We start from the raw sequence: 72089 nt of genomic DNA, 5'->3' as shown, positions 1-72089 counted from the left end.
CTCTGCACAGGACTCTGGTGCATTCTCTACAGTGCATTGCTGTTAATGCTATCAATCTGATACATTATCATGAAACCCCAGTAGTATTTACTTATATACATATATATAATATAATAAAACTGATTTTTACGGCTCACATCCGCAGCCAAAAAAATAACAAAGACCTCACCACGCCAGCATTCAAATGTTAGTTTCTAATGCTTACATGTCAACAAATAGGCAGCATCATGCATAATGAAAATCCATACACAATATGAATGTGTGGTACTTGTCCCGTCCTCAGTGAGGGCTGCAATAAACAGTGTACACTCACATTACTCTAGAGCAGGGCCGGGCAACACCGGCCCTCCAGATGTTGATTAACTACACATCCCAGCATGCCTTGCATCAGTTTCAGCATGGCCACATAGCAAAACTAATGCAAAGCATACTGGGATGTGTAGTTCACTAACATCTGGAGGGCCGGTATTGCCCAGCCCTGCTCTAGAGCATGGGTCTTCAACCTGTGGCCCTCCAGATTTTGTAAAACTACATGTTCCAGCATGCATTGCCACATTTTTTCCTATAAGAGCAGGCCAAAACTGTCAGGGCATGCTGGGACATGTAGTTCCACAACATCTGGAGGGCCACAGGTTGAAGACCTGTGCTCTAGAGTATGGTTTCATACTGTATATGGATTTTCAGTATGCATGATGTTGCCTACATTTAAATGGTGGCATGCTGGTCTGTTGTTGTTTTTTGGCAGCGAATGTGAGCTGCAAAAATTAGAATATGTTTTGATTTATGGGACTTCAGCACCTGGTATTTCTCCATAATTTGTGTGATATATATGCTTAAGGGTAATGTTTTGCCAGCATTTTGTGTTGTCTAATCTGTGCATTACACTGTGATCTTTATGTATAATCTGCGTTACTATCACATGAGGATGTTTCAGATAAGACAATAACTGAGTAGGGGAGGCCAACGTTTTAAAATGAGCAGTCAAATTCTTGTGTCTTGTAGACTCCCACCGCATTATTAGCATCATATGATTTGCTGCAGATTGCAGCAATATGGGCCAACAGTATTTAGGAAGGGAGAAAAGACTTCTCCCTACCTATCAGGGGCTGATGCCTGGCTATTCGACAGCTTTCTCAAGCGATTGCTTTCCTGTGCAAAGCATTAGAAAGCCTGTTCAACAAGGATAGCAATGGTATAGGTTGTACGAAAGTAACAGGATTCTCATTAAGAAATTACTTTATTCAATAAAGTGTTTGTTTTCTTTTCTGCATTCTTGGTAAATTGCGATGGTAAAAGACTTTTTTTAAAGCAGCGCTAGGCAGTGATACAAAATTATTATTATCATTATGTATTGATATATAAGGACCATAGAGTGAGGATACAATATAGCTGACACAATAATCTAATGTGTTACTCCTAACATGAATACCGCTATTAAAACTTCTACTTCTTTAAGATGAAGGGTATTTTATCTATCCATGCTTTTGCAGTGAGCTTCTGCTGATTTGGTAATGCTGTCATAATGTCTGTCAATATGTCTGTCAATATGAATTATACTCTACGGTATTTACAGCAAGCAAAGGACATTCGGTGATAACAGACATGCTTTGTGCTTGTTGTCTGTATTGTTAAATGCGTTCGATAACATCACCCAGGGCTACAAAATGCCAGCACTTTACAGCTAAGGAAAATTAGCCTGTAGGGTCTGTTTGCCACATGTTGTGCACTGTATATTCAGGTGTGGATCAGTTGGTCACCAGCAAGTTGTTAGTCATTAGGTCTACATGCATTTAGGTCAACATGTGTCTAGGTCAGTGGTAGCCAACTCCAGTCCTCCATAGCTACCAACAATTCAGATTTTCCAGACAACCTAGCTGCTGCACATGTGCACTCATTACTGACTAACACATTTTAAAAGTTCCACAGGTGGAGCTTATTACTGCGCTTGTGATTCTGTTAGGAGGAATGGAAAACATTAACTGTTGGTTAGAGGACTGGAGTTGGCTACCCCAGGTCTAGGTTGACATGAGTCTGTCGACAGGGTCATTAGGTCGACAGGGTTGACAGTCAAAAGGACGACATGGGGTTTTGCACTGTTTTTTTTTACCCGAATGTCGACACAGTCAAAATGAACACAGGTTAAAGTGCACTGCGTCCCCTCGCATGGCTCAGTGCCTTGCTATGCTCGGCACACTATTTTATTCTCCCACCACGCCCTAGTGGATGGTAGGGCATGAAATACCACCTGTCGGCACATATCGGCTCAAAAAACAGTGAAAAACCCCATGTCGACCTAATGACCATGTCGACCTAACCAATGTTGACCTTCCTTCATGTCGACATAGACACGTGTCGACCTAAATGCATGTCAACCTAATAACTGTCTAACAACTTGCTGGTGACCCAATGACCGTATTCTGTATATTCTGGGATTTTCCAGGTCCACATAGATAATTCAGAGAATTAAACTAGCTGAGAATTTAAGGAGAAAGATATCTTTCCATTGACACAGTCTTAGCACAACGCACATGTGCAGACGCAAATTTTATGTTTTTGAATATCTCCTTTCTGTTCTGAGCGGGACCTGCACTGGAACAACCTCCCGCCACCCATCAGGCTATCTGATTCCCTTACCTCCTTCAAGCGCTCCCTCAAAACCCACTTTTTTCGACTAGCCTATCCCTCCTCCTAACCTCTTTTGATCCTCCTATCCTGCCTCTGTTCCCCTCCGTTCCCCTCTGTTCCTACTTATCCTATTGTATTTCGTTCGTCCACCCACCTATTTTTAGTATGTTAACTCTTATGAGCAGGGCCCTCCTTCCTCACGTACTCACCCTACCTCATTACCTCACCTGTGCTCCTGTCCTGTTCTTCCCTTCCTCTACTTCATCTTCAGTCTCCTTGACAATTTTGACACCTACTTCTGAACTGATGCTGATTTTAGTTCTACCAGCTATACCCCTATTTATACTGTATCTTTCAACACACCCTGTACGTTACCTTGTAATTTGTTTTTTTTGGTTTGCTATGTACGGCGCTGCGGACACTTTGCGGCGCCTTATAAATAAACGTACTACTACTAGTGAAATGGCCTTTTCGGTGCAGGAACTGGGTACTGACCATGCTATTCCACATAGCTGTTTTGCGTTAAGTGGTCAAGGAGAGGTGGTGGAACTCATTCCCCTTTGCCACCTAATCCTTCCCAAACACCCATTAGACAGAGCCAGGGGCAGTAGTAGGGTTTTTGGCACCCCTCCTGCAAACTATAATGATTTTCTGCTAGAATTCTGGTGATGGGCCAAAGTGGAGGTTAATCTAGTTCCACATCACATATAGAGGTGGTAGAACTCCATTCCACCACTTTAATCTCTGCATATAGCTATACTATATGTACTTTTGTGTTCTTCTGTGTCATGCATATGGAGAAAGGAAGTCTCAGCATGCCGACAGTCATTCACTGTATGGCTGCAGACTGGGAAGCAGGTAGAGATTGCTGCATCGCCTCTATGATCGTTTAAATACCATCCACCCCTGCTCGGAGGCCCTTAAGGTGCCCATACACTAGGGCGATTTACATGCGATTTGCTAACTTTTTTTGTGATGGTGGCTATAAATCATATTAAAAGCATCTAACTGGCATCAAGTCTGATGCGCTGCACAGTCCCTTGCACATCGTGTGGGAGCCTGGGGATCGCACGGGCTGCAGAAGAAACGTGTTGCATTGCCAGCCAAGCCAGGCAGGCTTGGCTGGGATCGCATGCGATATTTTGTATGCAAAAGGAAGGCATACGATATATCGCATGTGAGTCTCAAGAAGAGATCGCATGCAACTTCTCCCTTTGGAGAAGTTGCACAAGTGTTTGGCCAGCTTTAGAATTGCGAGGCCCCCGGGTATATGCCCAGTGTGCCTATAGGTTAAGATGGTCCTGGCTGCAAGTACCAATACTAATCATGCTTGTTTTAGCTGTCAACGGAAAAACATTTGGGCTTGTCGCTTAGAACCAAACAGAGTCATGTACTAGTCCTACAGAAACTGCAATAGCATAAAGTTGTAAGGCTCTGCCACTTTGCATCTCCCTCAGAATCAGTCCCTTAGTGCTTTCTTGTCCTCTATAACTGAATCCTTTTATTTAAACAGGTTAATGAGGTAACGTGTGGCACCCAGGAAGTGAAGTAGCCCAGTATTTCCATTATGGATTTGCCTTTACTTGCTTTACTAACTGATGCATTACAAATATTTAATGTATTTATTCATTGGCTTGTTCATTGACACACAGTAACCGCACCCAGATGTACTGTATGGAATGTAGTTGTAGAGACAGATCACAGTCCTAGTACTCACAGACTGAAAGCTTATATGTGCCCATACACTAGTCCGATTTGGGCTGATTTCTCCTTATCCCAATGGATCGGGACGAGAAATCTGCCCTAATTGGATGTGTTTGACAACCCCATCTGGTCCAATGTGCGGTCTCATTGAACCTGAGACGAGATTGGACCTGCTGCCCGTCCGACCTCAGACTCGGCCCCCCTTCTAGCGGGGTTGCATGTGAAGGGAACGCATGTGATTATCGCATGCAATTTTGTGGGCGGCTCAGGGAGGGGGGGGGGAGTTCGGAAGGCCATACACTGCTGCGATACATAGCAGTAGTGTATGGCCACCATAACTTTTATTAATAGCAAAAAGAAAAACAAAAGGCTGCTTTAATTGTAGTAAATATTCCAAAAATACCTGTATTGTTATAATAAACTAATCGTTTACAACAGGTGTGTCTCTTAACCAATGTGAAATCATACGCATGCAATTTAGAATGTGTTGGTATGATGTAAATCAGGGGTGTCAAACTTGCAGCCCTCCAGCTCTTGAGTAACTACAAATTCAAGCGTGCCCTGCTACAGACTTTTCTATTAGGGAGTGCTATAACTATATCAAGGCGTGCTGGGATGTGTAGTTCCACAAAAGCTGGTAGGCCGCAAGTTTGACACCCCTGGTTTACAACCTACTACCACAATCCAAAAGGAATGCAAATGCTTTCACTTTGGTTAAGGGAATAACTGTATCAGGAATATTTGACATCATCTTCACTTTGTTTAAGGCTCCCTGCTGCATTTAAATCTGACTGATAATAATTCATACATTTTAGATTGTCATTAAATATGGAAAAAGTGTTTAGTCATTAAGTTTTATGTATTTCTTTTTAATCATATTCACCATTATGTATTATGTACAATCACTACCCTTTCTTTTTCTTATTTGCTGTTGGTATTATCATTTATTTGCATTGTGACAATATATTGCAAACAATTTTACAGTGTAAAAGAATCTATTGGTAAATATAACTTGGTCATTACTTTTGTTGATATAACCATAATGCATTAACCTCTGAGTGGTTAAAGCTAATCTTTATACTGCACAATCATTCATTATAATGGTTATAAAGTACCGGCCAATCCACTCCTAGCTGTCATTTTCCAGTCTGTAACCTGGTAGTTAGGAGCTGATTGGTTGGTACTTTATCAATCTACACTTGATCACAGTTCAAGGCTTAGTACATTTGGCCCAATATTCTCATTGGGGCAGATGTATCAATCTCCCCTTAACGGGTGAAATCTAACGTTTCCCACTTCTCCTGGCATAACGCTCAGGAGCAGGGACAGATTTCACCCTAATGTATCATTCTGTTGTTAGTGAGTAACGTTAATCATTAACTCACATCTTCTCCTTATTTGCCTTTTTTTTAACTTACATCCCCTTATGAGGCTGCCACCGCCGGTCTTCCTTAAGTAGCTGCCGCCGCTGGTCCACCTTATTGAGCTGCCACTGGTGATCACCCTGATGTAGCTGCCACCGCAGGTCCCCTTTCCTCTGGAGCAGAAGACCAGCGGTGGCAGCTACATCAGGGGAAAACGCAGCCGCAGCTACATAAGGGGGATCCGCGGCAGTGGCTCCATCAACGGGACACACTGTAGCTGCTTTGGCTGCCGCAGCTGTACCCTGTCCTTCCTGGCCTCTGTAGCTGCTCCCCCCCCCCCCCCCTCCCACTCCTGGCTGTGGCAGCTTCTCCATTGGCCTCTGCCTCCTGCCCACATCAGCACCTACCTACATCCTGCCACCGGCTTCAGCTCCACGTCCGCAGCTTGCCGCCCACCTCCCCCCCTTTGGACATTGCAGCGGCTGTGTTACCTTGGTCGTGGCAGCTGCTTCCCTGTCCCCATAGCAGCTGCTCTTTGTATCTGTCCCCCCTGGCCACGGAAGCTACTAGCCGTCACCCTGGCTGTAGCACCCCAGCTGCGGTAGCTGCTTTCCCTTCCCTCCCGGCGGTGGCAGCTGTTTCCTCTTCCACTGCCCGTGGCATTGCCTACCTGTGCCCCTGGGCACTGCAATTTTGGGCTGCTGCTTCCTACTAGCACTTGTCCATGGCAGCTGCCCCCCGTTGCCCTGGCCGTTGTAGCTGCTTTCCCTTCCCTTCCAGCGGTGGCTACATCTTTATCTTTAATGGTCAAAACCACCGCAATGCCAGCCCAGGGCTGGCGAACAGACCAGAGCTAGCTTTACGTCTAGGCAGGCAATAATACATTGCCTGAGACGTAAAAAGCAATAATCAAAACTAGGAGGACAGCACCTGAACGCTAAGCTCAGGGCTGCCTCCAGCAGATGTTAATGGCTCATTTGATACATTGCACAAGCAGTAAATAACACCCCTTTACTAGCGTTAGTGCAGAAAAAGCACTTAATGCTGCTTCATACATCTGCCCCATTGTTACCAATTGGAATAGGGTCTGGGTACCCTTTTGTATTCAATCTTGAATGCCTGTTAAGTGTTTCCTTCATTTTGAACTGGGTAGGTAGAACAACCTGTAGGTAATCAGGTAACCAAAATGTTAACTACAGTAGATGAGTGACCTCTAATTACACTTGTAAGAACAATGATGCATGGGTGTAAGGAGTCAGAGACTAAGAGTCCTATAACAGTACTGAGGTGGGGCTCCTACCAAACCCTGAAGGACAACTGGTGTGAAAAGCACCTTTATGTAATTTGAACTTCATAATCCAACTTATTACTGTGGTATGTGAGCTTATTCATTTTATGTGCTAAATTATATATCTTCTTACTTTCTTTTAGGGGAACACAATGAATCTTGAAAAGCTCAGCAAACCGGAATTGCTGACACTATTGAGCATTCTAGAAGGAGAACTAGAAGCCAGAGATCTTGTTATCGAGGCAATAAAGGTATGTTCTGTGTCACCAGTGGGGAACAATGTGGCTTATATATGAAGCAGCGATAAGAGAGGAGAAGTGAGCAATTGGAGAGTTTGCTTGTGGCAACCAAACAGCCGCTCTGTGTAATTTTATATTATGCAAATGATAGATGTTACTTCAGTGCCGATTGTTTGGCATGGGTCACTTCTCCAATCACCCCCCCCCCCCCCCCCCCTCCCGAATGATAATAATCTTGTTTCATTATTATTAAGCTGATTGGGGCACCTTGGGAAAATCTCTCAATTGAAAGGTAAACCTCCATAGTAGTGTATTTGTGCATGTTTCACTTTGACCCTCAGTGTTACATTAGAGCATTGCGTAGTATTCGGAGCTGCATTTTTCTGGAGCCAGAGACCGGTGGTAGATTCTGACATCATATACACATTATCAAGATACTACACTGACCAGATGCCATATCCCATCCCAAGGAAAGTCCTCCTGCACTGACAAATGGCAATACTCTCCTAATCCCAATGGTTCTTACTGGAATATGGTACTTACGGGTATGGTATAAGGCGTCAACAGTTGAGATTCCGATGGGTGTTTCTTCGGAAACCCGACTGACAGGAGCCGGACAGGGGGGCGAGCGCAATCAAGCCCCTTGCAGACTAGCTGCGCTTGCCACCTATTCTATTCTCCCTCTGGGGGTTGTGGACCCCCACAAAGAAAAAAAAAAAAGCCCTATAAGTCGTGATCCCAACTGTCAGCCTTGTAACAGTCGAGATTCCATTGTCAGACAAACGACCGTTGGTATCTCGACTGTCAGTGAGACATCCGGCACCTGTACTTTACTGGTTCAATAAATAACAAATAGTGGCTTCTTCCAAAGTGGTGTGTCCTATAGCTATAAGGACCTTGTTCTTATTTACGTCAAACAGACAGGAGTGGGAGGACTATTACATTCCTTTGAGTTTGTTCTTAATTATTGCTCCTCCTGATTTGTGCCACAAGACTGAGTTGGCCTTGATCTGTCATTTCGCTTACTTTTAAATCTATTTACTATTTGTCACGGTCTTTCCAGTTTCATTGCATTTCCTCTTGTGATTACCAAATTTCCTCCAGTCATTTCATGCTTGTAAACAATTTCCACCAGAACGATATCTGTTCCTGGAGTGATTTTATATGGAAGTTTGCCTAAAGAATCTCTGTTAAGTAAAATAAATAAGATATCACATTCTTATCTGGAATAAATGTATCTGCAGCTTTAACACTCATCAGTTTAAAATATTCCCATACGAAGGGGTCTATTTATGAAGCCTTGGATGGAGATAAAAAGGACAGAGATAAAGTGGCAGATGTATAGTGCTGCCATAGAACTTCCTGCATTGCTTCCTTACTGAGAATGAGGCAGGACAGTACACAGAAAAGATGCATTAACGCTTTCCCTGCTGTGGAGATTGGGCACTGACACCTTCAGCTGTCAAAAGCGATAGCTGCAGGTGTCTGATCGGTCAGCGCATATTTGCACCCTAGCTTTAAGGTGGCATCACTAATGTATGCGTCCATGCCATTTACCACATACTGTTGGTTAATACATGGGGCAAAGATTTATCAGAGCACATAACATGCACTGATCATCCCCACCCCCCATATCGATGTTTAATAAATTTACCCCATTGTGCCAACCGTCTCTTAAATGTCATGTTTTTTCAAACACAGCCTGTGACATGGCAGTTAGGAGCTGATCGACCAGTGCTTTATTTATTTAAGTCCACTTTATTGCCCTCCAAGGCTTAGTAAATAGACTTCTAAGGTTGTTCTGCCCCCACTGCTCTAAAACGAAGAACAAGCTTTAACATTTATACAAAGATGTTCTCTTGTCCTAGTCTAACAGGTTGTAATGATGTGATAGCTTGGGGAAAGCCCAACATCTCCGGGAGTGCTGGGCATGCCACCAGTGTGATTTTAAAGGGGCCTACCCTCCTAGTCACACACCCCATCCTCAAGAGGTCACACCCTTGACTGCACACGCAGTTTTGTCTCCCATAATAGTCAGTGCCCTGCCCAAACAGAACCCTAGTATGAACATTAGAATCAGGGTTGGTTTTATTTTAGGATTACATTTAAATATAAAGTGCACCTCCGACCTATGCAAAGCAGGGGGATCTATATTCTCTTCATCAGCCTAAAAGCCACACAAAACAGCCACCTCCACTCTTTGTAGGCAACAGGTGCTCCAAGGGCCTGGTGAACGGCCTAGGGCTGAAAATGTTGTACGGATCTATAATGAGAATGGTAGGAGCTGTAACCAGTGTTGTGTAGTGTGTACACCCTTATACTATCAGACCCAGTGTCTCAAAAAAGAAATAAAAATAGAACAATTGCAGAATTTTGTAAAAAAAAATCTTGATATACCATTTTAGCATTTATGACTGATCATGTGGCCAGCTAGGTGTCCTGTTATCGTCATAATGCCATACTACTGGGTCAATATTTATGTGGAGGCCTGGAGCTGGAGCTCCATCCATTCCATTGTTAATCTGGCCCTGGGCACTGTCTTTTTGGCTTTTAGTGGCTACTGGGGCTCTTGTGGAGTTTAGGCTGCTGAGTGGCAGCTGATGGTGGCGGACAGCTGGCTAGGTAGAGGGCTGTTCTGTCTGCAGGTGCTGGAGAGGTGAGGGCTAGAGTAAGAAGGGTGGACAGCTTTGGACAGTGACAGTCAGTTGTGTAGAGGGGGTCAGACTTTCTATGGTAACCAGCAGCTGGGGTGAGCTTACTGGGACCTGTCAGTTAGGATTGGCAGGCAATGTGCATCAATCTCTCTCAAAGGCTCAGGCTCAGGGATCAGTCACTGCTACTCTGCTCTTCAGTACGCTAGGGCCCCTGAATGCACAGACACCCCACCCCAGTCAGAGACAAATTCTACTGGCCGACATCCTCAGTCCTCAGCATTGCTGTCTGGAAACATCCACCACCTCTAAACAAGGAACTTCCCAACCACTGCACAAGCCCCTTGCTACTTGCCCTGCATGCAAGGGGGCATCATCTTCAATCATATCAAAAGCTTCAAGAGTACCAGAACTACCCTCATACTACTGACAGGCACGGTGACGTAGTGTCTGTGCCGTGTCAGGGAACCCATCATTGTGGGTTCAAGACTTATCCCTAATACCCTGCTCGAAATGCTGCCTGGGAGTGCAGCAAGCACTGGCCTGTCATTTGACCATTCAGGTATAAAGTAATAGTTATTAATTGAAAAAGTAATAGTCATATATTAAAATAAATATGAGAAAAGGAAAATGTTTGTTTTAAAACTGTAGTGGGTGTCAAACATGTGACTCCCATATGAAACATTGCAACATATTAGCCCACAAGCCCATCATGACTTCATGAGTCCAGTGGTAATTTTTATCTATTAGTCCAGTGGTTCCCAAACTTTCTTGAATCACGGCACCCTATCGTCTTAGCATTTTTTATGGCAATCCTAGGATAACATAATTTTTATGATAAATTTGGAATTTATTTTAAATCAAGTAAATTGTGCCGTCTTCCCCATTGGGGTGACCCCTAGAATCCTTGGGCCCCTGGGCACCTGCCTATTAAGCCCAATGGGAAAGAAGGCACTGCCTTGGATCTCATAGCAACATGCAATTAAATTGACGGGAGAAGCACCCGCAGGCCTCCTTACGATGTGTTCAGCGACCTTCCGTCCCTGCTGCACATGATGTGTCCCACAAACCATGTAAACGTACACAAATACATTGATATGTTTTCTGTGCAGGTAAATATATATCTTTGCATGTATTTTTGCACTGCAATTTAGATTTCTGTTTAAACACACCTTACCCAAATCTAAATATCTCTGCACATGTTACATCTGCTCCATCTGCAGTGCAGCATGGTATTGCCCATTTTCTTGTTTTTTGCTTTACTTACAAACATGTATCAGTCCCTTTGTTCTATATAAGTGCAATGCACAGAATCTTTTAGTGCCACTTTGACAAGGAACTTTACAGCCATACTAAGGCCAAAATATGCTTAAATGGCAGTTCTATTTTACAGGGCATGTTGCTATGGGCAACCAATCAGAATCTACTTATTTAGCACCTTCTAGAAAATAATAGATTGTACCTGATTGGTTGCCCATCGCAACATCCCATGTGAAATAGAACTCCCTTTGTAGTAAATTTCCCCCTAAGTGCTCATGGGGAACCTGCTACTTTCTTGTTTTTAAAATATTTCTTCTATAGATGGGAACGTTGGATATAACCCTATTTTGTCTGACTGAGTGACTGTATTAAGATGTCTGGGCATCTCCAGCTGTGAAGGAAATTGATTGGCTTACTAGGTAATGGCCATTAAACGGTTCCTACACTATTGCATTTTTCTTTCCTCCACCCCTCTGTTACATGTCCCAAACACCGAGCTGTTCAATCAAAGCAGGTGCCCAGTGGCCGAACAATTGTTCCACTGCTAAAATACAATAGTAAAGAATAATGACAATGAATCTTGAAAAGCTCAGCAAACCGGAATTGCTGACACTATTGAGCATTCTAGAAGGAGAACTAGAAGCCAGAGATCTTGTTATCGAGGCAATAAAGGTATGTTCTGTGTCACCAGTGGGGAACAATGTGGCTTATATATGAAGCAGCGATAAGAGAGGAGAAGTGAGCAATTGGAGAGTTTGCTTGTGGCAACCAAACAGCCGCTCTGTGTAATTTTATATTATGCAAATGATAGATGTTACTTCAGTGCCGATTGTTTGGCATGGGTCACTTCTCCAATCACCCCCCCCCCCCCCTCCCGAATGATAATAATCTTGTTTCATTATTATTAAGCTGATTGGGGCACCTTGGGAAAATCTCTCAATTGAAAGGTAAACCTCCATAGTAGTGTATTTGTGCATGTTTCACTTTGACCCTCAGTGTTACATTAGAGCATTGCGTAGTATTCGGAGCTGCATTTTTCTGGAGCCAGAGACCGGTGGTAGATTCTGACATCATATACACATTATCAAGATACTACACTGACCAGATGCCATATCCCATCCCAAGGAAAGTCCTCCTGCACTGACAAATGGCAATACTCTCCTAATCCCAATGGTTCTTACTGGAATATGGTACTTACGGGTATGGTATAAGGCGTCAACAGTTGAGATTCCGATGGGTGTTTCTTCGGAAACCCGACTGACAGGAGCCGGACAGGGGGGCGAGCGCAATCAAGCCCCTTGCAGACTAGCTGCGCTTGCCACCTATTCTATTCTCCCTCTGGGGGTTGTGGACCCCCACAAAGAAAAAAAAAAAAGCCCTATAAGTCGTGATCCCAACTGTCAGCCTTGTAACAGTCGAGATTCCATTGTCAGACAAACGACCGTTGGTATCTCGACTGTCAGTGAGACATCCGGCACCTGTACTTTACTGGTTCAATAAATAACAAATAGTGGCTTCTTCCAAAGTGGTGTGTCCTATAGCTATAAGGACCTTGTTCTTATTTACGTCAAACAGACAGGAGTGGGAGGACTATTACATTCCTTTGAGTTTGTTCTTAATTATTGCTCCTCCTGATTTGTGCCACAAGACTGAGTTGGCCTTGATCTGTCATTTCGCTTACTTTTAAATCTATTTACTATTTGTCACGGTCTTTCCAGTTTCATTGCATTTCCTCTTGTGATTACCAAATTTCCTCCAGTCATTTCATGCTTGTAAACAATTTCCACCAGAACGATATCTGTTCCTGGAGTGATTTTATATGGAAGTTTGCCTAAAGAATCTCTGTTAAGTAAAATAAATAAGATATCACATTCTTATCTGGAATAAATGTATCTGCAGCTTTAACACTCATCAGTTTAAAATATTCCCATACGAAGGGGTCTATTTATGAAGCCTTGGATGGAGATAAAAAGGACAGAGATAAAGTGGCAGATGTATAGTGCTGCCATAGAACTTCCTGCATTGCTTCCTTACTGAGAATGAGGCAGGACAGTACACAGAAAAGATGCATTAACGCTTTCCCTGCTGTGGAGATTGGGCACTGACACCTTCAGCTGTCAAAAGCGATAGCTGCAGGTGTCTGATCGGTCAGCGCATATTTGCACCCTAGCTTTAAGGTGGCATCACTAATGTATGCGTCCATGCCATTTACCACATACTGTTGGTTAATACATGGGGCAAAGATTTATCAGAGCACATAACATGCACTGATCATCCCCACCCCCCATATCGATGTTTAATAAATTTACCCCATTGTGCCAACCGTCTCTTAAATGTCATGTTTTTTCAAACACAGCCTGTGACATGGCAGTTAGGAGCTGATCGACCAGTGCTTTATTTATTTAAGTCCACTTTATTGCCCTCCAAGGCTTAGTAAATAGACTTCTAAGGTTGTTCTGCCCCCACTGCTCTAAAACGAAGAACAAGCTTTAACATTTATACAAAGATGTTCTCTTGTCCTAGTCTAACAGGTTGTAATGATGTGATAGCTTGGGGGAAGCCCAACATCTCCGGGAGTGCTGGGCATGCCACCAGTGTGATTTTAAAGGGGCCTACCCTCCTAGTCACACACCCCATCCTCAAGAGGTCACACCCTTGACTGCACACGCAGTTTTGTCTCCCATAATAGTCAGTGCCCTGCCCAAACAGAACCCTAGTATGAACATTAGAATCAGGGTTGGTTTTATTTTAGGATTACATTTAAATATAAAGTGCACCTCCGACCTATGCAAAGCAGGGGGATCTATATTCTCTTCATCAGCCTAAAAGCCACACAAAACAGCCACCTCCACTCTTTGTAGGCAACAGGTGCTCCAAGGGCCTGGTGAACGGCCTAGGGCTGAAAATGTTGTACGGATCTATAATGAGAATGGTAGGAGCTGTAACCAGTGTTGTGTAGTGTGTACACCCTTATACTATCAGACCCAGTGTCTCAAAAAAGAAATAAAAATAGAACAATTGCAGAATTTTGTAAAAAAAAATCTTGATATACCATTTTAGCATTTATGACTGATCATGTGGCCAGCTAGGTGTCCTGTTATCGTCATAATGCCATACTACTGGGTCAATATTTATGTGGAGGCCTGGAGCTGGAGCTCCATCCATTCCATTGTTAATCTGGCCCTGGGCACTGTCTTTTTGGCTTTTAGTGGCTACTGGGGCTCTTGTGGAGTTTAGGCTGCTGAGTGGCAGCTGATGGTGGCGGACAGCTGGCTAGGTAGAGGGCTGTTCTGTCTGCAGGTGCTGGAGAGGTGAGGGCTAGAGTAAGAAGGGTGGACAGCTTTGGACAGTGACAGTCAGTTGTGTAGAGGGGGTCAGACTTTCTATGGTAACCAGCAGCTGGGGTGAGCTACTGGGACCTGTCAGTTAGGATTGGCAGGCAATGTGCATCAATCTCTCTCAAAGGCTCAGGCTCAGGGATCAGTCACTGCTACTCTGCTCTTCAGTACGCTAGGGCCCCTGAATGCACAGACACCCCACCCCAGTCAGAGACAAATTCTACTGGCCGACATCCTCAGTCCTCAGCATTGCTGTCTGGAAACATCCACCACCTCTAAACAAGGAACTTCCCAACCACTGCACAAGCCCCTTGCTACTTGCCCTGCATGCAAGGGGGCATCATCTTCAATCATATCAAAAGCTTCAAGAGTACCAGAACTACCCTCATACTACTGACAGGCACGGTGACGTAGTGTCTGTGCCGTGTCAGGGAACCCATCATTGTGGGTTCAAGACTTATCCCTAATACCCTGCTCGAAATGCTGCCTGGGAGTGCAGCAAGCACTGGCCTGTCATTTGACCATTCAGGTATAAAGTAATAGTTATTAATTGAAAAAGTAATAGTCATATATTAAAATAAATATGAGAAAAGGAAAATGTTTGTTTTAAAACTGTAGTGGGTGTCAAACATGTGACTCCCATATGAAACATTGCAACATATTAGCCCACAAGCCCATCATGACTTCATGAGTCCAGTGGTAATTTTTATCTATTAGTCCAGTGGTTCCCAAACTTTCTTGAATCACGGCACCCTATCGTCTTAGCATTTTTTATGGCAATCCTAGGATAACATAATTTTTATGATAAATTTGGAATTTATTTTAAATCAAGTAAATTGTGCCGTCTTCCCCATTGGGGTGACCCCTAGAATCCTTGGGCCCCTGGGCACCTGCCTATTAAGCCCAATGGGAAAGAAGGCACTGCCTTGGATCTCATAGCAACATGCAATTAAATTGACGGGAGAAGCACCCGCAGGCCTCCTTACGATGTGTTCAGCGACCTTCCGTCCCTGCTGCACATGATGTGTCCCACAAACCATGTAAACGTACACAAATACATTGATATGTTTTCTGTGCAGGTAAATATATCTATCTTTGCATGTAGCCCAGAAATGCTTTATTTTTGCACTGCAATTTAGATTTCTGTTTAAACACACCTTACCCAAATCTAAATATCTCTGCACATGTTACATCTGCTCCATCTGCAGTGCAGCATGGTATTGCCCATTTTCTTGTTTTTTGCTTTACTTACAAACATGTATCAGTCCCTTTGTTCTATATAAGTGCAATGCACAGAATCTTTTAGTGCCACTTTGACAAGGAACTTTACAGCCATACTAAGGCCAAAATATGCTTAAATGGCAGTTCTATTTTACAGGGCATGTTGCTATGGGCAACCAATCAGAATCTACTTATTTAGCACCTTCTAGAAAATAATAGATTGTACCTGATTGGTTGCCCATCGCAACATCCCATGTGAAATAGAACTCCCTTTGTAGTAAATTTCCCCCTAAGTGCTCATGGGGAACCTGCTACTTTCTTGTTTTTAAAATATTTCTTCTGACTGAGTGACTGTATTAAGATGTCTGGGCATCTCCAGCTGTGAAGGAAATTGATTGGCTTACTAGGTAATGGCCATTAAACGGTTCCTACACTATTGCATTTTTCTTTCCTCCACCCCTCTGTTACATGTCCCAAACACCGAGCTGTTCAATAAAAGCAGGTGCCCAGTGGCCGAACAATTGTTCCACTGCGTTTGACATCGACATTGGGTCTGATTTAGAGGTACATGCGGAGTCAATCACACAATTATTATTTATTAAGATATTTATTAGATATTTATTTATTAGATAACACAAGATAACTACGACCCACAAGATCCAATATATATATACATATACCGGTATCAGTGCTTTATTTGTTTTCTTAGTTTGCATCCTAGTGAGACTAACCGATCCACATGTTATCTGCACGCTATTCAAGGATTTCACTTCCCAATATGGCTATTTGCAGAATCGCAGCCAAGCTTTGAGCTCTTCAGCAGGACGGAGAAATGCTTGTGTGCCAAGATTAAACCTCTGAGCTGATTTAAATGCCTTAATAAGGGCTCAGAGCAGTAAATATTTAAATGCATTTGTTAGAAACAGAGTTTGTTTTCATCCTGTGTTGTGATCAGCCGCAGTGGCCCATAAGTTAGTATTGCCTGAGCCGTTTCCGTGGCAGCTGCTGTTAGTTGAGTACTTTACATTTGTATCTCTTGGGCTCTAAAGATTGGTTTGAAATTAGGCTCATGCAAATCCTTTAGATCTCTATAGGCTAACGCTGCCTGATTTATATTAAACTAAATTAAATTACACAAGTATCTACTTCTATCCCACTTCTATGGACTTATTCCAGTGGTGTAATAATTCAGAAATAATTACTGATGCTGTTAATTCTTTTTTTTTCTTGCTGTTTCTATTTAATTGCTGATTGAACAATGTCCCCTGTGGTCCAAATGCTAATGTTCTGCTTCATATTTTGGCTCTGAATTTGAGCAAAATTATGTATAGTGAAGGGGATTTAAATCTATTCAACATAGTTACTGCTACTGTGCTAATTTTTCGGTGTACACCTCCTAGCTAATGGGCAACAAGAAGGCATCACTTGAATACTATTTTGCCATATCTGAAGAAGTCATTTTTCACCCATTAAGGCAGGCAAGTCCAAACTATGGCCCTCCAGCTGTTGTGAACCTACAAATCCCACAGTTTTGCTATTAGGGAATGCTAAAACTATGGCAAGGCATGCTGGGATGTGTAGTTTCACAACAGCTGGAGGGCCACAGTTTGGACATGCCTGCTTTAAGGGGTGTACTTGGCCAATCAGGCTTTCACCCTGCAATACCCATGTTGGTGCGACATCATTCATAGTGTGTCATGGTTATTGTGAACACGGTGAATTAGTTTTGCGGTTGTTATTGTGCAAGGAGGATGCATACACATCCATATAATTAAATTATTTGAAAATATATAGACCTTGCGCTGTAATAAGTTTTGAATCACATATAGACAGCACTAATTTAGTAAGAACATGACAGACATCACTGTCAGTGTAAGGGGGGTACACACCAGAACGATTAGGGCTCAATTCCATCAATCTGGATCCAATTCCGACCGATTGCATGCAGATTGTATGTAGATTGGGCATGTTTACATCCAATTCCGATCCAATTCCAATCCAATGCGCGTCCCCGCAGTCGTTATACAGATCCTACCTGCTTCTGGTAGGTTCTCTAAAAGATCCATTCAACTGGATACAGACTCAGATCGGATTGGGATCAGATTGGATGCAGATTGTTAGCAGATCGTGTGCTCCAACAGATCGTGCGACCATCACACAATCTGTTAACGATCTACTAACAATCAGGATCGTTCTGGTGTGTACGGGGCCTTAGTCAGTATTTCCTTCTCCTAGCTTTCCCGGTATTCATCCTTCCTTTCTCAGCTAACCTCTTACCCCATCTGTATTTTTTATAATACAGTAATTCTCTCTACATTTAGGTTTATGGCTCTCTACCTATTAATATGTATTCTTATAGTAGACATTTCTGGCCTGGGTAATTATTTGCTTTGTGTTTTTTATTTTTTTTTAACGGTTAGCATAAATGTCTGCTTCTACTTACAACTTATTGATACAGCGTGCATAAGTCAGAGAAATTCTATGTGAAGTAAAAAAAAAAAAAACACACCTTTATAGACTACCAATATTCTGGACTTTACTGTGCTCTCTTGGTAGCTACTCCACTCCCTCATAACCCTTCACATTGCAAGTCTGGGTCGGACCTGGGACCTCGATCCCAGGTCCAGTACTTTCACATTAATCCTTGGTTGGCCCAGTATACAGAGTGCAACCCGGGTTTAACCCTTCTTATAAGCTGGGTTGAATTGCTTATTCAGTTGACCCAGGTTATAAGCTTTGGTGCTTTCACACCGCACCTCGACCCAGGTCAACACGTCAACCTGGCAATAACCTGGGACCAAGGTGTGGTGTGAAAATGGTATAAATGATTTAACTCCTGTTCAATTTGACAGCATGAAGGAGGGGGAGAGAACCAAGCTGATAGCAGTGCCTTTACACAATCACCAGGCTGTTCATACGACACATACAGCACTACCATTTTGCCACCAGTTGGGCAATTTGATGCACCAACTGCATCATCCTTGGTACTGCCCAGAGTAAGTCAATGACTAAATAAATGCAGTATGTTGTATATAGTGGTGTTTTTATGATTTGGAAAGGGGCAGCAGATCTGGAACTTTCTGATTACCCTGTTCTCTACAATTTAGAGTTGAAGGGGTTTAACTCTGGAAGTTCTATTAAAGATGGGATGTTGCCCATAGCAACCAACCAGTATTTACTCCTTTATTTAGCAGCACCTTCTATGCAGCTAGTGTTATTGCTACATTAGGCCACAGCCTTCTTATGGAAATAAGCACATTTATTTTTTGTCAAGCAAACCAAATGAAAGTTACAGGTTGTATAAGGTAAGGTCTATGTATAGTGTAATTAATCACTGTGCTTTTATGAGAAAGCAGTTTTTCTTTTCTTTTTTTTTTAAGTCTTTTTCAGTAAAAGTATTGATATGTAATTGTATATTTGTAAGTAAACCTATTTATTGGGTTTATCACAATTCGTTTAATAACATTGGAAGTCGCTGGCTTCTGGTGATGCAGTAGTTAAATCCTCTCTTGTTCCTGTGTTTTTATTTTTCTCTTGATTTTTAGAAAACCCCATCAGCAGGCCAGGAAGGAGGGTGGGTTGGGCTGAACCAGCCACAGGATAGGAAGTGTTTAGTGTGTGAGGCAGTGATTTCATCAGCATCTGGAGCTGTGGCCGGCAGCAGAAGTGACAGACCGCCAGGGAAAAACCACAAAGACCAGTTCAGCAAAACTGAGATTTCTTTGTCTGGCTTTTCCATGCAATATAGCCAAACATGGACCTTCTAAATGTCGTCTAAGGGTTTCTTTGTGCATGAGTTCCTACTGGATACTTTAGTCATTATACAAGATAATTTCAGCATGTTATATAGTGATGTATATTCTGTTACATACATCATTTCTCCTTATGGTGACATTGTTCAAGGAAGTTAGAAAGGTTTATGCACTTCTATAGTAGTCTCTGATGTTGTCCCATCTTATGCATTTATTTTCTGTATTTGTACCCATCTAGTCCCCTTGTATTCTGTTTTTGCCTCTTCAATGAGGAAAACTAAGCTTCTAAGAAACCCTTTTAAAGCTTTTAATATTTTTTTGCAAACATTGGGGCAGATGTATTAAGCTTTAACAAGAGATAAATACAAGGGTGATAAAGAGAGATAAACGTCCAGCCAATCAGCTGCCAACTGCCATGTTACAGGCTGTGTTTGAAAAAAGTCAGTAAGATGCTGATTGGCTGGACGTTTATCTCTCCTTACCACCCTTGTATTTATCTCTTGTTAAGGCTTAATACATCTGCCCCAGTAAGAGGTGTATTTTCAATTCCACCGTGAGGGGGGTTTGTACGGCAAGGATGGCTTATTTTTGGTGAGAAAAAGCCATCCTTGTCATCCAACCCCCTCGCCATATTCAATGTTTTCCCCTTAACCGGAGAGGTTTGCCACAAATGCAGCGAATCCGCTGCATTTTGTGGTGAGTCCTGCTGTTTTAATGGGCACACTCACCCTTTCCACCTTGCTGAAAAGAACCAACGAGGTGGAAAGGGCGAGTGAATTGGAGGCAGTTGAATACTCTGACGGCGAGTTATCGTCACCGCTCAGTCAGAGCATTGAATTCCACCATATGAGCAGTCATCTCCATATTATTAGACTCCCTTATTTAAGTATGAATCTTCACATGTCCTTATTTACACTTAATATGTCTGGGTACAATGAAAATGTTTTGTGCAAAAGAAACTCCCTCATCCACCTAATTGAATGGCCATTTCTGATGATGGTTATTTAAGCAGCATGTGAGGTTGTCCCATGGACATTGACGGGACATGTAATTCCCCTTTTCCACTAGCCTAAATATCCTGGGTTTTTGCACGGGAGTGTGCCAAAACCCGTGATCTCAGGCAGAGCAAACATTCCCAGTAAAAATGACCCAGGTCGTTAGACCCGGCATTTCAACCCATGTAGTGAGCAGGTTTAAACGCTGGTTCAACCTATCTAACTGTTCACTGCTGTGCAATAGCCTGTGCTTGAGCCGGCTCAGGACTCGTCTCCGATGACGTCACCCACCCAGAATTAGGTCGGATGGGGACTTTAGTTGGAAAGGGGTTACAAGCTGGGTTGGAGCACAAGTACAAAGTCCCAGGTGCAATCCTGCTTGTAGGTGGAAAAAAAGGGTATACGGTAGTCTAATGGACAATGAAGGGGCATAATGAATGCATTGAACACCGCATGTGGAGGATTAAAGATGAAGAGGGTAAATATATACTATATAACAGGACTTTAGTGCCCCAATTCATAAAATGCTGTGCAGCAGCATCACATTGTGTCCAAAATGTTGACCATAAAAAAATTAATTTGCAAATAAAATCATAGAGTGAACACTACACAAACACTACATATTACAATCTGGTCCTGCTGGCTTGCAAAGGTTCTTAATGGGCTATATTACTCTGTAGCAGCATGTTGGCCCTGGCTCAGTAGGTTGTGTGAGAGTAGAAAGACTACATATGGAGTGCCAACTGTTTAGCGTTGGGAGGTAATTGGATAGTATAACTTATGGAGGTTATGGGGGGTAGTCAATGTCAGGGGCACGGCTGTCGAGCAAGCTCGACAGCCGTGCCCCTGTCCCGTTCTTGCTTTGCTCGACTGCAGCTCGGCGGTCGGGATTCAATGTCCCGGCCGCCGAGCGGCGAGAAGGGGGCGTGGCCGCGTGTTGAGGACGGAAAGAGACGAGCTCCGGCCGGGAGCTCGCCTATCTCCAGCTTTTCTAGGCAGAACGAGCGTTGGGCTCGTTCTGCAGAGAAGCCCTGTTCAATGCTGTCAGTGAAGACATCATTGAATAGGGCCCCGCAGCCATCTCCCCCGTTGGGAGATTGATGCTGAAGCACGACAAGGAATGAATACCCCCCTATGTATGTAGCTGGGATAGGACAATGAGCCTAATTCAGACCTGATCGCTCATCTGCAAACTTGCATATAACTGCAAGTACATAGCCACTTCCAACACAGAAAGTGAACCTGCCACATTGAAGTCTGTGAGAGAATTGTGACTGGATCGCTATTACCTGCACATCTATACGCAATTCACAAACCATCAAATAATATTTTCAGTCTGTACAAATGTGTGTCTGACCCTTCCACATCTCTGTGACAGGGACAGGCTAATTGAAGCCTGTGCTGACATCACAGACCCCCTTTAAAACACTTGGGCACGCCTGCTTTTTTCCTGACACTCCCAAATTATGGCAGGTGTCCATCCTCCAAACACCGACTTCCTGTCAGTCAAATTGTATAAATGCATTTAGATATTTTTGCTATTTTTGACTCTTATTTTGGCTCATGCATGCTTGCAACAATCCGTGCACATGTGCAGTCATTCGATAATCGATAGGGTTTTGGATTTGCACAATACAGATCAACTTTAAATCAGGCTCAGTGTCCTAAAAGGATTAGTATGAGAGAGGTCCACAGAGTCAAATACAGAAGTCAGGAGAATTAAAAGTCAGAAATTGCCTTTAAATTTATCAGTGGTCAAAGCTCTGACCACCTTAATTAGTCAGTGCTGTCTCTGTGAGCGCTTTTAATAAAAGCCAGACTCATTCGTGTCCAATAGGTTGTGTGACATGAGTGAAGACAAGCCTCTCAAGAAGCCCTGGGGGGACAGGGACAGAAACATGACAGTTTGGTTCTGAATTATACATTTTATTTTTGGAATGCAGTAAAACTAATTTATTGTAAATTATTTTATTTGTCAGAATGAGCATTCAAACTTTTTGTTGCTAGGGAAGTATACTAATAAATTTGCCTTTCTGTACATCCACACTTTTTTGTCTCTGTGATCATTTTGTGACTAACAGATATGTCATGAGCTTAGAAAGAAAAGTCACACTGATGGTAAGCATCTCTATAATGAGGAGATTCACTTCTGTAGGTTCTTGCAGAAATGTTACACTGACTGACGGCTTGATGTATTACTGCATTATTTAAACCTCTTCTTACCATATGTGTGTGGGAGGAAATATATCTATTAATAGAATAGGTGATTTAAAGAGGCTGTAGATTGATCAGCTGAGCTAGGGATTGGATACAACACAGTAATAGAAGATACTGGTATCTATAGATTCTGAGCCTCTTGGTCCTTTCAAGTCACTTATACCCGTTTCATGCTGCAAATGTCAGATCACATCCGGGATTTTGACACAGGTCTGTCTGACCTGGGTTGACACAACAAATAGCCCGGGTTGCTTTAGCGGTCTGAAAGGGATTTTAATCTAATTTACAAAGTGAGACAAAGTGGTGAACAAAAGCTTTAATTTAGTGCAAATTAAACTCTGGTACTTGTCTATTTTGGCGGCGCCCATCGCATCGCATACCATAACGCATACGATGGTATGCGATGCGACGCGATATCGTACGATAGTGCACGATGGCATACAATTTTGAAATTGTATGCCATTGTACATGGCATACGATGCGATGCGATTAAACATTGTATAAGCACCCTAATGGGTGCTTATACAATGTAAAGCACCCAAATGGGTGCTTACAATGTTAAATGCACCCCCACGCCACCCCTCCACTATCAACGTGAACCCGAAGCGTGGCGAGCGCAGTGGTACGCGTCCTACGACCTTTTCATACCCCCACTATCCACGTCGGCGTGGAGTTGAGAACAGAATAGTGTGTCGAGCGCAGCGAGCCACCGAGCCCAAAGCGTGGCGAGCCTGTGAAGCCCGCGAAGGGACGCGTTTACCTGTGAAGGTATCCGCTTCCGCTCGCCACGCTTCGGGCTCGGTGGCTCGCTGCACTCGCCACACTATTCTATTCTCAACTCCACGCCGACGTGGATAGTGGGGGTATGAAAAGGTCGTAGGACGCGTACCGACGCCCCTCGCGGGCTCGCTGCGCTCGCCACGCTTCGGGTTCACGTTTATAGTGGGGGGGGTGGTGTGGGGGTGCATTTAACATTGTAAGCACCCATTAGGGTGCTCAAAAGCACCCTTTAGGGTGCCTATACGATTTTTAATCGTATAGGGGGGCAAAATCGCGTTGCATCGTATGCCATCGGGTGCATGGCATGCGATGCGATCCGTTCATCGTACAACGGACATCGGGGGCGCCGCCAAAATACACAAGTACCTAAACTCTTTTATAACTTTTGTCTTACTTTTACAGATGGAGCAGCTCCCATCGGAGATTGCTCATGGCGATAGAATCGCCATCCAACGCCAGGCAACGGAGGGGGAGCATGAGGAGCTTCCACGTTCCTTCAGAGCCCTTAACCACCGGGCCCCTGCACCTCCTGGCATCCCCACTGTCTCACTCCCACTCCCTTACCATCTCCCTGAAGCGGAGATGGGCAGACAAACTGCTCCCCGATGCCGTGCTGACGGGGACGCGCATGTGTGTGAGACGCTAGCGTGTCCCCGTCAGATGGAGCCTCTCCACCAGCTCGGGGCATCTGATGATTCCCTGAGCTGGCTAAGAGGCACTACATCTGTATATCACAACCCTAATTGTTGTTATAAAGGCACTTCCTGTTCTCCTTGCAGCCTATACCTGTATGTAATATTTTTTTTTATTTCAGCATTTTTGTTCTTCTCAGTTTCATAGAAATTCCTAATGCATTAACCTTGAACTTTGTATCAACTTAAATGGCAATTTAAACTTAGGCACCAAAATGGTGATGCACTGTTTATTCACATTGACACTTTATACATGCCCATACTGACAGTCATGTCGGTATTTGCATAGTGAGGGATTAGTAGTCATACATGTAAAAATTAGCATTTAAGTAGCTGTGCAAATCTTCAACTGGATTTATTATCGCTACCAGCAGTACGACTGCAGGTGGTTATTTTTAAAATATTGGGGGAAATTTAATAGGATGAAAGATTCAGAAAGTGAGAGATTTGGTAAGAAATCACCAATTTTCTTGAAAGCGGCAATAATTTACACTGCAAAACCGTCTTGATTTTGAAGTGTAAATGATTGCCGCTTTAAAAAACTCGAGATTTCTTACCAAATCTCTCACTTTCTGAATCTCTCATCATAAATTTCACCCATAATGTCTAAACATTAGTAAATTGGGGGTTTAGCCTTTTGTTTTAACAACCCCCCTCCCATTAATGCAGAGGAGTCCTTTATACTTGTGGTGGTTTTACATCACCTGTTATTTGTAGTAAAATAAGTGCCTTTTTAACCTCCGCCTATCAACATTTGAAAATATACCTTACTCATTTTGGGTCTAACTGACTGAACTCTCCCAGGCTCCTTTCTCTGTGCTCCCCTTCCTGTTTACCATGCCTGGTATCATAAAGGCCTCTCTTATACTGGCTGCTATGACATTTCCAGGCACAGAAAGCCTTTCACACAGTTTTGGCTGTTATCCCACTCCAACTACTGTAAAATGAGGCTTATTTTCTCTGTGCTTTGCGGTTGCAGATAACTTTATTCCAGAGGGGTCTGTGTCACAGGGACAACTTTACTGTGAGAACAGTGCTACCAATTTCCTGCATGGTATACATACATACTGTAAATAACATGCCTATTTGGTTTTAAATTGGTATATACATTGTTTCTCAAGCTGAGCTCTCACACCAATCACAAGATATAGCTTGGTGTAGAGAGTCTTCAGCTGTTTGTACTGTACCACCTCTGTTGGTGTCAGTACCTTCTAAAACACATGGTTAGCAGGTGTGTGGTATTAAAGATAGACAATGTTATGGCCGAAAGGCAATAGGTTGGCACCACATGGCTGTCACACTTTTGTGGGCCAAATCTTGTATGTTTACTGTTCTGCGATTACCATCTGTACAAGTCTAGACCCTCATGGGCGCAATACCCTCACAATGCTTTGGGCAAGGTAGCTTGTTTTGCTCCCCACAGGCTACTATGACCAATATATGTCCATGCAGATAGTAAATCTAGCAAATTTTGGGAAAACATAAAAAGAAAACCAAAAACATGAAAACTATTTGTGTCAAATGTGGCCCACAGAAGGCTCTTATTTAAGCTACTGGTATTTGTATAATTAGGTGTCACACAAGTTATGCTCATGGAAAAGCTTGGTATTGCTGCTTTCAGTACAAGTTCTGCTAATCCTTACCATTGGACATATTTTAATTTAGAAAATAGTTCATATGTTAATTAAAGGATTTAGTAAACCTAAAATAGCAGGTGAGGAATTTTTTTTGGAATACCTCATTGTTGACATGTGCTGAAATATCTTGTGCCATAGCAGTAAATCTAGTATTTGCACACTAGAGCAGAGTGAGGCACTGTTCTGTTCTTGGCATGTATTCCGCAAAAAAACACCCTTATGTGCCCATTTTCTTCCTGTAGAACAGGGATGGGGAACCTTCAGTACTCCAGCTGTTGTTGACCTACACATCCCAAAATGCCCTGCTACAGTTTTGCTACTGTATTTGGCCATGCTAAAATAGGCAAATGGGCTTTGTTTACTGTATGTTTTAGAGCTGCTTCAAATCATAGGTTCCTACTCTTCTGAACCCTGCAAAAGCCCAGTTTGAGGCCGATTTGCTGTCGGTCCCTTCCGACAGCCGTAATCCTGACCTGACAGCAAATCCGCAGGCAGATTTCAATGTCCCATCTGCCGATCGACAAAAAGGGGGAGTGTACGCATAAACGGCCGTGGATTGTCGAGATACGGCCAGGATTGCGACAATCCATTGCCGTTATCGGCAGAACGGGCCCGACAGCTTTTAAAGTCGGGCTTGTTCTGCCGTGATGACTCTTCAATACTGTCGGTAAAGACAGCATTGAATAGGCATCCGGAAACAGCAGCAGAGGATTGCATACCCCCCAGAATCTCTTCTCTCCTGCTGCCATTCATTATAAAACAAATATGCAGATTTTGGATTCTTAACTGAGCTAGGGGCCACCAAGGAATTTTTGGTCAAGTCCAGAGATTTGCTGTAGTCCCTTCAACTTATGTCTGTCAACTTTTAAAAAAAAAGAGTTGCTGTCAAGTCTTAAAAATTCCTTGTGATATAGAACACCGCTTGCTTGCTCTTACCTATGATCTGTGTATTCTTTTCTAAGTGCCTTCTGCTAATGTATGAGCTGTTTAATTAGTAATCTTTAGTTAAACACAAATAGGAACAATGGTACAAAAAATTTAGATTCTGAAATGATTTGTTGAGTTTTAAAGTGATTAGTTAGAAATAATAGTCAGAGAAAGAAAAAGCATATATCTGCACAGGCCTAGAGAGGTAAATTTGCCAGAGTATAAGGATGAAGAGATCATAAATTCAATATGGGAAAAAAAAAATATTTACATACACAATAGATAAAGTAGTCTTGCGGTGCTCCCTTCTTTATTCATTCTTAATTAAAAGGACAAACCAACATATAATACTGCTTTCACATTTCAGAAATGGGTATTGACCCTGTATTCTGAAATGGGACTTTAAAACGGGTCTGAACCTTAAGACCTTTCACATTGCAGGTGAAAACCATTTTAAAAAGCATTTAATACCATTCACACATTTAACCCGTTTAACCCCCAAGGGACACGTTTCAAGCCATAGAAATAGAGCCACACACTGCCTTTAAAACGGCTCTGAAACGTGTAGGACTCTGCTTTTTAAACGTGTTGAAATACCGGTTAACTTTAACTGGCAAATCAACTCTGGCACTTTCACACTGCAGCCTTAAACGTTTTAAAATGGGGAAAAAAACGGAAATATACCGTTTCAAAAGTGCAGTGTGAAAGGGGTATAACACAAAAGACATACATAAATTGTGTACAAAATATAAATGGATTTCCATCCAGCGGTTTAAAATTCAATATAATAAACACTGTATCATTTGATGTATTCCATTAGGGTAATCCAGGTATATCACATTGTGTGGTTATTGGTAAAAATATAACATAATTGTTACATTTGTGTAATGTGTTTTTATTTATCTGTGTGCATCTGAGTTTGTATAAAAGTCATGGAAAAATACTGCAGTCTCTGCATTGTAAGACGTATAGAGATTCAGAGACTCCTAGGTATATTCAATTGCTGTCGGAACTGTCGTCTTGGCGGAAAGACTTAAGATTCCGACTTAAATAGGTCGGAAGGGGTTCTGACATATTCAATAAGGGCTGTTTTTTTAATGACAGGTTTGAGCATTCCGACCTGTCAGAAAAAAACCGCCAATGTTGAATACCGCTAAGCCACCTATTTTTTTGGAAACACAGCCAAATCCAGCAGGTTTTTGCCCCATGTCTGGCAATCTCAAAAAGTCAGATTGAGGCAGGGAGGATGGCATCAGGAGAGCAGCAGCACCTCCCGTCTGCCATTGTCCCACCGCCAGGCCAGGTGAGCAGCAGCTTACCTGTGGTCTCTGCTGCCTCCCGTCCGCCTCCATCACCCGGTTCCGGCACCTGCCAGGTGAGCAGCAGCGGGCAAATCCGGCATTTGGTTTTGGCCGCTGATTGAATAGGTAGTGTTGAATCCAATCCAACACATGAATGTCGGAATGGATCCGACACTAATTTGAATATAATCTGTAGTCGCGCAAGCTATGCAAGTGTTAAATATCTAATTAAACAGCAGTTTTCTGGTGTGTCCTAGTTGCTTTGTTTTGTGATGTAGATGCATTTTCTGCAAAAAGGTACTAGCAGAGGATCAAAGGACCGGTCACACTGAGGTGGTTTGTCTGGCACGATGACAGCGAAGACATTTAAGGTCACAACCTTACTTTACTTTATACCCTGTTGCACCATATAAATATGTATATACTGTAGATATGATAGTGATCCAGTTCAAAATACACTACTATTGCCTGGAAATGAATTTCCTTCCTTGTTTTTTTTTTATAATTATGCACAGCGAATATGAATAACTTGGTTAGATCTCAAATCCCCTTTTGAAAATGACGATTACATATAAAATGGAAATATATTGATTTATGTAAAGGAATTGACAACCTAAAGGATAGAATACTAATATATTGTTCGATACAAGAGTTAATGAAATGGTTAAAGCACTGCACTCATAAGTGAAAGAAAAGAACTCAAACGCTTAAAGAGTTTAACAGATTACTCTTTAAAACCTGAAACCTATAGTGTAATTGCTAGGAATCCCTTTGTGTTAATGCCAAATTCCACAGTGCCAATCCCTCCTACAATCCTTCACATCTTACCTAACTTGAGGGCTACATTTCTACACTGTGCAGACAGATATACAGAAGCGAATACAGGTGTTCATACTTTCTTTAAGGGAAAGTCTAGAGGCCTGCCTGGGTACATTTCCCAGAGTTTAGGAGAGTCATTTCCCACTCTCCTATCTCCAGTGGCTTCCTGCCATTCTTTGATAATACAGAAACATGTACTGCTCCCATTTCCAGGACCTGTGTTTGTTTCCTTCCCTGTTCTTATTTATGGAACAAAAGCAACTTCACAGTACATACTGCAGAGTGCTGCAGAGACACACATTCCGATAAATGTGGGCAAGTATTATGTGCAACAGTTGGAGACCCTTACAGTATGTAATGCCCTGCAAGTTGCTGTAATACAGTACTTCGTGCAATTTTACCAGTAGATTTAAAGAAATAATTATTTAAAAGTCAAATCTAACCTGGTTTGGTTTAAAAATATATATATATATAAATCCCCTTTAATGTAGAGCAAGTTGCGGGATTCATACCTATTCCATGGGCGAGATGCAGCAAACTTTAAAAAGCATCCAAACCTGTGAAAGTGTTATATTTTTGGAAGAGGTTGCGCAGCTTCATCTTCAGATAGACATTGGTCTGTAGAACACTTATGCTATTGCACTGCCCCTGCCTTGAGCCCCCAGAGACGCACCTATCGCTCAATCTCACAGATGAAGCATAACCATTCACGTACAAGTCACTCTTATTGAACCAATCTTTGATTTTTTTTTTTTTTAAATTACATACTGCTTGTAGTCTAAAAGTGGCCTGATTCAGAGATTTATGATAATGCATTGTTTGCTACAATCCTGTATGTAGCTAAATTATGCTTATGCTGTAGCTGCCTGGAAATGTATTGAGATACCCAATAGCAGCTTCACAGATCAAAGCAACATCCAGCACTGGACTCGGATCCTTCGATAATTGAATACCTGAGTAACACTATGGCAGTGGGATCTGAGACTTTGGTGCCACGTTTTCTGTGTAAGAGATAGCAGTTGAGACACCCCCCAGAAGATGGTCACCACACACCTGCCTTTTTTTCCACCACTCCCGTCGCTAAATTCAGTGGCACAGTAAACAGGGCTGTTTGACATGATTTGAGCATAGTTGTATGCGTACACAACTGCTGTGGCTAATTTTGAAAGGCTGAGCCATTATTGTAGGTGTTAAAGTTTGTATAAATTTCCTCAGCTCTGCCAAATCATCTCTATAAAATTACTCTAAAACAGGGCTTGACAAATTTCTAAAAAATCTAGGAGCCAGGATGAAAATGTAGGAGCCAGAAAAAAATAGTGACAGTGTGTGCCAAAAAGTAACACCATAATGCCTATTACATATGTCACATACCACAATGCCCATTACACATTATGCCACACTCCGAAAAACCTTTTGCATACTATACCACACACAATAATGACCATTACATATACAACACACACCGCAATGCCCATTACACGGTGAACCAAACACCGTAATGCCCATTACATATAATACCACACAACGTAATGCCCATGGCATATTATGCCACAGTGCTGCTTACTTACATGCTCATTGCTATGGGTTTCTGGCTTGATGCCAGGCAGGGGCAGACTGAGAAAAAAATGACGGGGGTTTGCCTCTGGTGTCTGGTGCCTCAGGTGTCTGGTGCCTCTGCGTGAGCAGCGGTTCCCCGTGGCTGGTTATACTATCGGCACTTACAGTAGCCTCGGGTGCCCCTGTTAAAACAAAGACACGTAAACAGATGGCCCCGCAGTGGGATATTATGTTCAATATAACAGCCAGCACGGCGGCAGCCCGGCAGAGCGGTGCACAGCTCTCCCGGCTGCCGCTGCATCAGAGCAGGTCCGCAGCGCACCTATTTCAAAACTCAAGCACGGAGCAGCATTGGTAGCTCCCGATTAGCTTGTGATCCGCCTTGACTTATGTAATAGTCGCGCAGCGGACCTGCTCTGATGCAGCGTCAGCCGGGAGAGTTGTGCACCGCTCTGCTGGGCTGCCTGTTATAATGAACATAACCCACCGTGGCGCCATCTGTTTATGTGTCTGAAACGGGCACCCCAGGCTGCTGTATGTGCTGAAAGGATAGCAAGCCACGGGGACCCGCTGCTAACGCAGAGGCTGCTGCCAGCTCCCAACCTCTCCATGTCCCTCTCCCGGCAGCCCGGAGAGTTGTGCCCTGCACTGCCGGCTGCTGCCATCTAACAGTATAACCCACAGCGGGGCTCGCTGCTGTAAAGCCACCACTCTGCCCGGGGGTTCTGCTTCCTGGCAAATCTGGTCGCCAGGAAGCAGAATCTGGTCGCCATGGCGACCTGGCCCCCGGGTTTTGTCGAGCCCTGCTCTAAAAGAAATCTCTCTTTAACTGTGTCTTTAAGGGATTTCTGTTCCACACAAATCGTAAATTCTTACTATGGGGGCGATTCAGACCCACTCAGTGTAAGCTGAATTTGCTACCCCATCCGATGTAAGGGGGTTGCATATGCACAAATATGCGCATCTAGATGGACTTTTACTAGCGAAGGCGAAAAAAATAATTTGATGGTGAGTGACCATCGAATTATTTTTCATCCATGCGGCCGCATGCTCGTGGATGTATATGCGAATGCATTCAGCAAAGCGGTGAGTAACATTTAACCTCACATTAGGCAGCGACTATACGCAGCTTGGCAAACAGCTCTGAATCAGGCCCTTTGTTTAGAGTGAAGTTTGGTTCTAATAGGAGAATATGGGGAGGGGTGAACACGTTGGAGCTACTGCAGTATTTTATTAAAAATGAGGTCTGTATTTTGGAGTGAAGATACAGTGAGATACTGTATTTATTAAAACAACAATCTCCATCTGGAACACATCTGTGGTTGTATGACCTCAATAGGCTTGCCAGTTCCCATGATTGGTATCAGTGCAAGAAAACTCTACTTTAGGCTTACTGGGTAAACAAGATAATATGCAATGTGGTAGGGTTCTTTTCATCAAATGGCCCGACTCCATTAGTGGGTCTAAGTACCCACAATTACCTTATTGCTACAACCAAAATAATTAATCATTTCAAACTTTTTTAGGTGCAAATAAAAATACTAATTACTAATTAAACAAATCATAATACTTCTGCCTCTGTTCCAATAACGTAGAAGAAAATAATTCATTTTTTTGCCCCGAATGTCAACATAGTGGACATGGACACCATAAAAGTGTACTGGGTCCCCTCTCATGGCTTGCTGCGCTCATCATGCTTTGGGCACGGTGCCTCGTTGCGCTCGCCACACTAGAACATGAAATACCACCTGTCGGCTCAAAAAGTGTAAAACTCATGTTGACCTTTTAAATATCGCTGCTGACATCTTGACCAGCAGTATGTTACAGTATTACATCCCTATATGAAACACAGACTGATATACTGATACTACAAAGCCCCGATAGATTTATAGGAAGGCTGGATTTTCAGACTGCAGGTAAACATGATAGCATGACTCATAAGGAAGGATACATTTCATCCTAGTAATGTACTCTGCAGTCATACAGGTGTAGTATCAATAGAATGTGGAACAGCCAGTCTTCTTGATTGTCAAAAACAAAAACCTCAGCTATGCAAAGGGAAGGGCTTGAAGGTTTTCCCCCCACTAACCACATAATCCTATCTACCTCTGCTATGCGCACAGATTTATTTAGAAGTAGAGGTACAATTATACAACCTATGGTGATGCCTTCCTTCTTGCCATTCATGAATCATTTTGTTGCTGTGTAGTATACATTAAACCCCCCCCCCCCTCTGCTATGCGCACAGATTTATTTAGAAGTAGAGGTACAATTATACAACCTATGGTGATGCCTTCCTTCTTGCCATTCATGAATCATTTTGTTGCTGTGTAGTATACATTACAACCCCCCCCCATATCTATGTATCTGGCTAAGCGGTGACAGAGCTGAGGGTACTCACCACTGTTCTACACTGCAATTTAGGGGAAACATGCTAATTGTTAAGAGTTTACAGCAGTGGTTCCCAAACTGTGCGCCTAGGCTCCCTGGGGTGCATCAGAGCACTTGCAGGGGTGCCTCAAGTTGGGGGTCTAGAACCATTTCAAATAATTTATGGTCAGTGATTGTGGCTTCCAATTTTAAAATATGTGGGTAAACAGAAGTGAATGATGTTCCTCACCACATAACTGGACCTAAGGGTAAAATTTAATCACAACTTATTTAATACATATTTTTTTTAATTCTCAGTAACAAACAGTAACAAAATATTCTGATACTGTAGGGTGCCATGATTCAAAAAGTTTGGGAACCACTGGTTTACAGGATACATTCAACACATGTTTCATTTAACGTTACATAGTAAATGATCACGTTACATTTTAGGAACACCGACAAATGTTATTTGCTGTGGTAATTAACATTCTTACAATACGCAGGGTACAAATTATGCACTCTGTCTGGGGAATCTCAGAGAAGGCTTGAATATCATTACGGTAAATGAAAAGCATGTATCACCAGCAGTAAAAGATTTGATAAAATATTTTATAAAAATAAGTGACCTTTTTGTTCCATTGCTAATTTTTTTTCTTTAATCTGTCTATTATGTTGGCACAGTATTGAATGTAAATTACCTCAATTTTGTCCCACCACAACGCAGCATGCCATGAGGAGAAGATGCTACCACTAGTGCTTCTCTTCTGACCTTCTGATGGTAGTTAGTCGACTCCAAAAGTTCGACATGGGTTGACACAGAACAGTTTAAAACCATTAATGTCGACCATTACCATGTTGACCTTTTTTCTTTTGTCAACCTATTCACCATGTCAACACATAGTCCTGATCCCCTGTGTCTGATAGAAATACCAAAGCATTGCAATTAACCAAAAATAACCCCAAGCATTGACATCCAGCCAAAACGTTAAATTCAGCATGATTTGTTCACACGAGATAACGAGATTTGTCACTTACTTCAGTAGAAGTGGCAGAATTACAATGTGTGTGGTCAGAATTATACGTTCTTTAATTTATATGTCTGCTTAAGAACTAGAATCACCCGTCAATATGATGAAAGTGCTAAAACACTATACACTGAACTGAGCTCACAAACCCGAATTATTATTATTATTATTATTATTATTATTATTATTATTATTATTATTATTATTATTATTATTATTTTTTTGTAAAACCCACTGAATCTGTCAAAAATACAGACAGATTATCAAGACTGTCCAGAGTGCTCAATATCTGGACCCTTTGGCTGATATCTTCTAGTCTAAATGATCTGTAAATCAAAGCAGAACATTTATGGACATTTTCATCAATGTTTTTTCCAAACCAGTTATGTCTACACACTACACCAGGCATCCCCAACCATGGTCCTCAAGGCACACCAACAGTGCAGGTTTTAGTGATATCCAGGCTTCAGCACAGATGGTTTAATCAGAATCACTCAGGTAAGTTACCTGAGCTCAAGCCTGGATATCACTAAAACCTGCACTGTTGGTGTGCCTTGAGGACCGAATGCCTGCACTACACTAAAACAAGGGTGATCATCTGATTATTTGAAAATCACTCAATAATTGTATGGTGTGTACCTGCCGCAAGAGGGTACATGGTAGCTGTTTGAGAAATACCCCAGACTTAAGTGGCATAGACATGGGGTGATATTTGCCTATTTACTAAGCGATCTGTCTAGATAACTTAGACATTAAACAGAAATCATTCAGTGTCCGCACCCCATAGCAATGGCAATGTGAGGTCCAGTGCATTGCCATCGCCGGCTCAGATATTTAGTTCAGTCAGATCGCCTAGCAAGTGCATAGATAACACAATGGTTAGCACACATCGCCCCAAGTATATAGAGACAATCTAGACACCGTGAACTTGCCTACACTAAATCGATTAGAACACATCACTAAGCGCAAATCTCAACGTGTGTATGATCCTTTAGAAGTAGTAATACATCTCCCCTTAAAGAGGAGAGTTGCAGAAGTTACAACCAATCAGCTGTCGGCTATTATTCATCAGATATATTATTTAAAATGCTAGAAGATGAGTCCTAGCTTTTGATACTGCAGATAATTAAATGTTTCCCTGGTGAAATTAGCTTAAGAATTAATTGGGTGTATCTGATTGTTTGGCCAGCAAAATAGATGAGAAAATAAAGCAAAAATTGGCTGGATTATAGAATATGCTGCCTCCTCTAGACTCCAAGCCAGTTCATGCGAACAATTATTTAAATGAAAACAATATTGCAGCTAAATATGCATGTGGTTACTATTAGTTCTGTCTCATCATCACAAGATCTCTTGTCTTCTCATTCCATATCTCAGCGGCTCATCTGTTCAGCTAGTTACAGAACGGTCACTTGTAGTTCTCTGAAATCTCTGGCTTTATCTGCTTCTTTCTGTATTTTTGCCTGTATCTGACTTGTTAGTAACTTTTTTTTTATACGTTCATGAAAACACTAAAAAAAATCTTCTCCACTTTTTTATGTAGAGGTAAAAGTGTATTTGGAAGATATTAGTTTGATGAGAGCTATGTTCATAATACCATTGTATCATCCAGCTATGGGGCAATCACGCATCTCCTACTGTATTATTTGGAGGATGAATCATAAAATTAATGTTTTATTCACTTGGTCAGAAAAATAATAACTTAACACTTAGTGAAATGTACCGGACTGCATATGGAAATTCCACATATGAAGAAAAAAAGCAGTCTGACAGAAACATGAGGGCGTAAAAGCTGCATATTAAAGCAGAGTTTATAGGACAGCTACAGTATGAACTATATGACAGACAGGCCTGGCACACCCACCAATACTGTAGTAGGATAGATTCCAAAGGTCTTGAGAAACATTTGAGCAGGGCGGATACCACAGTAATAAATAAGTATATGTGTAATGTAGAAGATAAGGGTGTGTGGTGAAATGTCATTCTACAGGGACTGGTCTTTGTGAATCAGAGGAAGTCTCTGGCCTGTGATCCTTTATTGCATGTGCACACGCCGGCAGAGCTTGAATGCAAAATTGTATGATGTTTGAGCACTTTATTTACACATCTCTGTTTTAAAGACACATTGTGCCTAATTCATGTTTGTACACAAATGCAATTTAATTTTCTAGGCTACAGAGCGGCTAATGTTAGCTAGTGCAGCTGACCTCTAGGAATGAAAAGAGAGGCCCACCTCCTCAATGCAAAATCATTCACAATTGCGTACATATTTGCAGCCTACGTGCAAAAACAAAGCTGTTCTTGACCTGGGGTTCTTGTACCCCTAGGGGTACGCTGCAGAGTAGTTGCGGGTACTTGAATATAATATTGGTAATGGCGGAAGAGGAAGTAGTAGTCTAGCGAAGGTGGAAGAAGTTTCTCATTCTGTAGAGACAAAGTGACACTGGTTCTGTCTGCAGCGTCATCAGCATCTCCTTGTTCTTTTGGTGAATGGCCGTTAGTCAACGCATATAAGTTCGACATGCATTGGGTCAACATAGCTTAGCACATGAAATAGGTTGACGTGCCGAAGATCGACACAAGCATTAGGTAGACAATCAAAAGGTCAACATGGGTTTTTCACTTTTTTTTTTTTGAGCCATTGTGCCAACAGGTGATATTTCATGCCCTACCATCCACTAGGACAGGCGTTCCCAACCACGGTCCTGCACCAACAGTGCAGGTTTTAGTGATATCCAGGCTTCAGCACAGGTGACTTAATTAGTACCTGAGTTAATTTGATACAACCACCTTTGCTGGAGTCTCGATATCACTAAAACCTGCACTGTTGGTGTGCCTTGAGGACCGTGCTTGGGAATGCCTGCACTAGGACATTCGGGACAAAAAAAGTGAAAAACCCATGTCAAAGAAGCTCTGCCATCTTAGCATGGTAGAGGAGCATTTTTGTCCTAGTATGGCATGAATGCTCTGCCATTCTATCATGGCAGGGAAGCTTTGTTATCCTAGCATGGCATGGGTACTCTGCCACCCTAGCATTGCATGCAAGCTCTGCCATCCTAGCGTGGGCTAAAAGTGCTGCCATCTTATGGCATTTACTGTACGTTCCGCTGGGAATGGAAGCACTGCCAAATGGAACTTGCTTCCACGTACAGATCGAGAGGCTCCCACTTTTGCATCCTTCAAAAACTGTCCCTTTAATATCGCCATGTGTATTTTAGGAAAAGCTTTTCTGTACTTTGTTGTTTCTGTAGCAATTATATTAAACGTCTTGAGTCCTATTGGAAAGAGCGCTATTTAAGTAAAATTATTATTTTCTTAGCATGGCCTGGAAGCTTCGGCTATCCTAACAATGCAAGTAAAAGAAGGAAGCTGAAAGAAAGTTTAGTGTAGCACAAATTCTCCAAAACTGTAATGTATGTTTATTAAGGTCAGGGATATATACACAGGTGTTTTACTGATATATACACAGGTGTTTTACTATAACACTGCAATATGAAGTCTAAAATACAGATTGGTTTTATGACATGTATTTTTTACATACACAGCATATTTCCAATGTTTCAGGAAGTTGTTACCACTATTGGCTGTATCGTGCCGATTTCTACTTGTACAACTTGTAATACCTTCCATTTAGAACTGCAGAATGTTACATATCCTTGGAAAGAGACATTGATAAACTGGCTCTTTGGTAAAAAAAATATACAAATGCACAAATAATCTGATTAGTAAAAGTTGCAGGAAGAGTTCATTAAAATAGAGTATATAATATACTGTATAAAGGGGAAAACATTTTTTTTTGCATCCTGAAAGTTGTGGTTAAGCAGCCAATCAGAACAGAGCAGATAAATGACTCTCACTGTCGCGCTATTATTAATGGATGATGCAGTGCACTCTGGGAAATATGTTAATTGCCTTTTATTGGACAACGGCAAATGAGAAGCTGCTGACTTACCATGTGATGGGCGTTCACTGTAGTTCGTTGGCTACACAACATTTATGACTTCCCTATGTACAGTTAATCTCACATAAATGATATGGTTAAAGCTGTATTATAAATCTTCTTCTAGCAGTTGTGACAGTAAGTTTTATGTGTCTGTTAAATGACAGTCTGGTAACTTGAGTTTATGGAAAAATGATACATTAATGGCAGAAGTACAGTTCCACCCAGTCTGGACATTTATTTATTTCTCAGACTACTGTGCGGCCTCCGTGTCTGATTTCGAATAAAATAATATCGTTTTAACCCCATGCTGTGTAGCTATTACCTACACCATTTATTATAAGTGAAATGCATTGCTTGCGTAATGTAAGCATACATCCATGCAGTGATACACCAGGCACAACACCAGCTGCTGTGATATATAACCTTGGAAGAAGTTCATGATATACAAATTATAGGTGCAATGTTTGGCTTTGTTCTTTTTTTCTATTTGCTTATTTATGTATCTTTATATTGTTTTTTTCAGGCAAAGCATAAAGATAGATTCATCGAGGAACGCTATGGCAAATTTAATATCAGCGACCCCTTACTTGCCCTGCAGAGGGATTATGAGACCCTCAAGGAAGACAATCACGGACAGAGGCCCCCTGTATGTTCCAATCCCCTGTACATCTTGAAAGAGGTGATGAAGCAATGCAAGACCATGCAGGAGAGAATGCTGGCCCAACTGGCTGCTGCCGAAAGCCGGCACAGAAAGGTTTGATTTGTGATTGTTTGGTCTTCTTTCCTCTAGATCTCCTAGAAGTCACTCCGTATCTAAATAGTGATGCACAACTTCCTTGGTCATCTGCGAAACATCTTTGCATGTGTCCTGAATGATAAATAATGCATATATATACTATACAAAGGTGTCCTGATAAATCTTGCCTTAATACACCATCAGCGGGAGATTCCTGGCATGAATGGGCTGACGGGTCCTGTGCAAACTCTGATAGCTTTGGGCTCCTTCACATATTGATGCAAAGAAGGTGCACCAACAGACACTTCTGATTAAAATGATATGCACCATGCATATATTCTGTGTGACTGCTGCTATATCTGCATATGAAATTCTACATTACATTTCGTATGCAGACACATTTTAATTATTATGAGCTGCTTGTGCGTACTATTCGCATTATTTTGCAAATACGTTGCATATTAATGGAAAAGGTTGCATGCAAAGACTCTCCATGCAAAAAGGGTTTTTATAATGGGAGAGATGCTGAAAGTGGGTGAAAATATAGTCTAGCATAGGGTATTATCCGCTCTAAGGGGAAATAAAGTAGTCAGTAATGCTTCAGTCGCAGTTTGATAGTCTGTGTGAGGCTTTGTCAGTCAGAAGGAATGTTACGGTTTGCATGATGTCACACAAAGAGCTTTGTTTATTCCTTAGGCGTGTTTCTCTGTGCAGAAGAAAGATGAGCTAAATGGGAATCCTTATTTGTCATTTTTTTTCTTCCTTTTAACCTCTCACACCACACTTGTTAAATGGTATATACAGGTTGAGTATCCCGTATCCAAAATGCTCGGGACCAGGAGAATTTTGGATAACGGATTATTCCGTATTTCGGAATATTTTAATATTTCAATGATGTATTTTGAAGTATCTTGCATTTATGCTGTATAAACACAAATATATTTTATTACCACATAAAATACACACAAATATATTTTAATTGTTCAAAAAACAAGGTTTCAAAATGTGAAACAAAATGTGTGTACTATCTCAGCACTGAATTTGAATGCCAAGCAATCATTGTCTTGCACATATATAGTGCCAGTTACATATCATGTCCCCAGTGATGCTGTTACAAATGTCCCCAGTGAGTTTTTAGCAAAAAAAAAATTTTTTTTCACTTTCTGGAATGTCCGTATTTCGAAATAATTCGGATAACGGATATTCGGATACGGGATACTCGACCTGTATTGCTGTTTTTTTCCATTTTAAAGCATTTAAGGCTGCAGTGGGAAAGCACCGGAGTTAATTTACCGGTTAAAGATAACCAGTAGTTCAAAACGTTCAAAAAGCAGAGTCCTACACGTTTCAGAGCCATTTTTTATGCAGTGAGAATGGCTCTGAAACGGTATTTAGTAAAAACAACAGACTACAGACCTGTGATAGGCTGGCTGCCTTGAAACGTGTTAAGGGGATTAAATGGGTTGACTGATGTGAATGGTATTTAAACCGGTAATCTACTGCAATGTGAAGGCTCAGACCCATTTTAAATACAGTTTCAAAATAACGGTTTTTTAAACGTTTAGGCAGTGTGAAAGTGGTATAAAACTGATACGTTTGTCGTGGTAATACATTGGATATACACTGTATTTGTTTTTTTATGCGTGAGTGGAAAGGGAAGTGATCTTTTATGACTCACTTAGGGGAAGGAGGACGAGAAAGTACCATTCTATCAAATTTCTACCTTCATTTTTCAAACACAGCCTGTAAAATGACAGTTATAAAGTAATTTTCCTGGTACTTTAGCTCTCCCCAACCCATGATAAATTCCTCCCTCAATTTTTGTGAACTGCTGTGATTGATCACTATAGTTTATGGGACTACACATCCATTAGCTGTAGTGGTACTTGTGTATTATCACGGCACCCAAATTTACTACGTACGCAAACGTAGTGAAATCACATTGCAGCGTGACGGTACGCATCCGACCGACCTTTTCATACCCCCACTATCCATGTCGGCGTGGAGTTGATTTTATATAGTGTGGCGAGCCCGAAGCGTGGCGAGCGCATGTGTATTATGTTACCTGTAGTACGTGTCCCCTCGTGGGGCTCGCTGCGCTCGCCACGTTCTCGGGCTCGGTGGCTCGATGCGCTCACCACACTATATAAAATCAACTCCACACCGACGTGGATAGTGGGGTTATGAAAAGGTAGGTTTGGACGCGTACCGCCACCCCTCGCGGGGCTCGCTGCGCTCGCCACGCTTCAGGATGACGTGGATAGTGGGGGGGGGGTAGGGGGGCAAAATAAATGACATATGTAATTTTACCATTAAATGCCATTGTTCTAGGTTCCATCAGAACCGATATCTCATTGCATCACATGCCATACAATAATGGAATGCGATGCGATCCGGTTTTTTATCGCATCCTATCTTTTTAATGGATTCACTGACTCAGAGCAGTGAATACATTACATAGGAAAATCGCATCGCATGCCATACAATATGGCATGCGATGCGATTTCACTACCCTGAATAACCCTCTAAGCAAATGGAGTAGTGGGCGCCGTGATAATACAAAAGTACCGCTGTAGTTGTTTACTGGGAAATCTCCCCTTTTTAAAAGCAGGCAGCAGCATTTTTAATGCATTGCAAGCATATAAAGTACAAGTACACGGAGATTTAAAACTGTAAAACATGCCATTTGTCTGAAAATGTAATCAGAATGAACTTCTAGTTTTACCCTTTTATAATGCCCACGTTAATCATTTTTTAAAATCATTTCTCAGAACTGCACAAAATTTTTAGTAGGGGTCCCTCTAGTGGCTTTTTAATATATTGCCAATATAGCATTAATGTGTAAATTAATTTTATGATTTTATGATCAGTTATGTAGTTTGTTTAAGCCTTAAAATACCTTGTGGGTTATTTTATATTAACATTACTTTGAAATGCAAATCTACAAAACACCCCTAGCAATCAATAGTGATTACCAAAGTCTATAAAAACACTTCCGGTTTCTGGTTTTGACCATTGTCCTTAAATAACTGTGTGCATTTAGTGTCTAAAGAAAAACTCAGTCAAAGTAAAGATATTTGTAGTGCATATTCTCCCAACAAGCAAACGTCAATATTATTGTGTTTTTTGGTTAGAAAGGAATTTGAATATATTTAGATAGTCATTGTATCAATAAATATACTCCCAGATGAGGAATTTATGTCACTACCTCTAAGCAATTTAGGAAGTGCTCTTATTCCTTAGCAGGTAACTTTGCACCTTGAGCAAACCCTGATGCACTACAAAAGTTGCATTTTTCTTTGGCAGCAAAGTTGAGGAAAACTGGACTATGGTATTGTAGGTTTGCGCTGGAGATGGTCTTAATGTAAACTGCAACTTTAATTGTAAATTCCCCCCCCCTTACAGCACCATAATTCCATCATTTTCTTCAGGTGCCTGAGGAGTAGGGCCTTGTTGTAAAGGCCCCCATACTCCAGAACGGCATTAGCCCCAAACGCACAATCTCGACGGATCGTGTGCACATTGGCCCTTATTCAGATCTGATCGCAGTACAAATTTGTTCTCAAAATGGGCAAAACCATGTGCACTGCAGGCGGGGCAGATGTAACATATGCAGAGAGAGTTAGATTTGGGTGGGGTGTGTTAAAACTGAAATCTAAATTGCAATTTAAAAATATTGCAGTCAGTATTTACCCTGCACAGAAACAAAATAACTAACACAAATCTAACACTATCTATACATGTTTCATCTGCCCCATCTGTAGTGCACATGTTTTTTCCCATTTTCAGAACAAATTTGTACTGCGATCAGATCTGAATAAGGGCCATTGTGCATATTCTCGTTACGATGCATGCTCCTGTTGGTTGTGAGGTCGGCCCTCAGATCAGACATGCTGCACATCTGATCTGTCAGTACTCATTGCGGTCGTATTCAGATTGTATGTGCTTTGTAAGACTGCCTAGGCCCTGGTACAGCCGCATACTGTACCTCCATTTTGAGGTGTGGTCCTGGATTTTGCCAGGTTTCCCCTCCTACACTATACAATTGAGAGCTTGCTTCATGCTGCCCAGGAACGGTGAGTTAGAAAAGGATTTGTCCCAATAAAAGAAGTTCCCAATGTCAGAGAGGGTGAAGCTTCGAACACTGCATTCTCTTTCCTGCAGTAGCACATTCCAGGAATCCTCCTTTCTTTAGGAGATTGTTCAAGGTGTGTGAAGCATTGTTCTGCCATTACAACTGACTTTGCCCTTTGGATAACAGACACCATCTCCTCTCTTCTGCAACTGCTGTGTCCCTCCTGGACTCCGCCACGTGACATCTTGATTGGGAGCATGGTTTTGTGGGAAATGCAGTACAGTCAAGCCACGCCTTTTGTTTTTTTGCCACTGTGGAGGCTTGCCTAGTGCTCTTCCAATTCTGTCCATAAATAATGTATAGTCTGGCAAAGCTATGTCGCAGTAATGATTTTCATTGCACCATGACTCTGTTATAGCCACAATATGTTGATCATCCCTTTATCATTGCAATTAGTTCTGGGCTTATTTTTCCTATGCTAGTAGCATTTGCACACATAGATCTTGTTTGCGCTTTTACTGTTCCTAGCTATGTTTATCTCTTTGCCTATGTTTATTTGATTTTGATCTGAATTATCTTTAGTTGCTGTGAATGTGTTTCCTATTACCTTTGCCTGCAGAAACCATACAGATGGCCCTCCTACATTTTGACTGTCTGTAAATACCCTGTTTTGTTGTATCACTGTCTGCTATTGTAAAGCGCAACGGAATATGCTGCGCTATATAAGAAACTGTTAATAAATAAATAAATAAATAATGGAGCCACACCCATCAATTGCGCTAGCACGCCTAGGCAAGGGTTTTGGTGCACCACTTTTGTAGAGCGCTCAGACGCATTGAGGGGTGTTGAGTTACACCATACAATATGTATGCAATACACATAACCACCGTTGGTTGGAAAATGCACCACTAATCCGGCGGCGATTGATACACAGTTTATGGGCTTCAGATCCGTATGCAACACAGTTGTCCCTGTAATATTATATCTCAAATTGGTTAATTCGGGGGTTCCAGCATCATCTTGGCACTGGATTATAGTTTTGATGAATAGGAAGCAGTATGGGGAAGTTTACCTCAAGTGGACAGAGATTCCTCAAGTGTGTGTCCTTTCCCCCTTGTTAGGACAGCCACATAAATTATTTGTATAAATCTCAGGGCTAGGATGCAGGCATGAAATATCATAGGAGATTGGTCGCATCCTTCATGATTTTTTTTTAATTGTTCCAGTCGGGTAGGCGTTGGAGATCACAGATTGTAAAAACATCGAAATATTTTGAAAGCCTTTTCCTCCACAGGAAGTTCTTTTGAGTAAATTTGATTATTATCATATTACTATTTTTATGTAGGATGTTTTTTTATACAGAAGTTTTAAAACAAAATTGTATTATTTATGAACTGTAGTTGAATTTTGTTGAATGTATGTTTTAGTACTTGGCGTAGTAGTAAACCAAAAATAAAGTCTCCCATCCCCCCCCCCCCCCCCCCCCCCCCCCCCCCCTCCTCCAGTAAGTTAAGATGTTGGCTGGGTTTAGTCTTAGGACTCTGGCTACTGTTAAGATATATATATATATATATATATATATATATATATATATATATATATATATATATATTTATTTATTTTCTGGCTTAGGGAATATTTTGAGAACATATGATGTTGCCTGTACTTCTTTTTTTTTATTAACATTTTCTTATATAGTGCAGCATATTCCATTGGATTAAAATTTGGTCTAGGATTTTGTTCTTTTTTTTTTACTTATAGGAGCCAGTTCAGTTGCATATACTGTGCTGTGCCCATAATTAGAATACAATGTTGCTTAGTTTCCTGCACTCCATAATGAGGTGTGAGGTGAAATTACCAATGTGGTGGTCATGATGTGTTGTCATTACAAGCGCTCTGACTGCATACTGTAAACACACTTACAATTGTATTGGCCCCATAGGGTCTTATAGTAACCAAAAAGCATCAAGTTTGGAAAAGAGATTCAATTATACTCTTGTGTCTATTCTAGGTAGCTCTGTTAGTTTCTATACACACTTTCTCTTACATGTTGCAGGTAATCCTAGACCTGGAAGAAGAGCGGAGGAGACATGCTCAAGATGCAGCTGATGGAGATGATGTCACATACATGCTCGAGAAAGAAAGAGAAAAACTTGCTCAGCAGGTAACCACACATTTTGGTACCCAGCGCGCTCAGCAGGTAATTGCACGCTATAGTAACCAGCTAACCCAGCAATTTGCCACACATTGTAGTAACCAGCTAAACGTAACTACACGTTTTGGTAAGCAGCTCGCTCAGTAGGTAACCACACACTTTAGTAATGTAAGCTAAGCAGATACCATCTAAAATTGCAGTGATATCAAACACAGGGGCAGATTTGTTAAGCTCGGTGAAGTGATAAAGTGTCTGGTTTTTATCACCGGCCAATCCGCTCCTACCTATCATTTTTCAAACCTGTAACTTCACAGTTAGGAACTGATTGGCCGGCTTAATAAATCTGCCCTTTGTCGCTGTAGCATTGGTTTGTGTGTATGCAGTATGGGTTTCCTAGACCTTTCATGCAGTATGAAATAACTGTGCAGACATCTTCAATGCATGCACTTCTAATTTGGGTCCTGTGTCACTAGAAGCTCCTGATTTTCTCTTACAATAAGCTATAATACCCACAATGGGACTGATTTAGTGATGAATGCAAGTGTATGAGCATGTAGTCATTGTGAAAGTCATACAATGTTGTGTACAAAGTACTTGCAGTCCCTTGCATTTTGAGCAGTGAATATGGGGAAGTGGAGCATATAAAAGGTATGTAGGCTGACTGACTACATATTTTCAGCTCTGTCTGTATTTTAGTTACTTGCACAGCAACTACATGCGATGGGTCATGGGCACTTCACTAGATCCAGTGTATATCAAAGCACATTTTTTCTCAAATGGACAAAACCATGCAAACATGTACAGAAAGCGTAATGTTGCCCATACTCCCCTACAATAGGTCCGATTTGGACGATTTTACCCGATTCCAACGGATCGTGTCAATATATCGTGTAAAATCAGCCCAAATGGGAGGTGTTTTGATGTGTCATTGGATAGTACTGGAATCGTACCATCAGCGGCACATCATGGTTTTTTTTAATCAGATTTCCCTTGAACTCCCCTGGCAGCTCCCCAGGAGTTTTTACATGTGATGTACAGTAGGAGCCCATCTCCTCTATCTTCCTTAGGCCATCGCTCAGCATGGCTATCCTATTGCTCTCAGCTGCAATACAATACATAGAACGATAGAGTAGAGCAGTGGTTCACAAACTTTTTTGACTCCCGGCACCCTAGAGCATCAACATTTTTTCAAGGCACCCCTAGGCCAAATGTTTCTTATTGCGAAATACATAAACAAATATTAAATTAAGTAAATCGGGTTTATATGTCATCCTTTTGGTCAGTTATGTGGTAAGGAACAGGATTTGATGGCCACAAGCACTGGTTTTGCCTGTTACATTGAATATAAATAACTTGAATTGGTCTTGGACCATCAACTCCAGGCACCCATGCAAGTATCTCGGGGCACCCCAGGGTGCCTAGGCACACAGTTTGGGAACCACTGGAGTAGGGGATTTGCAGAGTAATCCTATTATAGGGATAGATGACAGTGGCTACATCTGTATTGCATGTGATTTATCACATGTAAAAATGGCACATCAAGTGCCAAATCATATGTAGCCCTCCCAGGAAGCTACCGGGAAAATTGAAGAGAAATCAGGTCCAACTTGTCCCTATGACAACTCGGACCTGAGTATGGGGGCCTTTTTTTGGGGTGGGGTGTGTTCAAACTGATATCTAAATTTCAATCTAAAAATAAAGCAGCCACTATTTACCCTGCACAAAATGTAAACAACTCACCCAAATGTAACTCTCTCTGTACATGTTACATTTTCCCCATCTGCAGTGCAACATGGTTTTGTCCATGTGATAAAAATTGTGCTCTGTGATCAAGTCTGAATTAGGTCCATTTTCAGCCTGGTTTCCAGGTGTGTTTTGCCATCACCAGGCTGAACTGGACTCGATACTATTAAAACCTAAGCAACCTATGTATCTGCTATTTTTCTTTTCATACTTGCCTAATCTAACGTAAATTGGAGAAGTCTTCCAAATTTGCAGTCAGTCCCCCACACCCCTGGAAGGTTAGGCGGTCCTCTTCATTACGAAGTGGACAATAACAGGAGGATAATTCTGCAAATTTCTAGTAAATGGGGAGGGGCCAACATGACCTTTTGCAATGCAACTCACGTCATATTGGCACTGCCCCCTCATGAGCAACCCACAATTGTCTACACCCACTGCAAATGGATGGGGTCTAATGATGCATATTGCAGGCCCGCACCCCCACCTCCAGTCAATAGCATCCCTTTACTGGGACTCTACTGGCAGAAAAAGTTAGAAGATAGGCAAGTTTTTAGTTATTAAATGTAAAAAACCATATATATTCAATCTGTCTTTGTTGGAAATTCACATAATATTTAACTTTTAATTAGTATATAATAGAAATCTGGGCTTATGTGTATTAGGTAAATTACTATTTTAACTGTCTCATGGTCTAGTATAAATAATAACAAAAATATTAATATTGTAGCTAAAATGTAAATTGTTTTTCCATAAAAATCATTAATTGTCTATTTTTCTTCACTATTTTTCTATGAACGTCATTTACAGTTGGAATTTGAAAAGTCACATGTGAAGAAGCTGGAAAAAGAACAGATAAAGCTGTCTGCTCAACTGGAAGAAGAGAAAGCACGCCACAAGAAAATGTCCTCCGTCCTTATGAAAGAATGCACAAAAGCTAACAATAGGGCAGTGGAGGAAGGTCAAAGGTTGGAAGACGTAAACATGAAGCTGGAAAAGGTAAGGAGCAAAGTAAGCAAGCTTGAGGAAGAACTAGCCCTGGAAAAGAAACGTGGCTTACAGATGGAAGCCCAGGTGGAGAAACAACTCTCAGAGTTTGATATTGAAAGGGAACAGCTAAGAGCCAAGCTCAATCGGGAAGAGAACCGCACCAAGGCTTTAAAAGAAGAGCTTGAGTCCTTAAAGAATATCTTAAAAGATTTAAAGACTGCTCCTGAGATCAAAGAGTCAACTTTAATGGCACACCAGGAGCTGACATCCACAAGTGTGTCACTGGAGAAACCACAGGTATCATCAGTGTCATGCCAGACAGAGAATGTACAATACGAAAAACAAAATAATGATGCTGCAACAAAAGCCAACAACATTTCCCTTTCAACGCCTAGTAAAATTCCACAGCCATATTCAAAGATAAATGGACACTGTGGCACATCATCCCCGAACAACGAACACACCTTAAAGTTGAATATAGGTGAGAACGTTAAAGATAAAGGGGCAAGTCATGACAGTCTGTCTGAGAATGGAAGCTCACCTGTCAGAGTAGAATCTCCTGTACATATGATAGGGCAAGTTCCTTCCAGTGGAGCTTCCTCCTCTCCGAGCAGTACAGCAACTTCATCTTTAACATCATCTCCATGTTCTTCACCAGTCCTCTCAAGACGTCTGATTGGGACAGCGTGTAGTCCCAGCTACCAGTCACCTTACCAAGTTGGCATCAACCATCGATTTCATGCTGCCCGCCATAAATTTCAATCTCAAGCTGAACACGATCAGCATGTTTCTGGATTGCAGAGTCCTCCTTCTAGGGATTTGTCCCCAACCTTAGCAGATAATTCTGCAGCCAAGCAACTTGCACGCAATACAGTCACTCAGGTGTTGTCTCGTTTCACCTGCCAGCAGACCTCTGGGAAATCTGTACCTCCCAACAGCTCACCATTTGGCACAGACTATAGAAACCTTGCCAATACCTCCAATCAGAAGAGTGATGGAAGTCACTCTCCAAACCCTCTTAAAGTTTCCAGTCCTCTCAGTCCTGTGTCTCCTGGGATAAAATCCCCGACCATATCTAGGGTGGAAAGAGGGAACCCTCCACCCATTCCTCCAAAGAAGCCAGGCCTGGCGCAGTCTCCAGCCTCTCCAATTCCACCAGCCAAAGCACCAAGCCAACCATCATCACTTGCAGCTCCAGTAGATGTGTCCAGTAACCACTGCTCTAACAATGGCATTATTGCAAATGGGAAGGAAATTGAAATAATGTTACCCTCTGGTAGCTAGTCATACTACAGCATTCTGTGGACCTAAAATTGCTGTCAGACTTGTCAGTATATGCCTGAATGATCTATACAGTCTAGATGATCAAACTTATGTTATTTATTTTGGTAGTGGAAAAAATGGAATATTATATATAGTGACTATTTTCTTTGTGGAAATTTTAGTATTCAGTCCTTTTCTCTAAACTATCAGAGTGGAAACAATAATACTTTTAGTCTTAATTTAATCTAGAACAACTCCCTTTCCTCCTCTGTTAACCAAGACGGAGTAACGTGGAAATTGCGATGGGGCAAACAGCTTGAGGGTAAAAATTTAAGCAGAAGTTACGAAAAAAAATCCCTAATTTTCCATTTTGGGTGTGTTTATGTAATGATATGAATATCTGTGCTGCATCATCTAAGCATCCTGACCAGATCGCGACTAAAGTGTATTAATCATACTGCCAGGCTTTTCCTATTATCCATTATCCATTGAGCTTAAAGCACTTATCGTAACTTAAGGGAAAGACATCTACCTTTTAAGATGATTTGTTAACTGCAATCCCTATCTTTTTTTTTTTTTTAAACAAGATTTGTACCTTGTATTTGTACCTTGTAACATTTGTTCACAATGACCTTCTGTAACTTTGTTCTCTGTGATGGCTACGTTACATGGTTGCCACTACAAGACTGTGTGTTTCAGCTAAACACATTTTGATTTCAGCTCTCAAGTAGGGACCCAGTTAAATAGCTCCTCGGTGGTCATGTGATAGCAGAGGAAGGAGCAGGGCATGTTGGACAGTGAAGAGATTTATGCCTGCTGAGAATATGGGTGCTCTTTTAACTGTTTTCTCACGGATCATGCGTCTTGACTATGGTGACATGACACGCAACTGTTAATCATTAATTGCAATTCAGAGGAAAAAAACACTAAAGAAAAAAAAAATAACCATGCATTGTGCCTTGCTACAGGTAACCAGAGTAATTTACAGTATGTAGGGGGGAAAAACAAGATTTAATGGGATTGCAGCTTTAATTAAGGTAAATGTGCTTTATTGAATTCAGTGTTCAGTAACTGAAGTTCCACCAGTGTCCACAAGATGCCACTGTAGACTGAGGAATGTAAAACTGTACTTTATCAGTATATATGAAGATAATCTTTTACCCGATACCTAAATTATAAGAGACATCTATAGTATGAGACTAACCGACTTTATATATGTTGTTAAATGTGATAGTTTAAGCCAAGCTATTGCATAAGGTGCTGTTTTACGATCAAAAACCTTTTAACATCTACAGAAAATATCCCACATTAGGTATTTCAGATTAGGGAATAAGGAATCCAGGTTGACATAAAACAAACCTTATAGTAATGTAAATTAGGCACTCATTCTTTGCATGTAAGTAGTAATCTTGTTTGCTATATCTTAACAACCTTAACCTGATATATGTGCCATGCATGCAATTCAGAACATTCTTTATAAACCATACAGTATAGGTGACCAGATGTCCTATAAATGCAGTGCAGGATAGGTGCATACAAATTGACTAGTGTATCATTTCTGTTACTTCTGGTGTCTTAATAGCTCGAGCTCGTTTAGCTACATATCAGGGCAAATCATTGTATTGGTAACTATGGCAACAAAAATGTCCCAAAATCTGTTGTAATGTACGCACTACAGGTTTCTGCACTACAATCCTGAATTCATTGCACAATAAGATGTGAGAATTGTTATCCCCCAAGTGCCTTAATAATCTGTTATTTTAAATGAATAATTATTGCAGAAAAGACACTGTATCCAATTAACTTTTTATAAAAAGGACCAGTCACTATTTTATTGGTATAATGCTGCATGGTAGCATTGTTATACAGTTTCTCGCTGAAACAGTTTCAAAAACGCTCAAAGTTTTTTCCTTCTTCTTTTCTCTACTTTTATGTTTGAAAGTACAGTTTGCAGAGGTTAGAGAGTTTATAGATGACTTGTAAAAATAATATGGCACTACATTAGAGAGCAGAGGCTTATGTTTACTTAGAAGCTGAGCTGTTTCATTTTTCTTGTAGATTATTGTTTATTCATTTGGAATAATGTTTTTTAATATTATGGACATGGCAGGTTCACTTCAAAATTAAAAAAGTAGTTGTTTCACAGTCACCAATCTTGCTAATGTTGCTTACAAAACAAATGCATAGGCTACATACTATACAAAAGGTATACGATGTGTCATTACTTTTGCCAGTCCTTTCTTAGTGCACATGGACCACTAGTCTCTGTGTGCGGCAAGCTTCTTTTTCGATTGAATATGCGTCTTCATGAGACTGCACTGATTAGGTTGATACGGGACACTTGTACATCTGTGTGCAGCTGAGTCTGAATCTGTATATGAAGTGCTATTATGTAGCGGTGCAGTTTTTTCACACAATCATCCAGATTCAGTAAAACAATAAAAGCTAATAATTTTGTGTCTGGAACAAACCATGTTGCAATGCAAGGGGAGCAAATACATTGTTTCTGTGCGGAGTAAATACTGTCTGCTTTTACATGTAGCCCACAGATGTTAGCTTTATTTTTACATGCCATTTAGATTTTAGTTTGAACACATCACACGCGAATCTAAAGTTCTCTACATATGTTACATCTGCACCACCTGTATAACAACATCGTTTTGCAATTTGCATGATTTCCTTGCTTTGCTAAGAGAACTGAATTAGAACCCTTGTCCAGTTGCGCTTCATCTGCGACCTTATACATATTATCTATATATATCTAGTGTCCGTGAGTCTCTGAAACACTGCTATCTGCTGGCAGAGAGTGAAACTACTTTTTTTTCTCACACATACACAAACACAGACTGTAGCAGACTAGCTTTTGAAGCTTTTGCTTCGAGCGGGCTTACTAGTTTAATACTTATTCCCATGTTGTTGCAGCCCAGCATCTCTGGTACACTCTGAGTAGTGTTTCATTGCCCCTGCAGTATATTGTCATTCTGCACTTACAGCAGTAAGCACAGTGTTCTGTTTTATAACCCTGCAGTGTACATTACTGTATATCTAGTTCATTTTAGTAACACCATAAGGACAAAGGTGATTCACATGAGCAGAACATATTCAGCTAAACTTTTATTTTAAAACAATGATCATAGCTAACAAATTAATTGAAATGTGGCAGGTGCTATTCAATTGTCCAATATATTTTTTAATAAAGTTATACATAGATAGTATGATTTTTTTTTCTGTCCCACTACTTTTCACCCATGAACAGCTGTATGGTTACACAAACACAGCAATGCCATAGAAAGTGTATTTCTCTTTTGGCTTCTCAGAACATACATATACACTAACATTTACCAACAGAAGGCAGAAACAATTATACTGTAAAGTAGCAACCAGCTCATCAAAACAAACAACATAACCAAAATGTCAGCGGTCCCAAGCGGTGCAGCACTTGAATTGCTCCATCCAGCGCCATCTAGTTGATGGCACACACAACACTTGAACTCTCCCTCTATGGGTGAAAAGCAGCGTTATTTTATATAGGATAATGAAAAGGGAAACAAACTACTGTACAGAAAGTTGTCATAGCACAAGATACAAATTGTGGCACTGATGTCAGTTTAGTAGACACAATTCAATTTTTATTATATATGCTAGTGTTATATATTGTGACAAGGATCACATACACAGGGATTCAGATGAAGACTTTTAAACTTTATTTTATAAAGTAAGTCACAGCGCACCAGATTAATTCCATAGGCAGCAACATACAGGTAATCACAGCATAAACAGACTCTTGAATGTGGTCCCTACAATAGCCCACACCCTGGCTTATCGCTTGGGCAGCTAATCCACCATCAAGAGCACTTGCACTCTGCCCTGGAAACACTTATATCAGGAACTGACAGGTGTCGCTGATTCCCGACCTGGCTTCTACTGCTCCAAATCTGGTCTGGATCCTTCACATTACTCATATGCTGTCTCTGTCACACTATATTATAATATAATGATTAATTTGCTTATATCAGTTTTTTAGGTCTCTTCAACATTCCTTTTCTGTATGGATTAATAATGTCGGGACAGAGATGACCACATTAAGACCTCCCAGAAAGTCAGTATGCCACTAGACTGGTGCATGCTTGTCATCACATACATACAAGTTTGAAAATGCAGAAAAGATGATGTAATTATAGCTTCATAGCTTACTTATACAGTATGTTTTAGACATAACTGCTTAAGGAAGTAGGTTTGCATTTGATTTACAGTATATTCTTGTTAGTTCTCTCTTTAGGGGTGCTTATTACATAATAGGGGTAAGTTCATCCGTCACCCAAGAGTTTGGTGCCTCCCGCTTTATAAATAGTGCTCTCAGCCACTATATGGACCAAAGCCTGCACTGAATTGGCAGGGCTTTAGCTTTGCTGTCTGATTTTGGCCAGTCAGGATCAGACTAACGAGATTCAGCCATCTGCAATAAGCAGAATCAGTATTCACTGGTGGGTCCCATCTCAGGCTCTAGCAGATGCTGGTGCACCATTGCTTGCTACATTGTAGGCTAAGCAGATCCTTGTTAGAGCTCTACTGTCCCCCTATTGCAGGTGTTGGCAGGTGCTAATTAGATAGAGGCAACAAACTCTGCTATAGGATTTGCGCTGAGCTTTGTTGGAAGTGCAGCGGTGACACTTTGGTCCTACCGTGAACCACATCAGTGCTGCTGTACATGCAGGTGTCCCTTCAGTGCTTGGAGCCCAGAGGCAAGCATCTCTATTGCTTCTGTGAGTGACACCTCTGATGGGATATAGTTGTTGAGTTTGCCACCAATCTAAAGTCCCTAAGTGACATAGCCAACTGACCTTTCAATAGACTGAGCCCGTAGCATTAAAGGTGCATACACACTAGATGATTGTTTTTAGCGATAGGCATGATGGGACTTGTTGTTCACAACAGCTGGAGGGCCATAGTTTGGCCATGCCTGCTATAGTATCTACTGCACTTCTGCTAGTATTTACAGTTAGCCATTATTCCTTTGCTGCAGGGGAAGCAATTGGTGGTTGGGGAGCAAATAGACCCCCTAACCACCCAATCCGATAAAGAGCTCTCATTTGCATCTAGTTGCGGGATGGCTTCAATCTCATGCATGATACACTAAACTGCCTCAAGTGTTGTATGTATATACGCTGATAAACTTATACAAAATACTATCTTCTGTCTCTATTGGTTTGAACAGTTATACTAGCGGTTTGCACCGGATGGCAGATATTTTGATGTAGTTCACACACACTCATTATGTTATTTCATCAACTGCATTGTTACACTATTGCCTACTGTAGGCTTGATCGACCTGTAGCTCTCCATCTGCATGCACTGCCACAGTATCACAAGGCATTCCCTATCACAATTTTAGCATTCCCTAATAGCAATACTATGGCAGGACATGCTGGGATTTTAGTTTCACAACAGCTGTAGAGCCACAGGTTGACCGGGCCCAACCTATAGTTTTGGCACTCAAAACCATTTTGTATTTTTAGTCCTATGCAATAGTTTCATATAGTGTTTTCTGGGAGAGTCTTTTATGGTTTATATGTTGTGTGATGTCACAATGACATCACTACTTCTAATAGCTATAGTTACAAACCAAATTATTGCATTAGCGTAAATATGTATATATGATCTTATCCATACATATATAAATATAGGAATATATTATGTATATTTGTTAGGAGATGCACTGAAACTCATTTATTCCTCTGATGTAATATTTTGTTTGTTTGTAAAGTTCCAGAATTTATTAATGAGAAATGTCTGGTTTTCAATTTGAATTTCTATCTGTTCATGAATTAAGAAATAAGAAACCCACAAGATTTTGCCTATTGTACAGTATATATTACGTTAGTTGTTTTTTTTAAACGGTCATGGAGTGTGATGTATACAACTACAAATGGAAGCCAGGAATTATTGAAGGAACATCGGTCTAATTGTATTTGTTTATTATTAAAATGCTGATCAGTATCCAGTAACTGATGTTCTCAAATAAATGCTCAAGTATATTTTTTATTTGGAATCTGTGTGCACAGTGCCTAGGTTTCAGCTGGTGATAGTTTACTTATTTATTTAGCCTGGTTTGATATTTGTACCTACTGTTAATACCATGTATAGTGTTCATTCTAGCACCTGCTATCTTTGAAAACCATACAGTTCCTGTTTCCTGCCTGGGGTGTCACTGTATGCTGTGGTGTTTCTAGCACAGGTCTGTGCTGATATGCAGACCACGCTGTGCTAGAAGCACTACAGCAGACAGTGACACCCCAGGCAGGGAAGAGTAACTGCATGGATTTTCAAAGATAGCGGGTGCTAGAATGAACACTAATGTATGGTACTAATAGTGGATATAACACCACTACATACTATTGTTATTTTGCAACTTGCAAATGAAGGGATATCAGCCACAAGAAAAGCTTTACCTCTCATTGTAGCCTCCACAAATATATAAAACAAAAGGGATAATTGGAAAGTTGAATCTACCATCATTTGCATAGGGTATCTTGCATGAATTCACACTGCACATACTGTACTTTTGAAAATGAGCAAACAACCACCAAAATGCAGAGTTGTTCATATTATTAAAATTGTATCCGGATCGTCAGAATAAGGTTGTAACAGGGTATTTTCATGTACGCAATGTTCAGAAATGGCATATTCATGCTAATGTGGCTCATAATCTTTAATAATAAATAGACATCAGCACATAAGTGTATTTATGTCTGCAAGGAGGGGTATATTTTGCTCCTAGTATTGCGCAGGTGCATGTACACTTAGATGATTCATAGTAAACAAGGCACATATTCCTCCACCCATTGCTCATCTTGTAGATGGGCCTGCAGTATATATATGTACATAAAACAAACACACAGGTTATACAAAAATAGGGAGATGCCTAGGAAACTATCTCTGCATCGGGTGTAGGACCTGTTGGCATGCAAGGCAACCTGAATTATCCTTGTAATGGACAAATATAAGGCCTGGATGGTCGACAATGGAATCTTAAACCATTCTTTAGGAAAAACTTGATTAAATTCCCAGAGTGATGTTGAAGGCAGATAACATGACCGAACCCTGTTGTCCAAAACCGAACGCATGGGCTTTATGATACTGATTTCTGGCGATTGGGGGTACCAGTGAAGATGAGAACTCATCTGCAAGCTCGCAATTGAAAGACACTTACCACATGAGTCTGTGCCTGCTCATCTTGGTACCAGGCGTCACATGCTCAATGTCTTGACAATGGGATGGACCAGGTTGGCCAAAATGTCTATAATCCTTAAGGACCATCCATGATGATAATGAGGCTAACAGAATACCATGTTATGGCTGCCAAAATCTCTACCAACCCTCCAGGATGCTTCACTCTTGGTACCAGACAATCCTGGTCATATGCTTGGTTTCGTGTTCTCCACACGTAAACTCCTCCTGTGGTTGGTAACAGGGTGAAGGATGATTAATCCGACCAGGGGTGAAATTTTTATGGGATGAGAGATTTGGTTTGAAATCTCCAGTTTTTTAAAGCTCAATCATTTACACTTGAAAAATCAAATTGGTTTTGCATTATAAATGATTGCCGCTTTAAAAAAAACTGGATATTTCTTACCAAAATGTCTCACTTTCTGAATCTCTCATCCTATTAAATCTCCCCCAAGATTTCAGTCTTCCATTGTTTGTTAGGCTATTATATATCCGTGTTAGCCATGAATATCGTACTTGTAGAGTTCCCTCAATGTTCTTGTAGAAATGGGGAGTATAACACTGTAATGAAGCTAATCAGTCACTTTTGCAGCAGTTGTCTTCTTATCCTTGGCCACAATCATCCTCCATGCCTCTTTCTCAGGCACTCAATTTACACTTTTGTCCATGCTGGTTTTAGCTGATGTTTTTCTGGAAATAGTATATGCCATCATTATCTTTGATTATAGTTCCTCATGGTATCACAAATAAACTTGTTACTGCGGCCACAGATGCGCCCACTAGACGAGCACCAACTATTTGCCCTCTCTTAAAGTCTGTGAGCTCAGAGATGATACACTAAGGCCTGATCAGAACAATTTCGTCAGAACTAAGACCTCCAACTGCCTCAACAGGTTTCACATTATATGGGAAACAAAACTTCGCCATGTCTGGTTTGACTTTGAAAACATACATCTAGTTTACGCATGCGGTCAGTGTACTGGTTCCATGTTTTTGTTTAACCCCTTTGTGTGCATGGTTTAGGTCAAGGAGATGTTGGTTGATGTGACAGTTGAGGTTTCATTTACAATGTAAATTACAATTAAATAGAAATACAGATACAGAATGTAAAAAGTAGTAATGTAGTTGAAAGAAAATACAAACAGCCCTGGTCTACCCCTTTGAAAATCAAAAGTAAATACACTATTGCAAACCCTGTGTTTTATAAAATATCCGTAGGAATAGCCAAAATGAGCTCAGACAATTAGAAAGTATGCTGACCTCCATCAAGTGCATATGTACTTCCTGATGGGCACACGCACGTCTGTGTTCTGGTTTGAATCCCATTGACAGGAACATGCTCTTGTACTCTGCCTACATGTAAGCCATATTCACTCTAGATGAGATAGTAAAGGTTATCGGCTTTCTGAGCGATATCTTTTACTATCTTGTCCAGGGTGTACTCTGTGATGTGCACTCCCATGCATTGTTAATGACCCTCTCCCTCGACCTGCGTGTACAGATGAGGGAGGTCCTGGTTACCGTCGAAGCCCTGCCATCGCTTCCTTTCCCGCCATATGTATGACCTTGCTGATGCTGGTTCCCCACCAATGTCGGCGTCAGCAGGGATCGCCAAGTGCATATGGGGATTGACACCCCAATACCTACAACTGTTCCTTTTTAAAGTGTAAGGAGTCATAAGCACAATACTGTATGCTATTGAAGCTACATACTTTATGAAAATATACACATCGCTACAGGATTCCCTTAATAGTTGCATAACAGTGTTATATTGGTGTCCATTATAGAGTATTGGTTACTTTAGGAGTATCCCAAAGATTTCCAGGTTATATGAAGTATGGATTTCTCGGTAAAAGAATGTCACCTCATTCAGTGACAAAAGTAATCTCAAATACAGCAGAGAGTGTGTGTGTGTGTGTGTGTGTGTATAGTACCAACTTTCGTATTTTGAATTTGTTTTACATTTTTCTACAGACCGTTGAAAATAAATTGAAGTATTTAAATAAAAAAAAATGGGTTGTGGACAGCTTTAGCACATGCCTGGCTGCCCTGCGGCTCGCTAGCTGTTGTGAAACTAGAAGTCCCGGCCTGCCACAGTTTTGCTGTTCGGGAATCCTAAACTGTGGCAGGGCACTCTGGGACTTGAAGTTTCACAACTGCAGTGCCACAGGTTGGCCAGTCCCGCTTTAGCATATGGCTTCAAATGATAACCATGCCAGCTCCTTTACATTACAGACCTACAGTATATAGATGATCTTGGGGCTTCCATTCAAAATTCTAGTTACTTTGTAGTCTCAGGCTGTCGGCTGCTATATATACGTATATATCTGTACATTCAGTATTTCCAGCTGCAGAAGGATGGTAAACCACCTTTTGAAGTATTGATCTATCAAGAGTAATAATGCAAAACATCAACTGTGACCCAGTCTGCAATAGCCTATGAAAATATACAGGGTCGTTATTCAGAGTTTAGTTTGCTTTTTTCCTTGATATAAGTTATTTTAAATAACTTGCTATTCTAAATGTTTGTGCTACATTTTGCTATCTATGCCTTTTTCGAAATGGCTTATGTGAAGGACAAGTGGACGGTGAAATGCATTTGCCTCTGGTGTGCTGGCTTTTGTGAGTTTATATTAAGATTCATTTTGTTAAGTGCCTTTTGTAGTGGCCAAGATGTAAATATAACACTAGATAATTGCAAATTGTTCACAGCAATACATCAAACGTTACTCAATAAAGATTTTTTTCTTCCATCTCTCCTGTGTTACTTACTTATTTTATACACTTTTGCAGTTATATTGAGTGTTTTTTTTTTTTTTTTTACATCTATGCAGAATACATTTAATGCAATGTTTGACAACGTAAACAGTATAATGAAGTGTCACCACCACCAATAGCAACGCTAGGGGCTTCATTTTAATTTTGGAATTCATGGACTGTTACAGTACTGCGCTGGAACAAAAACAGGACAGGATCCTGTTTTACTGCTTGACATCAGAAGTCTCTTGGAACTTTTTTGTTTCTACAGTTCAAGATGTGTATCAGACACCCAAAGCTGACAACATGTAATTGTTTGTATTTTCTGCCTTCTCTGTATCGGACCCCTTTTCCTTAGTTGCCAGCAGGTTTTATTACACATATACTTTGATAATTGTTATGGGTATACAAAGGTACAATGCAGGAGTATAGATATATGGAGAAAGAAACAAGCTAGACAGGCCTGTAACCTGTAAAAGCATGATTTATCCATTTATAACATTCTCACATGTAATGATACAATGCCAAAAAGTAATAATAAAAAGGTGTTGTAGAGGAAAAGACGTGATGTGCCTGGGAGATCATTTGTCCATATAACACCTCAAGGAAAATATCCATCCAATATAGTAGAAAATGAACCCTTCTGCACACTGCTTTCCCCAGGAGGACCTGAGGAGAGAACATCTCCTGTATCTTCTGTCACTGTTAGTAATGTGCTTGCTGACAAATTGTGTTCAGTATCCACATCATTATTTGTCAACACAACCAGATGCAGGAGTACTATTGCTGTATATATAGTTTGTTATATCAATCTATATTCTTTGTTCACATACATTTGTCAGTTAGCCCCATCTAGTGGTCAGCCTAGTATACAGTAAGCTAATTCTGAACTTCACAGACTTATTAATACCCTTTTCACGGTGCACCTCAGACCCGGGATATTGCCGGATTGGTCGAGTCGAGGTGCGGTGAGGCAAACACCACATTTTGAGGATTTTGAGAAAAAACCCACTAAGAAACAATTATGGAGCTCACTGCAGAGAAGAAAGCCGCAGCTACCATAGCTAAAGCAGAAATCTTGGAGTCCGCAGAACTCCCTGCTATAAAAAGAATCAATCTACTTGACACAGCTTGGATCCCAGAGTATGAAGCCAGTGAATGGAGCCAAACATGCTGAGTAGTGTCACCACAAGTCTGCAAGCAAACAAATTTGCAAGCAAGAAACTCTCCCCCTTCCTAGATGTTTGGGTCTGCATATTGCTACAAAGGCACAGCTTCTTGCACATACAAGTGATATGATACAGGACAGATGGAACCAGACAATCTTAGCAGGTATCACTGTACATTACTTACCCACCATGTTAATGCAACCAACAGCATATCCTAGAGCCAACCAAGATGCATTAAACTTTGCTAAATTTAATGCCAGCTAGTAACAAAATACACTCTAAAACACTCTAAAGTTGAGGGTGTAGTGTTATTTTCGTCCCCATGCTGTGCTGACAGCAGGCTCAGCATGAGCTCTCATGCTCTCAGTGAGACGCTCATGCTGAGCCATAGTTACCTATCCTCCTGCATTCTGCAGGAGACTCCGTGAAATAGCAGCAATCTCCCTCATTAGTCTAGCAATCTCCCTCATGTCAGCTAGTCCACATTACACTGTTACATTTTTGGGGAAAAAAGGAATGAGAGATAGATACATTTACATTGAATCATCAGCCCCATTTCCCAGCACTTTACCAAGTATAGTATCTCTTACTAACTGCTTTGGGGCTCATCTACATTTGGATTATTTTGAAAGATTCCTCTCCGATGTAGCAGTACACACCCACGCTTCTAGTGCCACGTTCACAATATTTTTCACAATCTCTCCATATATGGAACTAGAAACGCCCCTTTGGGTGGAGCATGACAAGCCCCCCTCAATTGGGCACGTCCCAAAATTCTATTACCAACTATAAACTAGTTTTCAAAAGTAGGCAAGTATGTGCTGAGCCTGCTGTCAGCACATGCAGCAGGTGTGTGCTGCTGCCCAGGAGGGAAGGGGGGGGGGGGGGTGGGTGGGTAGACCAGGGCCCCCTCTGTGCCCCGCCAGCAAGCCAGGGCCTGGGTAATTAGTTCCCGCCCCCCTCTCGGCGGCCCAGGGTGTGCACAGTGATGTACACCTGCCTGGGTTGCATCTTGTTGTGATCCTGCCGAACTGCACGCCCACTGACGGGCAGAGAGCAGAGTGGACCATGGAGCGCAAATTTCTCTAGCTGCTACTTCCAGAGCCAAGAAAGAAAAAATATTACCACTGCCACCAGAGGACATCTTTATTGGAGGCATTTTAGCAGTTTCTGGATGTCATTGTTGTAGATGTCATTGGTGCCGATCTCTGTATATTTAGCAGCATGGTGAAATGTATTATTTCTGCTAATATTTAATATTTGTTTGTTTTTTTCACTGAGACTGCATTCATGTCAATGTCCTGGGGCTCCTATGTAGTTGTCACAGATGTGGTTGGCACTAGCAGAGTGTATGTACGAACAGAGTAGTGACATGGCATGTAAAGAGATCTCAATCATTTAAATAGAGAAACCATGTGTAGTGCCCCAAGTGTTGCAGAGACCGGCACTGCCCAGACCAGAATTCAAGGACCCATGGGGTTTTGGCATGTCGCGCCAGCCAGGTCCAGTGATCAGAACCCAGGCTGGTCTCAACTAGGTTTATTGCTTTAAAAAGTCAGAGCCAGTAAAATATAAACAGTCCCTACATTTCAACCAACCACCATCACTAAAAAGTGTGACAGTGCGGTTTCTCTACTTGGCCAGTTATTAGTATGTTGAGGGTCTCTGTTATATGTAAAAAGATCTCCATGATGTCATATTAGTTACTTATCAGAACTTACAGTGGCCACCTCATCATTTTGGGCTCTCCTGTGACATTGGAGGAGCTCTTGATAGTTGTTGGTTTTTTCTAGCTATGTATGACAAAAAGAGTATTCACAGAACCTGTTGTTTATTGCATTAAAACCCATTACATCAGACTCTCTGCTAGTCAGTTTGGTCAGGTTGTGGATGTTTAGTTGAGCTACGGTATAACCATTGCTTGGCTACTCAGTATTGCATTACTTGTTTTTAGCAGAAGTGGGACATAAGAAAGGGCAGCTCCTAGAAATTACAACCAGACCTAGCACTGAAACATGAAGACAGACTGTTTAGCCAGCTCATGGACAAGATAGTGTTGAGATTGTGTATAATTAAGAGGGTGCCACTTTATTGCTCACGCTGCATGACTAGTAAATCAAAGAACCCAGAAAGGTTCAACTATTTAAAATACATTTATAGATTCCAAATCTGAAATGCCGCTGGCACTGTCAGTCTCCCTGGTGGCTGCCTATAAACAGCTTCAGGCCTGGAATCAATTCACACCGCTACCACATCTACATACAGTTCCCCCTGATGTCAGGCCTATCCATTTACATCAGGTGGAGTGTCATGCCTTTTGGCATGTATATTTGGTATATCTATCTTATTTCTGTGTACACATACATGTCAGTTAGCCCCATCTAGTGGTCAGCACACAATTAGTTTAATTCTGAATTTCACATGGTTTGTTAGGAAGCTTTCCATCAGGGCCTGATGATGGGAGGGGTGATGGGGTGGCCATCCTGGGGCCCCCACATACTGCACCAGTGGCGGATTCATGGTTTGCTACGCTGACACTCACTACCGCAAACCCAAAGCAAAAGTAACCCGGCCTTGTCGGCCCACAGTCAAAATGGCCATCTAGCACGAGCTCTGCCTCCACACTCCTCATGCTTCCAAATTCCTGAACTCATACAGCAGCAGCATTGTGAATGTGCGGCTGGCTTTAGGGGAACTGCATGGTCAGCACTTGACTACTCTAACATGTAAGAAAGTGCTACTATGCTCTTTGGATTTGGGGGTGATGATTCAAATGTTTAGTGCGCACCCAAACAGGAGCCTCTTTTACTTGCCTAGCAGGCTGGCTGTTAGCAGAAATAATTTCATATTTCAGTAGTGCACGCAGGTGGGGTTTCTGAGTACCCAGAACCCCCCCCCCCCCCCCTGATGGACCAAATGTTTTTTGTCTGGTGTACTACTTATCCCTAATCATAGGTCCGCCCCCTCACAGTATTAGGCAAATGGAGAATGGGTCTAAATAGATTCACCCATCCCCCTGAATAGCAACACTTCAGAAATACTATATCTTCTTTCTTAAGGAATTGAACACAATCACAATGCTGATTGATAAATTATCCATCAGCGGTCCATCAGCACAGGAGCCCCCCAGGGCTGTGTACTCTCACCCCTGCTCTTCTCCCTGTACACCAACAACTGCACCTCAGAGGCGCAATCAGTAAAGATAATCAAATTCGGGGACCAATTAGCCCGGTGGTGCAGCAGCAACCATCTAGAGCTCAACCCCCTCAAAACCATTGAGATGGTAGTGGGCTTTAGGAAGAAGGCTGTTGGTGTTCCTCCGCTAACAATTGCTGACAGTGTGGTGTCGCTAGTGGACTTCTTCAAGTTCCTAGGAACCACAATCTCCCGGGACCTTAAATAGGAGCCCAACACTGATACTATTGTTGGAAATGCACAGCAGAGGTTATTCTTCCTTAGGCAACTGAGGAAGTTCAACATCCCACAGAAGCTTCTGCTCCTCTTCTACTCCGCAATTGTGGAGTCTGTACTGTGCTCCTCCAATACTGGTCTGGTACAGCTCCACCAGCGAGAGAGACAAATGCAGACCCCAAAAGGTAGTCAGAATGGCAGAAAAGATAATCGGGACAGACCTTCCCTCTGTCCAGGACCTGTACCTGTCCAGAGCAAAAAAGTAGGCAACAAAGCTGGTCAAGGACCAACTACATCCTGGCCATGGCTTGTTTAACCTGCTGCCATCAAGCAGACGGTACAGGGCTATTCCTACCAGGTCCATCAAAAGCCTAAAAAGTTTCTTTCCTCAAGCGGTTCACCTGTTGACACGTGAACTCATCAACACCTCACTGTCTAGTCGCGCCATAACCCTTTGCACATAATCTAACACGGTGTCCCCTTGGAATAACTTTCTATATGACTGTACATGTTCCCCCACCCATAGGCGCAGATTCTGTGGGTGCTCAAGTGCTTGAGCACCCACGGAAATTCATGGGCATCCACTGGCGGCCACCCCCCCCCCCCCCCCGAGTCCCGCTGGCTGCTGCAGCAGTGCTGAATATTTAGCAGATAAAAAAACATACCCGCCACGGCAGCCCTACTATAGGACACCACTTCCACCCTTTGCTGTCTACGCCCAGTGCACACTTACGCATCCTGCGTGTATCACGCTCCCGCCTGGCGTCATTGCCGACGCCAACCACCTCCCCCCTCCCTCTCCTCTGCACTCCAGTAGTCACACCGCGTGCCTGGCCTGCCACCTGCAGCTGATGTAGCAGAGCAGCGCGAGCCTGCGCAAGGAGGGCTGGACTTGGAGCGAGGCTCCATCCCAGAGACAGAGTACTGGCAGGAGTGGGACTGCCCAGGCCCAGTATCTAACTAGTGAGTGGGTGACTGACTCTGCATGAGACTGTCAGGCTTTAAATATGTGCACCCTGAGCATGCAGTGCTCAGTCAGGCCCAAAAATATCTTTATCAATATCAACAGTTATCTGTGCATCATTTCTCATGAGTCTCATGATGCAATATAGTAGATACAGTATACATCAGGCTGGTGTACACAGGTGTATGGTGCAGGCACTGTACTTATCGTATCCTGTGGCAGCAAATGGAATAATCGGTGTAGGTCACTTATGCATGGACAAAGAAGCCATGCAGACTTATACTGGTATGTGAGATGATTGACAGCTAGCACTGTCGGGCGCTGTGTGCAGGGAACTCTCCGAGCAGTGATTGACAGCTGGCTCCTGCCGGATAGAAGCTGGGGCTCAGGATGCGCTGGACACACTAATAGAGCTGTCTGCTCACACACCAGCAGAGTGCACAGGCTTCCTTCTCACTGGGCGCGTTGTCACTTTACACTTAACAGCGCAGGGCACACTACCTCCGTCCCTCAAAATGTAACAGCACGCGGGGAGACACTGGGGACCGCCTACTGCTAGATGGGGAGCGCAGAGGGACATACAGCCTGTAGGCTGTGGGAACAGGTGCCAAGCGCACCATACTAACACCATATACATCAGAATTTACCTTGTGTGTTTTGTACATTTCTAATTTGTTCACATGATAGAGAACCCTCCTACCATATGTGGAAATGTGAGGGTGAATAATAAGTAGTGGTGGTGCCGAGAAGGGATGTGGGAGCAGGTACTGTTTACACAGGCTTGGGTCCCACCACCCTGTCCCCCTGATGCAGAGAGTAAGGCACAGAAAGAGAGAGATAAAGGGCCAGATTCACTAAGCTTCAAAAGTGATAAACTGGAGAGTGATAAACAGCCAGCCAATCAGCTCCTACCTGTCATGTCACAGACTGTGGGCGGGATGTTGTAACATCTGCAGCCCTGTTCACCCGCCCCTTCGCCGGCCACCGCATTATTAATAATGGCATATTCTCTAACATATGCGGTTATTAACGCAAGGGAACCCATAGGCTTCTGCAGGGAATCGCCAGCTTTTGCTGGCGATTCCCTCTGCAGTGGCAGGGGTTAGAGCATACAGAAATGCGAGGGATTAGGCAGGGGTAAGAGCATACAGAAATGCGGTAAAAACCCCAATAACGGGGTTTTACATCATTTCTGTCTTAGAGAATCGCCCCCTGTGTTTGAAAAAATGTCAGGTGGGAGCTGATTGGTTAGTTGTTTATCAGTCTCCATTTTATCACTTTTGAAGCTTATTGCATCTGGCCCAGAGAGAGAGAACCAACTGCTCCTGTAGCAGCCTCTCTCCAGCCCAGCACACACTGCTCAGGGGAGAGAGGCTACTCAGGGGACTGTCATGTTATAGGTCATGTTTGAAAAATGGCAAGTAGGAGCTGATTGGCTGGAAGTTTATCACCCTTGCATTTATCTCTTAATACATTTGCCCCAAAGTACCATCCAATCAGGTTCTTGCTGTCAGTTTTACAGGCTGTGCTAGAATGTGATAGGTTGTTTGCAAATAATTACTAAATCTTACCCTTAGTTAGAAATTGAGGAAGCAACTTTGGAAACTACTAATGTGCAACAAAATGAGTGGAATAATGGTGGGTTTAGCAATAATAAGGTTAAAGAAGATAATGATAATTGTATTGCTGTCAGGCAGCTAAAAGCAGTACCACATCAAGCCCATTATAAGTGGTGAGATATTCACCATGAACACATTGCCATTAGGGATGCCAATCCAGGGACATTTTTTCAATCTCGGGTATTGGGATTGAAAAATGGCATCCCTAAAAGAAAAATCACGCTGCCAGGCATTAGACTGTGCATGCACAGTCTAATCCCGGAATTGGATACTCCAATCCCAGGATTGAAATCCTGGACATTTTGAGGCCAATTCCCGGGATCCCGTCGATCCCGATCACAGGATTAGTCACCCTAATTGCCACAGGTGAATATAGAAATATGATGATGGTTGGTCCCAGATTCAACTAAACACGGTGCCCAGGCACCCTTGCACGGCGAAGCCGAGTGCCAACAATGGGCGTGGCCTCACAAAAGGGGGCGTGGCATTACACATTATACCACGCACCGTAATGCCCAAATGCACGCTACATATAATATCGCACTCCATAATGCCTGTTAAACATTAATCCACATGCCATAATGCCCGTTACACATTATAGGAAATGCCGTAATGCCTGTTAAACGTTATATTGCACTCCATAATGTCCGTTACACATTATTGTCAGCGCTTTATAGAAAGGTGGTATGTCTAATGGGTGGTCCGGTGCACCCCCGGACTACCCCTTAGATTCGCCTATGCTAATTGCCATATTTTTACCTTAACCCTGATCGCATGTCAGGCATCTGTAAGTAAGTATTTTTAAAGACTTATTTTGAATTTTTCCTACAAATAGGAACATGAGTACTTTGGAGAGTAAGGACCAGATATATCAAGCTTCAAAAAGTGATAAAATTGAGTGATTAAACAGCCAGCCAATCAGCTCCTACCTGCCATGTTACAGACTGGGTTTGAAAAATGACAAGTAGGAGCTGATTGGCTTGTTTATCACTCTCCACTTAATCACTTTTTGAAGCTTTTTGCTGTACATCTGGCCCTTTGAGAGAGATAAATAGATGAGGAGGCACAGAGGAGAAAATATACAGAGGAGAGAAGGTGGACAGTGAGAGGTTTAGTTATGTGGAATAAGGATAAGGGTACAATGGCAGCCTGCATAGATCAAGGAAACCGATAATCATGGGAGGAATGAGAGATGTGAAGTAACATGGGGGACACTCAAAAACTGCATGCTAAGTTACCACAATTCTAAAGTTTTCCATCTGTTAGTGAAGAGTTGAAGATGTTTTATTTCAGTAACTGCACATCTACATTACAACATTTTTAAATATTAGTTAATGGTTGTTCATTTTTAATGAGGAACCTAGGCTTAAAAGATGTATTACTATAATTGCCTTCATACTGAGTTGATTAAAATGACAAGTTTTCAAACGATCATTACTCTTTGGTTGCCATTAGGGGTCAGTGTTGTCCAAGTAAAAAAGTTTACCAAACTTTCTGTGCAGTGGTCAAGCATAGCAAGTGCTAAAATGTATTTTCAATCAGTATGCAAGATGTACCTATTTGATTTATATTCAGTCTAGTCTGCATAAGGAGAAGTACAGCAGCTGTATATACTACGATATATATCAAAATTGGTGGTTATAATAATGGTTTTTGTAGTTTTCCAGTGTGAAATAAACACATGTAAAGAAACAGGGCATGAGGCTGAATTCTACAGAAGTATTGCTGGGTCCACTGAATAAATTGTGAAGTAGTTTAGGTAAACAGAGCTTTCCGTCATGGCAAAAACACATTTTGTCTTTTTTCCAAATCATATTACACTGTTTTTTTCAAGGGGTTATTTCCATTTTAAAATAAAAGTATTCAATCATTTATGGAGATTTATATCAATACCAAATGTGTACATCATCAGAGATTTGGCTTACAAATTACGCTAATAATGAACTTGTACTGTATGTGAACATATGTATTTGTATCCACTTCTAATTGTTTCACTTTCCTGTAAGGAAGCAATAATTTGCTTAATTATTGTTCCTGCTAGGGTACAGGCTTCCAAGCCATAACATAAGCATAGATGTAGGCCATCTCAGTAGACCGTATCTGGTGTTTAGAAGAACAAAGAACTCTGCCTCCTGTTGATCTTCCTCAAGGTATCACCAGTATGACTTAAATGTTTCCAGACCAATCACATCGCTACTGGTGACAACTAGTCCAATATGTACCTACCTTCTGGCAGCACTGTCCTCCACTGCTCAACAGTTGTATCTCCTCCACACAGTGGGCCAGATTTACTAAAATTGGAAAGTGATAAAATGGAGAGTGATAAAGTCCCAGCCAATCAGCTCCTAAGTGACATGTTACAGGCTGATTCACATCACAGGAACTGATTGGTTTATCACTCTCCATTTTATCACTTGTCAAGGCTTAGTACATCTTGCCCAGTTTGTACTAGTTTTTAGTTAAGTGGAAGGCTTTCTACAGGTCTTGTACAGTGAATGGTGGCAGCTGTGTAGCATGGAAGTGAGTAACTGTGTTGGGGAAAGGTTCAGTTATATCACTTGCCCTAGGTAGGCGATCGCAATATTATGGGGGATGACCCTGTCACCTTCTCGGCTGGCTTGGCGGTGAATCGGCATGCAGGATTAAATGTCCCGCCTGCCGAACACGAAAAGGTGGCATGGCCGCGAGATACGGCTGTGGATCATCGGCTGCGAGCTCGACAATCCACGGCCGTTCTCGGCAGAACATGCCTGACTGTTTCTAAAGTAGGACCCCTTCTGCCGAGATCCCTGTTCAACACTGTCGGGAAAGACAGCATTGAATAGGGCCCCACCTCTATTTACCCCATTGAGAATAGTGACGGGAGATTGAATACCCCACTATGTGATGGAATCTGAAGGCCCCCTTATAGTAATAATAAATGTGAAAAGTGCCTTTTGTGACGGGTAATGGTAGTCAGGAGAGATTTCCTCTCAGAATAGTGGTGATATAGTCTTGTTTATTTGTTAAGCCGTCTGAACAGGTGATTAGCAGAGGCTGGTATCCTGGCAGTCTCTATAGACCGTGCTGCCTGAATATATATGGAGGGCGGCACTTGGGAGCAGGTCCTCTCCTCCAGGATCGAGGTGAGCTGCGCCCGCACCCCCCCCCCTTGTCCCCCCACTGTGGAGCGATTCTGTGGAGGCCGCATCACCCCTGCCATAGAGTGGGTGAGCAGTGGGGGCTGGTTGCAAATCCCCCCATACCCCACGTGGAGCGACTCAGTGGCGGCCGCAACTCTCACCCCGCCCGCCCCCCCCCCCCGTGGAGCAACTCGGCCGCCGCCGCATCATTCCCCCCTCATGGAGCAACTTGGCGGTCCTCGTCGCATCACACACACGCCCGTGGAGCGATGCGGCGGCCGCATCACCCACCCTGGTGGGCGCACTGGTGCCTTGAACCGGCTCTGTGTATGTTGCTATATGGGAGTCTCTTTATGTTTCTTCCCTGTGTGTCTCTGGGACAGATGTACTAAGCTTGGAAAGTGATCGAATATACCGAATATTAGTGATAAACCACCATCAGCTCCTAACTGTCATGTCACAGGCTGATTGGTTGGTGGTTTAAAACTTTTCAAGCTTAGTACATCTCGCTCTCTGTGTGACCCATATATGTATGGTCCCTTGAAGATGCCACTTTCTTTTCCCCCCTGTCACTGCAAGACTGTGCAGCTGACTGGATATCCTTCATGCATCTACATCTCTGGTGTGACTGCATTCACTACATATTGGCAGTTCTTGTGTCACCATGGTGGAGAGTCAAGTAAGTAGAAGGTGTAATGGGGGCTATTGTAGGCAGCATATGAAAGAAAAACTGGTAGTCAGCGGCCAGCATGTCCCATATGAAGAAATATGTGGTAGGCAGAGAAGTATGAAAGGAAAAGGCAAGTTAGCAGGAGAAAAATATATGGTGGACTGGGGCATGGGGAAAGCTGGTTGGCAGAGTGACATGTGAGGTAGAAGCTAAGGGACAAACAGGCAAGTGACAGTTATGAGAGGGAAGCAATTGGGCAGCATGGATCGCAAGAACTTGTATGTAATGGAAAAGCCAGCAAGAAGATGAGTTATAGAGGCATGTGATAGAAAAGTTAGTAAGTATGTATAGGTGGAAGACTGATTGGACAACTGTAGGGAAGCAGCTGTGCACTACTGTATACATTAAATGCAAATGCAGGGATGATGCCCCTGTTTTGTTAAATGGACTCTGTCATTGCCCTTACTCTACCCCCCAAACATCACATCATGTCAATCATGCTGCTGCTGCTAAGTGGGGACTGCCAATGAAATCACAGCACACATTTTGCGCATGAGCCAGCTCCAAAAACATTGCAGATATGCATAAACCATTAGGTTAAATCCAAATCTTGTCTTAAAAAAAACGGGACACAGGTCCTTATTCTGATTCAGTTGGACCACTGCGTGTGCAGTCGGACGGCCTATGTTTGGTGTTTGCGCATGTGCAGAAGCGTTTCTGCGCATCTTCGAACGCCTCGCACGTCCGAACACAGTGTGAGTTCCATGCAGAAAATGATCGGTCGGAACCTTCCGAGCAGGGGGTGGAGAGGGGTGTGAAAGGATGTTTTGGCTCATTACCATATGCATACGCCCCGCGTTTCATGGGCGTTCCCATGAAAATGCTGGGCGTACGCATAGTAATGGGGCCGTGACGCACATGTGGGGGGCGGACAGCTGACATAGCCGGATGCTATCCCTGCTTTCATATGGAAAAATGTCCAAGTGGTCTGGAGCACTCGGTGCTGGCTGACCGCTCGGTCCATCATTCGATGGTCAGCAACCATCGGAGGATGGGGAGGTTCCCATAGTTGGAGGAGGTGTTCACATGAAACATCTACTCTCAGTCCGTTCGCTCGGCGTCTTACCGCATTCGGATGGTGTGAGCAATCCATACAGTAGGCGGGGCTAAGAACACTCGGTTCCTGTCCGAAATATGCATCCGTCAGAATCAACTAGAATAAGGGCCACAGTGTAGTATAGTGGGAAAGGGTTGCCCGGAAACCCCCCTCCTCTTGACAAGGGCCTTAATGTCCACAATAGCACTGGTATATAATAAGATCAATAGATCTGCCACCACATTATGCAGTGTAAGGGACAGAGCAGAGCTGCAGCAGATGCCTAGTGTACCAGCTTCTTCTACCACATTTACTGTATGTGTAGATCTGAGCCCTCAAACATCGCAATGGACCAGAGAGCAACTGCCAGGAGTTAGAGACAGGAGCCATACCATGTGGTGTGAACTCAGAAAGTGCAGCACTGCTTCTTTTATGTTTGTGTATTTATTTATTTATTATGATATGTTTAACCTTTTCCTGACCACTTATTTAAATGTTTGAAAAAGCCTATACTGTATAGACCATCTGTACTGTTAAATATCAATATTGTATTCCATACAGTATCCAATGTATAAAAAGACCAATTTTCAAGGCTATTACCGCTCCCCCAGACTAACATACTTACTCCAATGCGCTACAGATTGGGAGATTTGGAAACCCCCCTCTAAAAATCCTGTGTTTGCCACTGGGTTGGGGGTGGAAAAGCCTTATTGAAGTGGTCAGATTGAAAATTTGCCTTATCAGGTTTTGGTTTCTAGTTATAAGCCTACGTTATAATATAAATGATCTCACTACAATAAACTACATCACGGTTCATCTCTTTATAGGAAAATCATAGCAATACTGTATTTTATCAAAGATACTTAAGGATGTGCTGTCCTTACAGAATCCTTTGGTACTATATAAAAATGGGTGCAGCTGTTCTAGGTGCTGACTCAGATGCAGCTTGGTGTGAATATGTTCCAAAGATGTTGTGAGCCCACACAAGATACTTATAAACTGTATTCAGGAAAAAAGCAGTGAAACGGGCTTTGAACTAGACACCGCAGGAAAGCGTAGGTCTCAGGAGCAATGCCTATTACAGAGCAGGTGGATTCCAGATGAAAATGGGAGCACTTGGCTTTCAGCATGACTCCTTTTGTCTACTTATTAGAACACAGCCATTATTATTTTAATATTTTAGTATCAGTCGTGTGTTAAAGCTAAATTAATATGTATATATATGTTCTAGATCTCTTATGCGTGCTGTTATGGAACACATATTGACATTAGCCCCAACTTTTAAACAGAAAACAAAATATTTGGATTACAAATATCTAGATTTCGTAACAGTTCTTATAGAGCTAAACAAGAAACTTTACTGACGCTTCATCCTTCCGGTCCTGCT

At 42.0% G+C, this 72089-nt stretch overlaps 1 protein-coding gene across 1 annotated transcript; it reads left to right on the top strand.

Moving 5' to 3' along the window:
- The first annotated feature begins 11704 nt into the window (after positions 1-11704).
- Positions 11705-54882, top strand: CTTNBP2NL (CTTNBP2 N-terminal like). Its single transcript, XM_083172790.1, has 4 exons — positions 11705-11803; positions 38232-38462; positions 44576-44683; positions 47225-54882. The coding sequence occupies exons 1-4, from the start codon at positions 11705-11707 to the stop codon at positions 48686-48688; spliced, it is 1902 nt and encodes a 633-aa protein (XP_083028916.1). The 3' UTR covers positions 48689-54882.
- Positions 54883-72089: the final 17207 nt, after the last annotated feature.

This window comes from Crinia signifera, chromosome 2 (assembly GCF_055691185.1).
Source record: "Crinia signifera chromosome 2, ASM5569118v1, whole genome shotgun sequence".
NCBI classification, from domain to species: Eukaryota; Metazoa; Chordata; class Amphibia; order Anura; family Myobatrachidae; genus Crinia; species Crinia signifera.
This window is presented reverse-complemented; position numbering and strand designations above follow the sequence as displayed.

What these genes read in the sequence shown, in the direction of transcription:
- CTTNBP2NL (XM_083172790.1), top strand. Translation starts at nt 11,705, where the DNA reads ATGAATCTTGAAAAGCTCAGCAAACCGGAATTGCTGACACTATTGAGC. An exon ending in TTGTTATCGAGGCAATAAAG is followed by an intron (nt 11,804 to 38,231) that starts GTATGTTCTGTG and finishes TGTTTTTTTCAG; the next exon opens with GCAAAGCATAAAGATAGATT. An exon ending in GAGAAAAACTTGCTCAGCAG is followed by an intron (nt 44,684 to 47,224) that starts GTAACCACACAT and finishes CGTCATTTACAG; the next exon opens with TTGGAATTTGAAAAGTCACA.